The following is a 61,981-nucleotide window of genomic DNA, read 5'->3' as shown; positions in this document are numbered from 1 at the left end:
ATTACATCGAGTGTCTCAAAAGAGAACTTATTACAATAAATATGGCTTAAGGCCATCTAATAACGATAACAGCGGAAGGCTTGGAAGATAAGTGAGTCCATCAACTCCAACGGCATCACTGAGTATGGAACCACGACCTAAAAACTCCTTAATCGTCGTCTGAAAAGTCTGCAACATTAACGTTGCAGCCCGAAAACGGGTCAGCACATGGAATATGCTGGCAAGGTAACACATAGAGAGTAATGGAATGGAACAGCTATACTATATGCATATTTGGCTCGTGGAAAGCTCTATGGTTACAGTTTTGCGTAAAGCCAATTTTTCCCTACTGCAAAGGAATAAATTTATTTAACTATCATGGTGGTTGTTAAACATTGAGAATGGTTGACAGCATTCTCAATCCCAATTAATCATCATCATTAAACATAACCCAACAAAATTAATTTAGAGTAACATGTTGAGATTCACATGAAAATCCAAGTACTAGATACTCAAGATGTCCATAACCGGGGACACGGCTAACCATGATTAGTTTATTACACTCTGCAGAGGTTTGCGCACTTTTCCCCACAAAACTCGATCGCCTCCGTCTGGTTTCTCGCACTACATGATGTTTGAGAAAACGGATGACCGAGACATAGTCTTTCAGAAGCGCTAGCACCTTACGATCGGGTAGACCGTACCACCTACATCCCCTACATCTGCTAGTCTACCACTGTAAGAGTTCGCACAACTTAGTCAACTATGCTAGAGCCCATAATAGCTTGTGGCTGCACACGGAAGTCTCTAGTATGAATAGTCTCATGATCCCTTTGAGCCCGGGTGGCGGTCCAAAAGAAAACAGGCAAGTCCTAGAATATCCAGGTGCCTCAATCCAGCCAGATGTGTGTTTAAGTTGCCACCTTAGATAAACAATTAATTAACAAACTCACATCTGTCATGGATATCACTCACCCAATCCACGTCTACTAGCATAGCATGGCATAATAAGCAAACGCAGAAGTAACTCCCAAAGGATTGATAATAAACAGGTAATAGGTACTACCTCAACTACTTCCCATCCCACAATTTAATTAGATCCTAATCATGCATTGTGTGAGGATTGATCTAATGCAATAAAACTGGGTAGTAGAAAAGGTATGATCAAAGTGTTACTTGGCTTGCTGATGATCCGTGAAACCTAACGATTCGAAGTAACAGGCGGCGCACTCCGGGTATTCTATCGCAGACAAACAAATAAGCATACAATAAGTACTCATATAATGCACGGGTAAAACTCAAATAAGAGATCTAATCAGAAGGTTCAACTTAAGAACTCCGGTTGGCAAAAAGAATCAAATCGAATGAAGCAACTAAAGTCAAACGGCGAAAGAAAACAACTTCGTCCTAGTAATCTGGATCTAGGGCAAATTTTACAGTAGCAAAATCTTGTTTAAGTTGGTTAAACGGATAGAGGGTTTCGAGACGAAACTCTAGGCGCTTGAATCGCCTGATTCCGATAAACGAGCGAAAAGTTATACTAAAACGAAAATCGGATCAGGAATCGCCATCAGAAAAATCGCGGATTTAATCCGAGAAAAAGAAAAACGACGAACGCTCGCTAGAACGAACAAACGGATGAACGCTCGCTATTTAAATAAACCGGAAAACCGATCTATTTAAAAAAACGAATCTAAAAAAACTGTAGGAAAAACCGACAAAAAAACCGATCTACAATTTTTTTTTAAAAAAACCGATGGCACGGAAGTCGAGGCGGCGGCGAACCTCGGCGGCGGCAGCGGCGCGGGGCGGCGGCTGCGGCGGGCGGCTGCGGCGGCGCGTGGGGCGGGGCGGGCGGCTGGGGCGGCTAGGGTTCTCCTGGGGGGGGGGGGCTGGGCCGGCTTTTAGAGCCTGCCGGGCCAGAGTCCTATCCGGACACGGCCCGGTTAGGTCGGTTCACTTTTTTTAATTACTCCGCTCCGAAGAAAAATAAAAAGAAATACTAAACGGACTCCAAAAATTCCGAAATAAATTTTCACGGGCTTCTAAAATCAAGCCGCACAAGGTGAACATTTATTTGGGACCTAAATGCAATTTTGAAAAATGCAAATTTTTCCTAAATTCAAATAAAACACCGAAAAACTCCGAAATAAAATCTTATTTGATTTTATTATTAAATCCTCAATATTTCTTTATTTTGGGAAAGTCATTTTATTCCCTCTCTCATATTTTTGTAATAGAAATAATTGATGATAAAATATATAAAATCAAATGATCCTATTCTCAAAATTTGAGAGAACTCAAATATGAAAATAACGAAATCCCTAACTCTCTCCGTGGGTCATTGAGTTGCGTAGAATTTCTAGGATCAACCAAAATGCAAAATAAAATATGGTATGCAATGATGATCTAATGTATAACATTCCAAATTGAAAATTTGGGATGTTACAAACCTACCCCCCTTAAGATGAATCTCGTCCTCGAGATTCGGGTTGGCTAGAAAATAGGTGAGGGTGGTCTTTGAGCAAGTCTTCCTCTCGTTCCCAGGTGGCTTCATCCTCTGTGTGGTGGCTCCACTGAACTTTGTAAAACATGATAACCTTGCTGCGAGTAACTCGGCTGGCAAACTCGAGAATCTTAACTGGTTTCTCCTCGTAGGTCAAATCGTTATCCAACTGAATAGTTTCCAACGGCACTGTGTCTCTCAATGGTATGTCAGCCATCTCAGCGTGACATTTCTTTAACTGAGAAACGTGGAACACATCATGAACTCCTGACAATCCTTCAGGCAATTCCAACTTGTAGGCCACTTCTCCCATACGCTCCAAAACTCGATATGGTCCTACAAATCGTGGTGCTAACTTCCCTTTAACTCCAAAACGCTTTGTTCCCCGAAGTGGAGATACTCGAAGATAAGCTCTATCTCCAACTTCGTAAACTGTCTCCTTGCGTTTAGAATCCGCATAACTCTTCTGTCTGGACTGGGCTACCTTGAGCCTATCGCGAATCAACTTCACCTTCTGTTCAGACTCTTTAATCAAGTCAGGTCCAAACAACTGGCGGTCTCCAACTTCGTCCCATGACAACGGTGTCCTGCACCTCCTTCCGTACAAGGCTTCGAAAGGGGCCATCTTTAAACTGGTTTGATAATTGTTGTTGTAAGAGAACTCTGCATATGGAAAATTATCGTCCCAACTAGATCCATAATCTAGCGCACAAGCTCTCAGCATATCCTCCAAAATCTGATTGACTCTCTCGGTCTGTCCATCTATCTGTGGATGAAAAGCCGTACTGAATTCTAGCCTGGTTCCCAAGGTTTCGTGCAACTGCTTCCAGAACTTTGAGGTAAACTGGGTTCCTCTATCTGATACGATACTCCTTGGAACTCCATGCAGACATACGATCCTGGTCATGTATATCTTTGCCAACTTAGCACTGGTGTAAGTGGTCTTTATTGGGATGAAATGAGCTACTTTCGTCAATCGATCAACTACAACCCAAATCGAGTCATAGCCTGAACGAGTCCTGGGCAATCCCGTGATAAAATCCATGCCTAGCTTATCCCACTTCCATTCGGGTATCGGCAATGGTTGTAACAATCCTGCTGGCTTCTGATGCTCTTCCTTTACTCTCTGACATACATCACAAACTGCTACGCACTCCGCAATATCCTTCTTCATTCCGGTCCACCAGAAAATATCCTTCAAATCCAAATACATCTTGGTATTTCCTGGGTGAATCGAATACGGTGAATCATGTGCCTCTTGCAAAATCAACTTTCTGATCTCTGGGTCATTGGGCACATAAACAGGGTCTTCAAACCATAGGGTGTCGTGCTCGTCCTCACGAAATCCTTTAGCTTTTCCTTTGCTCAGTTTCTCCTTTATAGCGGCAATCTCTTTGTCAGCTTTCTGAGCTTCCCTGATTTTATCCATCAAAGTTGACTGAATCTCCAATGCTGCTACATAGCCTCTCGGAACTATTTCCAAACATAGTTCACGAAGATTATCTGCTAACTCCTTGGGTATTTCTCCTGTCATTAACGTATTGACATGGTTCTTACGGCTTAATGCGTCAGCTACTACATTAGCCTTTCCGGGGTGATAATGCAATTTCATATCATAATCCTTGATAAGCTCCAACCATCTCCTTTGTCTGAGATTCAACTCCTTCTGTGTGAAAATGTACTTCAAACTCTTATGATCCGTGTACACCTCACAATGATTTCCAATGAGGAAATGTCTCCATGTTTTCAATGCATGCACTACGGCTGCTAACTCCAAATCATGCGTGGCATAATTCAACTCATGGGGCTTCAGTTGTCTTGAGGCATATGAAACAACTCTCCCTTCCTGCATAAGCACTGCTCCAAGTCCTCGGCGTGAAGCGTCGCAATACACCTCATAATCTTTGGTCTGGTCTGGCAAAATCAACACTGGTGAGGTAACCAAACGTTTCTTCAACTCCTGGAAACTAGCCTCACATTCCTCTGTCCATATGAACTTGGTATCTTTCTTCAATAACTCGGTCATAGGCTTCGCAATCTTTGAGAAATTATCAATAAATCTCCGGTAGTATCCTGCGAGTCCAAGAAAACTCCGGATCTCTCCAACTGTTGTTGGGGCTTCCCACTTGGTCACGGTATCAACTTTAGTGGGATCAACTGCTATACCTTCTCCAAATATAACGTGTCCGAGGAATCCTACTTCCTTCAACCAAAACTCACATTTGCTGAACTTGGCATATAATTGATGTTCTCTGAGCTTTCCAAGTACCAAACGCAAATGCTCCTTATGTTCCTCTTCATTCTTCGAATAAACCAGGATATCATCAATGAACACTACGACGAACTTATCCAGAAACTCCATAAACACTTTGTTCATCATGTTCATAAAATAGGCAGGTGCGTTAGTCAGACCAAATGACATAACGGTATACTCATACAGCCCATACCTGGTGGTAAAAGCTGTCTTAGGTATATCCTGTTCTCGAATCTTCAACTGGTGGTATCCTGATCATAGATCGATCTTGGAAAATACCTTAGCTCCTTGCAATTGATCAAACAGATCATTGATCATTGGTAGTGGGTACTTGTTCTTGATCGTTACTTCATTCAATCCTCGATAATCTACAACCATCCTTAACGATCCATCCCTCTTCTCCACTAGAAGTACTGGCGATCCCCAAGGCGAAGAACTTGGGCGAATATATCCCTTATCCAGTAACTCCTTAATCCGCTTCTTAATTTCCACCAAATCCTTTGCTGGCATCCTATATGGTCTCTTTGATATTGGCCCTGTGCCTGGCAATAGCTCAATCAAAAACTCAATATCTCTATCCGGTGGCATGCCTGGCAACTCTTCCGGAAATACATCAGGAAAATCCCTTACCACTGGTACTTCCTCCTGCACAACTCCTGTTAGGCAATTTACTTGAGTCCTCTTTGGCACATGCCGGGATACATACTTGATCCTTCTCCCTTCTGGTGTGGTAAGCAAAATTGACTTACTAGCACATTCAATATTCCCTTCATACTTTGATAACCAATCCATGCCTAATATCACATCCAATCCTTGAGATTCCAATACTATTAGGTCTGAGGGAAAAACATAGTTACCAATCCTTAATGGTAACCGATCACACCATAGACTAGCCACATACTCTGCTCCAGGCGAGGTTACTAACATGGGTGACCTAAGGGCTTGGGTTGGTAGGTTATACTTATCCACAAATCCCCTTGAGATGTATGAATGCGATGCACCAGTATCAAAAAGAACGAGTGCAGTAAATGACTTAACCAAAAACTTACCTATTACTGCATCGGGCTGAGCTTCAACCTCCTCCACGCTAACGTGGTTCACCTGTCCCCTGTTGAAAGGGTTCGGCTTCTTCCCAGAACTTCCATTGCCATTTTGGCCTTCAGGACATTCATTGGCATAATGTCCGGTCTTTTGACACTTAAAACAAGTGACTTGGCTCAGGTCCTTCTTGGCTGGGGTTGAGGGGTTGGTGCGGTTCTGGCCGTTGCTTCCTCCATTGCCATTTCCATTCTTGGTGCCATTGTGATTGTGCGAGCTACCTCCTCCATGGGTATGCTGAAAATGTCCTCCCGGTCTAGGGGTAAAACGTGGCTTCTGCTGAGCTCCTGAAGTGTACTTTCCTTGTCCATACTTCCTCTTGCGATTCTCAATTTGTTGCTGCTTCCCTTCAATCATAAGAGCACGATCTACAAACTCCTAGTAGTTTTTGAAGGTGGCTACCATCAACTGCATGCTCAACTCATCATTCAGTCCTTCTAGAAACTTCTCCTACTTCGCTACATCCGTAGCGACGTCATCTGGTGCATAACGTGCTAACTTACTAAATTCCTCCACATACTGGCCAACTGTCCGTCCTCCTTGGTGCAAGTTGCGAAACTCATGCTTCTTCATGGCCATAGCTCCTGCTGAAACATGGGCAGTACGAAAAGCCTACTGAAACTGGTCCCATGTGACAGTGTCAACTGGGAAAGTGGCGGTGAAATTCTCCCACCATAATGCTGCTGGTCCTTCTAGCTGATGTGCGGCAAACTTCACCTTCTCCGCATCTGTGCATCCTGCTGTGGTCAACTCCCTAGCTGTCTTGCGGAGCCAATCATATGCTACTATCGGCTCGGTGCTACTGGAAAACACCGGCGGATTCAGCCTAAGAAAACGGGCTAAGTGGTCAACAGGTGGTGGTGGTGGTGGGTTGTTGTTGTTGTTCCCCTGATTCTGATTCTGGACTAGCAACTGCATCAATGTGTTCTGCTGCTGGATCAACTGGGTGAGCTCCGGTGGAAAGGTAAATCCGGGGTCACGTCTCGGAGGCATCTGAGGGTTTAGAAAAGATGAGATATAAGAATAGAGGGGGTCTAAAGAGAAAACACTACCCATATGCACATGAGGCAAAAGCAAACAATTCACTTTAATCAATCAAACAAGGGCATACAATCGATCTAACTATCGCAAAAGTGCTTGGACTACTATATTTACATGGTGGACTACTACTACTGATGAGGTGGTCTACTAGAAATATTCTTCAGTTGCAGACTCCATGATATCTGCTCCAGCTTCATCAACATAGTCATCATCGCTACTATCTGGTTCCGAGTCGGTGCCGTCGATGATGATGTAGTCTTCCGGGCTAATCTCTTGGGGTTCTTCGTCTTCATCTACTGGCGTAGGGCCTCCCATAAGTATTCCAATCTTCTTGATTAGGTCGTCATTCTTCTCCACCAATACTTCAATTTCCTCTTCATAATCTTCACGTGTAGCCTTGAGTTCTTCCTCCAGTTCCTTGATTCTAGTCTTAGCCTTCTTCAGATCTATGATGTCGGCGCACATCTGGTTCTCCTGTCGTCGAATGTGCTGGTTTAGCTCCTGGATAAAAGCTGCGATTGATCTATCCTTCCTGGTGCTGATCATCTCCCAGTGCTCATCTCGGCGCCCACAAATCTGGTAGATAGTATCCTTGAGATCCTTGCGGTAGACTTCTCTAATGCGTCCCATGGCGATGTGAGCTGCCATGCTCTTTCCTAGACTCCAAGTTGGTGCATCAAAAGAAAACTCTATGGGCTCGGTGACTGGCATGAACGTCCTTCCTGGAACTTGAACTTGAATCATCCAGCGCTCTTCTTCAGGTAAAGTGGCGTTGTAGGTTCCGGTGAAGCTTGGTACTCCTATGTTCAGGTATCTAGTGACTTCCTTCAAGTGACGTCCAAAGGGTGTATCTTCATCCGGTTGCGTGAACTTGTTCCTTGCATCCGCCATCCTAAAGAGTAGAAAAGATGAGAGGTCAGAAGAAAAGAGAGTGAATAGTGATCTAGGTCTTTAGCTTGGTGGTCGTGTCCTACAGTCAGCGTGTGCTCTGATACCATCTCTGTAGCGACCAAACCTCAAACAGTCTGATCTCTGTGCTCCGGTGTCATCCCTGGATCAGTAATGCTGACACCACATAGTACTCGGAGGATTTATAGCAGAGTAGCAATCACACACTTATTACATCGAGTGTCTCAAAAGAGAACTTATTACAATAAATATGGCTTAAGGCCATCTAATAACGATAACAACGGAAGGCTTGGAAGATAAGTGAGTCCATTAACTCCAACGGCATCACTGAGTATAGAACCACGACCTAAAAACTCCTTAATCATCGTCTGAAAAGTCTGCAACATTAACGTTGCAGCCCGAAAACGGGTCAGCACATGGAATATGCTGGCAAGGTAACACATAGAGAGTAATGGAATGAAACAGCTATAATATATGCATATTTGGCTGGTGGAAAGCTCTATGGTTACAGTTTTGCGTAAAGCCAATTTTTCCCTACTGCAAAGGAATAAATTTATTTAACTATCATGGTGGTTGTTAAACATTGAGAATGGTTGACAGCATTCTCAATCCCAATTAAGCATCATCATTAAACATAACCCAACAAAATTAATTTAGAGTAACATGTTGAGATTCACATGAAAATCCAAGTACTAGATACTCAAGATGTCCATAACCGGGGACACGGCTAACCATGATTAGTTTATTACACTCTGCAGAGGTTTGCGCACTTTTCCGCACAAGACTCGATCGCCTCCGTCTGGTTTCTCGCACTACATGGTGTTTGAGAAAACGGATGACCGAGACATAGTCTTTCAGAAGTGCTAGCACCTTACGATCGGGTAGACCGTACCACCTACATCCCCTACATCTGCTAGTCTACCACTGTAAGAGTTCGCACAACTTAGTCAACTATGCTAGAGCCCATAATAGCTTGTGGCTGCACACGGAAGTCTCTAGTATGAATAGTCTCATGATCCCTTTGAGTCTGGGTGGTGGTCCAAAAGAAAACAGGCAAGTCCTGGAATATCCAGGTGCCTCAATCCACCCAGATGTGTGTTTAAGTTGCCACCTTAGATAAACCATTAATTAACAAACTCACATCTGTCATGGATATCACTCACCCAATCCACGTCTACTAGCATAGCATGGCATAATAAGCAAACGCAGAAGTAACTCCCAAAGGATTGATAATAAACAGGTAATAGGTACTACTTCAACTAATTCCCATCCCACAATTTAATTAGATCCTAATCATGCAATGTGCGAGGATTGATCTAATGCAATAAAACTGGGTAGTAGAAAAGGTATGATCAAAGTGTTACTTGGCTTGCTGATGATCCGCGAAACCTAACGATTCAAAGTAACAGGCGGCGCACTCCGGGTATTCTATCGCAGACAAACAAACAAGCATACAATAAGTACTCATCTAATGCACGGGTAAAACTCAAATAAGAGATCTAACTAGAAGGTTCAACTTAAGAACTCCGGTTGGCAAAAAGAATCAAATCGAACGAAGCAACGAAAGTCAAATGGCGAAAGAAAACAACTTCATTCTAGTAATCTGGATCTAGGGCAAATTTTACTGTAGCAAAATCTTGTTTAAGTTGGTTAAACGGATAGAGGGTTTCGAGACGAAACTCTAGGCGCTTGAATTGCCTGATTCCGATAAACGAGCGAAAAGTTATAATAAAATGAAAATCGGATCAGGAATCGCGATCAGAAAAATCGCGGATTTAATCCGAGAAAAAGAAAAACGACGAACGCTCGCTAGAACGAATGAACAGACGAACGCTCGCTATTTAAATAAACCGGAAAAACCGATCTATTAAAAAAAACCAAATCTAAAAAAACCGTCGGAAAAACCGACAAAAAAACCGATCTACAATTTTTTTTAAAAACCGATGGCACGGAAGTCAAGGCGGCGGCGAACCTCGGCGGCGGCGGCGGCTGCTGCGGCGGGCAGCGGCGGCGGCGCGTGGGGCGGGGCGGGCGGCTGGGGCGGCTAGGGTTCTCCGGGGGGGGGGGGGGGGCTGGGCCGGCTTTTAAAGCCTACCGGGCCAGAGTCCTATCCGGACACGGCCCGGTTAGGTCGGTTCACTTTTTTTTAATTACTCCGCTCGGAAGAAAAATAAAAAGAAATACTAAATGGACTCCAAAAATTCTGAAATAAATTTTCACGGGCTTCTAAAATCAAGCCGCACAAGGTGAACATTTATTTGGGACCTAAATGCAATTTTGAAAAACGCACATTTTTCCTAAATTCAAATAAATCACCGAAAAACTCCGAAATAAAATCTTATTTGATTTTATTATTAAATCCTCAATATTTCTTTATTTTGGGAAATTCATTTGATTCCCTCTCTCATATTTTTGTAATTTAAATAATTGATGATAAAATATATAAAATCAAATGATCCTATTCTCAAAATTTGAGAGAACTCAAATATGAAAATAATGAAATCCCCAACTCTCTCCGTGGGTCATTGAGTTGCGTAGAATTTCTAGGATCAACCAAAATGCAAAATAAACTATGGTATGCAATGATGATCTAATGTATAACATTCCAAATTGAAAATTTGGGATGTTACAATATGCGAAGGATTCATCGGGAACAACTTGTAGAATAAGTCTTACAGTTTCCTCACAGAAGAATGGATAGCCTTACTGAAAAGGAAACTATAACAATAGGGCCTCCGGCCAGGTGTGCTAGGCATGACATCATGTTACCGGGTCATATAAAGACCAATGTTATAACTATTGGAAATATGTCCAAATCATCATACTTGACCGAGATTCAGATCTGATTGGTTCCAGGATACCACAGACTCGGGATGCATGAGAAGAGAGGTTCAACCAAATTGTCAAGATGACATTTTAAGATTCTCGGGAGTTGAACTGCGGGAGCGAGTTTCGAAACAAGAGTTCATCATTAAATCAAGGAGAGGTGAGGAGGTGGCTTATTGACTTAGCGACAATTCATTGAGATTCTCAAAAGATGGATTTCCACTCTTCTGTGAACGAGGAGATATCATTTGTCAGATCAAATAATATAAAGAGGTATGCTCAAGGCAAACATACATAGTTAAACATTGGTTGAAAGGTGCACCCAAAATAAGGGCTGGGTTGCACGATCAATGTTAGAATTGTGACTCAATAACGAAACTATCGGTCATTCACTTTGAAACAATAGGGTTGCTAGAGATATTAAATTCTCACAACAGAGTTCACTCAACACGGGGGCAAGAAAGAATGGTGATGGAGAGAAGCATCACTACATCAAGAATTTCTTAAGAGGTGGTGTGATACGTCTCCAACGTATCTATAATTTTTGATTGCTCCATGCTATGTTATCTACTGTTTTGGGCAATATTGGGCTTTATTATCCACTTTTATATTATTTTTGGGACTAACCTATTAACCGGAGGCCCAGCCCAGAATTGATGTTTTTTTTGCCTATTTTAGTGTTTCGAAGAAAAGGAATATCAAACGGAGTCGAAACGGAACGAAATCAACTCGAGAAGTTATTTTTGGAAGGAAAGCTACCGGATGGACTTGGACCCCATGTCAGGAGCCAAGGGAGGTGCTCACGAGGGTGGGGGCGCGCCCCTCCCCCTAGGGCGCGCCCCCTGCCTCGTGGGGCCCCCGAAGCTCCACCAACGTACTTCCTGCACCCATATATACTCACGTACCCCAAAACTTCCAGAACAGAGATTAGATCGGGAGTTCCGCTGCCAGAAGCCTCCGTAGCCACCGAAAGCCAATCTAGACCCGTTCCGGCACCCTGCCGGAGGGGGAATCCCTCTCTGGTGGCCATCTTCATCATCCCGGTGCTCTCCATGACGAGGAGGGAGTAGTTCTCCCTCGGGGCTGAGGGTATGTACCAGTAGCTATGTGTTTGATCTCTCTCTCTTTCTCGTGTTCTTGAGGTGATACGATCTTGATGTATCGCGAGCTTTGCTATTATAGTTGGACCTTATGATGTTTTCTCCCCCCTCTACTCTCTTGTAATGAATTGAGTTTCCCCTTTGAAGTTATCTTATCGGATTGAGTCTTTAAAGATTTGAGAACACTTGATGTATGTCTTGCCGTGGATATTTGTGGTGACAATGGGATATCACGTGATTCACTTGATGTATGTTTTGGTGATCAACTTGCGGGTTCCGCCCATTAACCTATGCATAGGGGTTGGCACACGTTTTCGTCGTGATTCTCCGGTAGAAACTTTGGGGCACTCTTTGAGGTTCTATGTGTTGGTTGAATAGATGAATCTGAGATTGTGTGATGCATATCGTATAATCATACCCACGGATACTTGACGTGACATTGGATTATCTAGGTGACATTAGGGTTTTGGTTGATTTGTGTCTTAAGGTGTTATTCTAGTACGAACTCTAGGGCTGTTTGTGACACTTATAGGAATAGCCCAACGGATTGACTGGAAAGAATAACTTTGAGGTGGTTTCGTACCCTACCATAATCTCTTCGTTCGTTCTCCGCTATTAGTGACTTTGGAGTGACTCTTTGTTGCATGTTGAGGGATAGTTATGTGATCCAATTATGTTATTATTGTTGAGAGGACTTGCACTAGTGAAAGTATGAACCCTAGGCCTTGTTTCAACGCATTGCAATACTGTTTACGCTCACTTTTATCATTAGTTACCTTGCTGTTTTTATATTTTCAGATTACAAAAACTATTATCTACTATCCATATTGCACTTGTATCACCATCTCTTCGCCAAACTAGTGCACCTATACAATTTACCATTGTATTGGTGTGTTGGGGACACAAGAGACTCTTTGTTATTTGGTTGCAGGGTTTCTTGAGAGAGACCATCTTCATCCTACGCCTCCTACGGATTGATAAACCTTAGGTCATCCACTTGAGGAAAATTTGCTACTGTCCTACAAACTTTTGCACTTGGAGGCCCAACAACGTCTACAAGAAGAAGGTTGTGTAGTAGACATCAAGCTCTTTTCTGGCGCTATTGCCGGGGAGGTGAGTGCTTGAAGGTATATCTTTAGATCTTGCAATCGAGTCTTTTAGTTTCTTGTTTTATCACTAGTTTAGTTTATAAAAGAAAACTACAAAAATATAGAATTGAGTTTGTCTCATACGCTTCATCTTTTTAATATCTTTCGTGAGTATGATGGAAAGGATAATTGTGCTCAAGTGCTAGAAGAAGAAATCTATAAAATGTTTGGCACTAAATATTTGAATGATGAGCATGATTGCAATGTTGTTAGTATGAATTCCTTGAATATCCATGATGCTAATGATATGCAAAGCCACAAGCTTTGATGAAGATGATATTTTTTGTCCCCCAAGCTTTGATGAGCAAATTTATTATGATGAAAGCATGCCTCCTATCTATGATGATTATTGTGATGACACTTATGCTTTAAAGAATGATGATAACCATGAAACTTGTCATCTTGATCTTAATTTTCAATCACATGATAGTTATTTTGTTGAGTTTGCTCCCACTACTATTCAAGAGAAGAATTTTGCTTATGTGGAGAGTAATAAAATTTCTATGCTTGTAGATCATGACAAGAATGCTTTAGGTGATGGTTATATTTTTGAATTCATTCATGATGCTACTGAAAATTATTATGAGGGAGGAACATATGCTTGTAGGAATTGCAATAATATCAAGTTTCCTCTCTATGTGCTTAAAGTTTTGAAGTTATGCTTGTTTTGCCCTCCTATGCTAGTTGATTATTGTTCCTACAAGTTGTTTGCTCACAAAATCCCTATGCATAGGAAGTGGGTTAGACTTAAATGTTCTAGTCATATTCTTCAAGATGCTCTCTTTATGTTACAATTCTTATCTTTTATGTGAGCATCATTGAAATCATCATGCCTAGCTAGGGGCATTAAACAATAGCGCTTGTTGGGAGGCAACCCAATTTTATTTTTGTTCCTTGATTTTTGTTCATGTTTAGTAATAAATAATTCATCTAGCCTCTGTTTAGATGTGGTTTTATGTCTTTAATTAGTGTTTGTGCCAAGTAGAACCTTTGGGAAGACTTGGGGAAAGTCTGGTTGATCATGCTGTAAAAAACAGAAACTTTAGCGCTCACGAGAATTCCTGCCATTTTTTGTTGGAGAGTGATATTTAGTTAATTCTTTTTTAATATGATTAATAGATAAATTCCTCAGGTCCAGCAATTTATTTGAGAATTTTATGAGTTCCATAAGTATACGTTTGATCCAGATTACTACAGACTGTTCTGTTTTTGACAGATTCTGTTTTTCATGTGTTGTTTACTTATTTTGATGAATCTATGGCTAGTAAAATAGTTTATAAACCATATAGAAGTTGGAATACAGTAGGTTTAACACCAATATAAATAAAGAATGAGTTCATTACAGTACCTTGAAGTGGTGATTTACTTTCTTATACTAACGGAGCTTACGAGTTTTCTGTTAAGTTTTGTGTTTTGAAGTTTTCAAGTTTTGGGTAAGGATTCGATGGACTATGGAATAAGGAGTGGCAAGAGCCTAAGATTGGGGATGCCCAAGGCACACCAACGTAATATTAAAGGATAGCCAAGAGCCTAAGCTTGGGGATGCCCCGGAAGGCATCCCCTCTTTCGTCTTCGTTTATCGGTAACTTTACTTGGAGCTATATTTTTATTCGCCACATGATATGTGTTTTGCTTGGAGCGTCAATTTATTTTGTTAGGATTTTCTTGCTGTTATTTATAACAATGTTTTGCATCTTTTATTTCAATAAAAGTGGCATTGATAGCCTTTACTATGCCTATTTTAGAAGTCCACTTGTTGCTGTTTGAAAACAGAAAGTTTACCGCTGTTGCAATAATTCCCTAGAAAAGTCAGAATGTGATAAAATGTCGAAACCTTTTGAATATTAAGCTCTGATAAATTTACTACAGTGGGAATTTTCTTTCATACTTTTTGGAGCTAGGGAAGTATGGATGTTGCTGCATTCTTTACAGACTATCCTGTTTAGGCAGATTGCTATTATGTTTGCATTGTTTGCATATGTTTGCTTCTTTAATGATCCTATTTGAGGATAGGACTATTAAATATGCAGAGGCATTTAGTATGCAATGTTAAATAATAATTTTATTGATTTGATACAGTAGAGTATGATAAGGTTTTTGCAATGGTTTATACTAACTTATCTAACGAGTCCTTGTTGAGTTTTGTGTGGATGAAGCTTTTGAGATTTAGGGAGACCGTGATATGAGAGGAATTAAGGAGACACAAAAGCTCAAGCTTGGGGATGCCCGGGTTGGCATCCCACCTTTCTTCTTCAACAACTATCGGTTAGTATTGGTTGATCCTAAGTTTTTGCTTCTTCACATGATGTTTGCTATTCTTAGAATGCCATTTTATTTTGTTTTGCTTGCTGTTTGAATAAAATACCAAGATATGAAATTCTTAAATGTTAGAGAGTCTTCACATATTTGCATAATTATTCAACTACTCATTTATCTTCACTTATATCTTTCAGAGTAGTTTGTCATTTGCTCTAGTGCTTCACTTATATCTTTTAGAGCATGGTGGTAATTTTATTTTGAAGAAATAGATGAACTCTCATGCTTCACTTAGATTATTTTGAGAGTCTTAATAGCATGGTAATTTTCTTAAAATCCTAATATGTTAGGTATTCAAGAATAATAAAACTTTCTTATGAGTGTGTTGAATACTAAGAGAAGTTTGATGCTTGATGACTGTTTTGAGATATGGGGGTAATAATATCAAAGTCGTGCTAGTTGAGTAGTTGTAAAATTGAGAAATGCTAGTGCTGAAGTTTGCAAGTCCCGTAGCATGCACGTATGGTAAACGTTGTGTAACAAATTTGAAACATGAGGTGTTATTTGATTGTCCTCCTTATGAGTGGCGGTCGGGGACGAGCGATGGTCTTTTCCTACCAATCTATCCCCCTAGGAGCATGCACGTAGTGCCGAGGTTTTTGATGACTTGTAGATTTTTGCAATAAGTATGTGAGTTCTTTATGACTAATGTTGAGTCCATGGATTATACGTGCTCTCACCCTTCCATCCTTGCTAGCCTCTTTGGTACCGTGCATTGCCCTTTCTCACATTGAGAGTTGGCGCAAACTTCGCCGGTGCATCCAAACCCCGTGATATGATACGCTCTATCACACATAAACCTCCTTATATCTTCCTCAAAACAGCCACCATACCTACCTATTATGGCATTTCCATAGCCATTCCGAGATATATTGCCATGCAACTTTTCACCATTCCGTTTATTATGACACGCATCATCATTGTCATATTGCTTTGCATGATCATGTAGTTGACATCGTATTTGTGGCAAAGCCACCGTCCATAATTTTTCCTACATGTCACACTTGATTCATCGCAATCCCGGTACACCGCCGGAGGCATTCATATAGAGTCATCTTTGAAAGTGCGTTATATCGACTAGAGGGGGGGGGCTGAATAGGCGATTTTTATGAAATTCTTCACTGAGGAATTTGCCAGTGAGGAAATTCCTTAGCGAAGAACTACTAGCAGCGGAATAAGTACTCAAAAGTAAACATAACAGAATACAAGCGTAGTCATCATGATGAAATGAAGACAGACACAGAGTACAGGAAGCGTAATCACAGGATAACACAGGATGAAGACAAACAGACTGAAGAAATTGAACTGAGGAAATTGAGAAAGTCTTCAGTCAAAGTCTTCAAACACAGATATGAACAAACACACAACACAGTTATGAGGAAATGGAAGAGTTGAGGAAATAGAACCAGTAAGCTTGGTGAAGACAATGATTTGGTAGACCAGTTCCAATTGTTGTCTCAGTTGTACGTCTGGTTGGAGCGGCTGAGTATTTAAACTCGAGGACACACAGTCCCGGACACCCAGTCCTGAACACGCAGCTCAGGACACCCAGTCCTCACCGTATTCTCCTTGAACTAAGGTCACACAGACCTCGTCCAATCACTCGTGGTAAGTCTTCAGGCGACTTCCAAACCTTCACAAACTTGGTCACTCGGCGATCCACAATTCCTCTTGGATGCTCTAGACCATGACGCCTAACCGTCTGGAAGAAGCACGGTCTTCAAAGGTAACAAGCGTCAGATCCACTTAGGATCAATCTCTTTAGTGATGCTCAATCACTTGGGGTTTGTAGGTGTTTGGGTTTTGGGTTTTTGGTTTTTCCTCACTTGATGATTTTCGCTCAAAGTCCTCAGAGGATGGGTTGCTCTCAAATGACAAGTGTCAGTTTCTCTCGGAGCAGCCAACCAGCTAGTGGTTGTAGGGGGCGGCTATTTATAGCGTAGGGAGCAACCCGACATGATAAGACATAAATGCCCTTCAATAATATGACCGTTAGGTGGATAGATATTTTGGGACAGCTGGCGCATAGCACAACAACGGTCGGAATTTTGAGTAGCAAAATCCTCAGGGCTATCATGTTCCTCACTGTGTAGGCAATCCGCACTGGCGAATTCCTAACTCCTCAGTCAGGACAAATTCCTCAGAGACCAGAAGAACTTCGTCTCTGTCACTGAAGAAATTGACTGAACTGTATGAGATTTCCAATGGCTTCACTCGAAGGGATTGGTAGGTGTAGGATTTTGAGTTGAGCATCACATGGAAATTTTTCCTTAGTATTTCCTTGACCCCCTTTAACAGTACGGTGTTTCCTATGACTCAAGAAAGAGAAAAACAAAACTATGAAAACGAAAGTCTTCAAGCTTCATATTCCTCGCATGAATATCAAGTCTTCACGGACACACCAATTTCTTCACTTTCAAAGTCTTCATGAAAGTCTTCAAAAATACCAAAATCTTGAGTCGAAGATATTCATTTTTAGGGGTCGACTTTTCCTGTAAATATCAAACTCCTGATAGACTTATAGACCTGTGTACACTCACAAACGCATTAGTCCCTTAACCTATAAGTCTTAAATATACCAAAATCACTAAGAGGCACTAGATGCACTTACAATCTCCCCCTTTTTGGTGATTGATGACAATATAGGTTAATTTTTCAACGGGGATAAGCATATGAAGTGTAACTACTGATATTGAGGAATTTGATTGCAAGATATAGAAGAACTCCCCCTAAAGATGTGCATAGTGAGGAATTTGCCTTTGAAGTAATGCACACTTGAAGAGTTGAATCACGGGGATCTCCCCCTATATCTTGTAATTCATACACGCATTTAACATATAATATGAAGAATTTGAAATGCATGATGAAATATGGTGCCTGATGAAATTCAGCATGCGTGCAATAATATTAACGAGGAATAAGCATGCAGAATAGTGCATCAGAAGTATCAGAGCACAGTGCATCAAAAGTATCAGAGCACCATCGGGTTTAAGATTACAACTCGATCCAATAAAGTTTCAGAAGAACGAGGTTTGTAACTTAGAAAATAAAAAACGCCCATATAGTAGACCCACTTGAAGACTAACTCATATTTCTCCCCTTTGTCATCGAATGACCAAAAGGATCGAAAATGAGGACTAACGCCCCTGAAGATAATCATGTTGATGAAGGAGTGCCAGCGTTGTTGGGGTCGTTTGTTCATGTAGGGCCTGCCGCAGAGTCGTCCAAATCTTCATGTTCATCAGTGTCACGCGATGAAGAAAATTAGCTGGCCACCAGAGAAGGAACTTGGACCTTCTTGAATTTCTTCGGTGGAGGTGCAGACCAGTCAAAATCTTCTTTGAGACCCATGTTCTTCAGATCTTCTTCACCATATAGATGTGACAGGATTGCCCAGGTGCGACCGAAGACTTGATGGAGGTAGTAGTGGTTTTTCTTCACTGCATTGTGTGTGGCAGTCATGTTGTGAAGAAGTGAACCAATCTGACGCTTAACCCATTTGTTATTTTGATCCACCTTCTGGTGAAGACTAAGCAGAAGTTCACGGTCAGTCAACACGCGCGGAGCAGTGGCTTGAGGAGTGGACTTAGGTGCATTGGCAGAGTCATGTGTGGCAGAGTCATCATTGGTGGAATAAGATGCAGCTTTGCGAAACCGACCATCCAATGGACGAATGCCTTCATCAATTACAGCTGGCGCCTTGCCCTTTCCATCAACTGAGGAATATGTCTGCTTGAGGACTTCAATTGGGGGCAAGTAGCTGAGGTGATTCTGGAAATCAGCTTTGTAGTTGAGTGAAGACCTTGTCCTGAGGAATCTCATAATCCAAGGTGCATAAGGCTTCAGCTCAAACGGAGACAATGCAACATTGGCCATAGTCCTCATGAAGAAATCGTGATAATTGACAGGAATGCCATGAATGGTGTTGAATACCAGATTCTTCATGATGCCAACAATTTCCTCATCAGATGAGTCATGGCCTTTGATGGGACTGATTATCCTCGTAAGAATACGATAGACAGTTCTGGGCACGTACAACAATTCCTTCAAGAGGAATTCGGTTCGTGGTGCCTGACCTGGTTTCAAAGGCTTCATCAGCACCTGCATGTAATGATGTGTGAGCTCAGGTTCACTGTAGATGCAGCGAGCTTCTTCAAGGGGAGGACTGAGTGGTAGAGCACGAAGCAATTCAGAGGCTGGTGCAGTGTAGTGAGTGTTTTCAGACATCCAGTCCAGCACCCATGAATTCACATCTTCAGCATCTCCGGTGATGTGCAGCGTTGCATAGAATTGAAGAATCAGTTCTTCATTCCAATCGCAGATGTCAGAGCAAAAGTTGAGCAGTCCAGTGTCGTGAAGAACACTGAGGACTGGTGCGAAGCATGACAGAGATTCCATATCCACATGAGGAATATGCTCATGGTAGAAGATTTTCTCCTTGTTGAACAACACCGAGGAATAGAAATTTGCTTGACTGGTAGTCCAGAAACGCCTCTTCCTAATGCGAGCAGAGTCATATGGGTTGTAATCCTCGAAGAATACGTGCTCGTCGAAGAAATCATCAGCCTTGAACTTTTGCTTGCGTGAGAAAGGATCCTTTGGCTTCGGCAGAGGAGTGTCAGTGAGTTGCATCACGACCTCAGGAATCTCAATCGCAGGTTCTTCAGGCTGAGGAATTTCTGGTGCCTCCTCAGTGACAGTCTGCGTCGTTGGTTGTTCAGCAGCAGTAGTTTCTTTAGCGCTAGTGGCTGGAATTTCCTCATGGACAGATGTAGTGGGATGAGTTTCTTCAGAGCCCATGTGAACAGTTTGTGTGGGGGACTGAGGAATTTGCTGTAGAGGGGTGAACATTGGAGAGTTTGGATGCTGACTTTCCCAGAATTCATCATTGATTACGGTTGTGGAGCAGCCAATGTCCACATCTTCATCTTCCATTTTTTTCAACGCCAGCCTCTTCAGCTGTGAACTGAGGCATAAGCGATGAGATGATAGGTGTTGAAGGGATTGCATCCACTTCAATTTCTTCATCCAATGGTTCAGACGAAGCAGTAGAAGGAGTTTCTTCATCCGATCTGCTAGGTACACATATTCTTCATCAAAAGGAACAATGTCCTTTGATGGCCTGGTTGAGATGGGAACAACATCAATCGGATTTGCAAACGAACTTGTCATAGGCTTCATTTTCTTCGGAGCTGAAGAATCTGAAGCAGCTGACGCTTTCCTTTTCTTCACTGCAGCACGCTCTGCAGCCTTAGTCTTCTTCACATCTGTTGCAGATGGAAGGATTGGAGTTGAAGTTGGTGCAGGAGCAGCTGAGGAATCTGGTTGATTTTCTTCAGGCACAACTGATGCAGTTGCCCTGAGTTCTTTACTTTCTTCAGGCACACCACTAGTGGGTGCCCTGGCAATTTCTTCAGTGGCTGGAATGCAGTCATCAGCCCTGGAACTCACATTATCTTCAGCAGCCTGATTGTCATCAGCGGTGCTGGCATTTTCTTCAGTAGGCTGAGCAGATGCTTCAGCCTAAGGAATTTCCTGTTGCGTTGGGGCTGCAACATTGGAAGTGAAGTTATTCGCAAGTTTCACAAAACGAACCTTGGCTCCAAGCCAATTAGAGCGATATGCGTCAAAGTTATCACTGAGTTTCTTAATCTCAGTCTGAATAGTGACAAGTTCTTCAGTTGTCATAGAGACAACATTTTTCTTCAGATAGCGCTCTTTCTTGTACTGCGCTTTCTTGATCTGCCTGGCCTTCTCAAATTTCCACTTTTCTTCTTAGATGAAGTGGGTCAGCATGTGACTCTGGCCAGGAGTCAGCTTGAAGTCAGGCAAGGGAGTGTTGGGGTCCTTGTGCCAATCATCAATGTAGTCGAGTATCAGCTTGGGATCCAAAAGGAGTGGCACTTCTGATCCTTTGGCTCTAGCGGCCCTGACTTGTCTGTCTTTGATGATTTCTGCAAGTTCATCATCATCAGCTTCGTCTTCATCAGACGGCACTTGGAAAGCGACTTGCTTCTTTTGAGGACTTGGGCGAGGACCTCGTCCAGCAGTGGCCTTTGGCTTCAGCAGTGAGGGACCAGCTGAGGAACTTGGTGCAACTGAGGAACTAGCTGAGACACCTGAGGCAATGGAGATGCCGGCAGTCCTTTGGCACGAAGCGAGATGCACAGGTGCTGAGAATTTGGTCGGAATAGCTGAAGGCTTTGGCGGAGGAGCTGAGGACTTTGGAGGAACATGAGCAGCATGAGGAATTGGCCATGAGGGCTTTGATGATTCTGGCCGTGAGGGCATTGCTGAGGAACTTGGCCTGCGTGCAGGCTTCTTAGACATAGCCTTCTTTGGCTTGACAGCAGAGGCCTCAGCAGAGGCAGCAGCAGTGGCAGAGTCTTCATTGAATTTTCTTACTGCTTCTCTGGCTTGCTTAGCCAACTTGGTTTGGCGCTTGGCCCATTCATCAGGATAGTCCTCACCGCGCTTGAGGCTGGTGGGATCTGCTATTTGGCCAGGTGCCAATGGAGCTCTTGGGCATGGAGGATTGAGGGCGAATTTCTTCATGTACTTAGGAGTGACATATCTGTACTCCCTCCATTCTCTTTCCCATCTCCTCTCTATCCTCTGTTTGCGCACTTTGCGCTCATTCTTGGTTTCCTCAGTAGGTGTGCAGTACCCAGCATATATGTCATCAGGGATTTCAAACGCTGTATTTACCTCAGGCCTCTTTCCTCCCTTCTGTGGCCTTTTACCATCAGCCATTTTCTTCAGTTGAGGAATTTGAACAATCGAATTCTCTGAAGAAGTATGCAACTTTTCTTCGAGGAATGCTGCAAATGAGTTTAGTTGATGAGAACCTAGTGATTCAGCAGCTGACATGTGTACCTGTGAACAGAGTATAGTTGCGAGGAATTTGGAGATGTCATATGCGTTCTCAGAAGGTTTTTCAAAAAGAACAAGTTTGAGGAATTTGACCAGATGAGTCTTGAAGATTTTCATTAAGCGTTCTTTGTCTTAGGTTCCAGAGTTGTATAGATCGAAGATCCACACAATTGAGGAATCTTGAAGAAAAATGATGCTTAGAGAAACGAATCAAGAACAGATGACTTGTGAGGTGTTCAATGTGTGAAGATATGAAGAAAAACACTTTTGAAGATTTTGTAGATAATCATTCGAATCAACGAGGGCAGTAAAAGTAACTTTTAATTACCCTGGACGAAGAACACGACGAACTGGAGTGAGGAGATGTGAAGTTCGTCTGTGCAGATCTTCCACGCCCTAACTTCGTGGAGGAAGACGGCTACGGCGGCGGCGGAGTGAAGATGTCCGTGGTCGGCGCGAGTACGTCGGCGACGAGGTCGGGGCAGTGAAGCTCTTCCTCACCGGCGGCGATGAAGTAGCGATGGCGCTAGGGTTTGAGAAGCTCGAGCTGGAGAGAGAGGTTGAGCGGAGTAAAAGAAGTGAGGAAGGGAAGGAGGGGTATTTATAGCCACGGTGAAAAACTGCTCGCCCGAAGAAATTGGACGAACGTGCCCCTGACCCTTCTCATTCGCATGACATGTGTCACCCATGTAGTGAGAGGTGGAGATCGTGTTAGATCGTGGGTGAGTGGATAAGTGTATCGTGGGATGCGGAACGGTTTGAGCGGCAAAGCCGAAAATTTAGATAAGATAGGTTTTAAAGTTCCGTTCGCAATTTCTTCAGCTGACAAGGACATAGTGAAGATTTTGAACGAGTTTCAAATAGAACGCACATGAAGAATTTGTGAACAGATTGGGTTGAGTAAAGCATAGAGGGGAAGGGTCCGATCACATTCACTTAGCAGAAAACCAACTTGAAGAAATAGCAATAAGTGAATGCTGTAGAGGACATAAACTCATATATATATATATATAGCCAATGAAGAAAAATGACGGAACCAGTGAAGACTATGCAAAGTTGAAGAATATGAATAATTGAGGAATTTCAACTTTTGGTGGTGGCGTGACCTACTGTATAAGAATGATGATTTCAGACACCGCGTACAATTATCGTAGGGTTCTGAGAATCAAATTCTTCGTTAATTTCTTCACACTAAGAGTGTTATTCTTCATTGATTGAAGAAAAATGTTTCTTCATGTGTTGCACATCTAAGTCATCAATTTTGCATAAGTGTTAGGATGAGTGTCCTTTTCAAAGAACATTCGAAGATTCTAGGATATTTAGCTCACACCGCAACTTGCTAAATCTCTTCTCATCCAAGGGCTTTGTGAAGATATCGGCTAGCTGTTCTTCAGTCTTCACATGCTCAATAGAAATGTCGCCCTTCAACACATGATCACGAAGAAAATGATAACAAATCTGAATGTGCTTTGTCTTCGAGTGCTGAACTGGGTTGTGAGCAATCTTGATGGCACTCTCATTGTCACAGAAGAGAGGCACGTTCTTCATGTTGACGCCGTAGTCCTTGAGGGTTTGCTTCATCCATAGCAATTGGGCACAGCAAGAACCAGCGGCAATGTACTCAGCTTCAGCAGTAGATAGTGATACGCAATTCTGTTTCTTTGAGGACCAACAGACCAAAGATCGTCCGAGGAAATGACATGTACCAGATGTTGACTTGCGATCCACATGATCACCAGCATAGTCAGAGTCAGAATATCCAACAAGATCAAAAACCGAGCCCTTGGGGTACCATAATCCAAGTGTTGGTGTGTGATCTAGACATCGAAGAATATGCTTCACAGCCTTATGGTGTGATTCCTTCGGTGTAGCTTGAAATCGGGCACACATGCAAACACTAAGCATTATATCTGGCCTAGATGCACATAAGTACAATAACGAACCTATCATGGAGCGGTATACCTTATGATCGAAGTCAATACCATTTTCATCAGTGCACAGATGGCCATTTGTGGGCATAGGAATTTTGACGCCTTTGCAATCTTGCATGCCGAATTTCCTCAGTACATCCTTGAGGTATTTCTCCTGAGAGATGAATATGCCATTGTGTTGTTGACAAATTTGAAGACCGAAGAAGAATTTCAGCTCTCCCATCCTAGACATTTGATATTCTTCACTCATCATATAGGAAAATTCATCACTATAACGTTGGTCAGTACAGCCAAACATAATATCATCAACATATATTTGGCACACAAACAATTCACCATCATAAGATTTAGTGAAAAGAGTAGGGTCGAGTGAACCGGGTTTGAAGCCTTTCTTCATGAGGAGTTCCTTCAAGGTATCATACCAAGCCCGTGGGGCCTGCTTGAGGCCATAGAGGGCCTTGTTGAGTCTGAAGACTTTGTCAGGATTCTTTGGATCTTCAAAACCTGGGGGTTGAGCAACATATACTTCTGCCTCAAGCTTACCATTGAGGAATGCACTTTTCACATCCATTTGATATAAAGTGATATCATGATGGTTAGCATAAGCAAGTAATATGCGAATAGCCTCAAGTCTAGCAACAGGTGCAAAAGTTTCATCGAAATCAATTCCTTCAACCTGTGTGTAGCCTTGAGCTACAAGCCGTGCCTTATTCCTCACCACAAGGCCATTTTCATCTTGCTTGTTGCGGTAGATCCACTTTGTGCCGATGATATTGTGCTTGCGAGGATCTGGACGTTTGACCAGTTCCCAGACATTGTTGAGCTCGAACTGATGTAATTCTTCTTGCATGGTCTGAATCCGCTCAGGCTCCAGAAATGCTTCATATACCTTAGTGGGCTCTGTAATAGAGACAAAAGCATACTTCCCATAAAAGTTAGACAAATGTGAAGCTTTTGAGCGTGTGAGAGGACCTGGCGCTTTGATGTCATTGATGATCTTTTCAACTTGCACTTCTTTTGCAATGCGAGGATGAGCTGGTTGTCGTTGAAGAGTTTGATCAGGGTTTTCTTCAGCATTTTCTTCAGGTGCATTAGCTCGACATTCTTCATGTTCTGGAATGAATTCTTCAGTAGATTCTTCAGTAGGAATGACATCCTCAGTAGCCTTGAACTTGATAGTTTCCTCAGGTGCTGGTTCATCTATCACAGTAGGTAGGTGCTCTCTTTGCGAGCCATTAGTTTCATTGAACTACACATCTACAATTTCAACAACTTTGTGAAGAACGTTGTTGAAGACTCTGTAGGTGTGCGAGTCCTTTCCGTAACCAAGCATAAAACCTTCATGTGCTTTCGGTGCAAATTTTGAGTTGTGATGAGGATCTCTAATCCAACATTTAGCACCGAAGACATTGAAATAACTTACATTGGGTTTCTTATCAGTGAGGAGTTCATAGGCATTTTTTTTGAAGAATTTGTGAAGATATACTCTGTTGATGATGTGGCACGCAGTATCAATTGCCTCAGTCCAGAAACGACAAGGCGTTTTGTATTCATCAAGCATAGTGCGAGCCATCTCAACAAGAGTCCTGTTCTTGCGCTCCACGACGCCATTCTGTTGAGGAGTGTAGGGAGCAGATAACTCATGAGTAATACCAAGTTCATCAAGATAGTCATCGAGACCAGAATTCTTGAACTCGGTGCCATTGTCACTTCTGATGTGCCTGATCTTCACACCAAAGTTGGTTGAAGCCCTCGAGGAAAATCGTTTGAAGACTTCCTGCACTTCATGTTTGTAAGTAACAAGGTGTACCCATGTATAGCGAGAATAATCATCAACAATAACAAAGCCATATTGAGATGCTTCATTTGAAATAGCAGAATAATGATTAGGACCAAAGAGATCCATGTGAAGCAATTCAAACGGGCGAGTGGTGGTCATGATAGTCTTTGCTGGATGCTTGGCCTTCGTCATCTTCCCAGCTTCACAGGCTCCACATAGGTGATCCTTGAGGAATTTGACATTCTCGATGCCAATGACATGCTTATTCTTCGCAAGCGTGCAAATTCCTCATGCTTGCACGACCAAGTCGTCGATGCCAGAGCCAGCCTTCTGAAGCTTTTGCAAGTAAGCACACGGCTGGTTGTGGTCCTGTAGAGAAATCAACAATATACAGATCTCCTCTCCTAAATCCTTCAAAGACTTTGGAATTGTCAGCTTCCATAACCACAGCACAATGGTACTTGCCAAACACAACAACCATATCAAGATCACAAAGCATTGAGACAGACATAAGGTTGTATCCTAAGGACTCAACAAGCATGACATTGTCCATTTGTCGATCCTTTGTAATCGCAACCTTACCTAGACCCAATACCTGACTTTTGCCTTTGTCAGCAAAAATGATATGCTTCAGATGCGACGGAGATAATGGAGCATCCATCAATAGATTCTTGTCACCAGTCATGTGGTTTGTACATCCACTATCAAGGACCCACTCAGTGGCTTTGGGTTGATCATCCTGCAGATGAATTAGTGCAGCTTACAAACTCATATACTTCATCAGTGAAGAATATGACATCAATTCATCAGATCAATTCCATCAAGTAAAAGAACTGATAAAGCAATATGAGGACGTGAGAAATGAAAGTTCATTTCTTCATGATTAGCCTGCGTCCTATCAGGCATGCTCAGGTCTCCAGCAAATTCTTCAGACGATTACGTGCGTCTGGAGAGCTAACCCTGCAGAAGAGATTAGTTCTTTTTCTTCACCACCCACATCTGAAGGGGTGGCAAAGAGTTCATCATTCTGCGAGCTTCATACGAAAAGGATGGCATAGAAGCCAGTCCATTTTGTCTCACATAAGAGGGGTTAGAGTAAGCATAAGAGTATGCAGAGAAATTCTTCGAGGACTTATGGACATAATGATTTGAAGAATAATGCACATATCCGTAATCCTTAGATCTTCCCTGCGAAACAGACGGGTTAGCACGATGATGTTCATATGAGGACTCTGCTCCATATGAGGAATTTGGTCCATATGAAGAATTTGATCTGGGGTTCCTATTCTTCACAGGTGGCATCATGATGACATTCACCTGAAGATTTTCAAGGCATCTTTTGGGAACCCAGATTTTCTTCATAGGGGAGCCGTTCCTGCAGTTAGTGCCAACATATCTAGCAAATACTTCACCATTCTGATTTTTGAATAGCTTATAGTTGGAGTCAATTGACTCATCATCAGAATGAGGAGATTCACATGCAAATCCAGATAAGTTAGATGGATCAACTGGAGGTCCCTTTGCAGCAACCCATGTAGTTTTGGGGTACTGCTCAGGCTTCCAATATGTACCATCAGCATTGAGTTTCCTCTCAAAGGCGATACCCTCTTTCCTAGGGTTCCTGTTGAGGATCTGCTTTTTAAGCACATCACAAAGAGCCTGATGCCCTTTGAGGCTTTTGTACATGCCTGTCGTGTACAATTCCTTTAGCCCTGCATCGTCAGTGATACTAGCAATGTACTCAGATGAGGAATTAGTGATAGCAGAGGCATGTGAAGAATTTGAAACATTAGCAGCATTTGAACATTCAGGTGAAGAATTAGCAGATTCACGTTCAATGCACTTCAAGCATGGAGGAACAAATTCTTCCTGAGAAGCGCTGATTTGTTGAGCAAGTAATGAATCGCGCTCCTTCTGAAGATCTTCATAACTCACTCTTAGCTTCTCAAGGTCTTGCTTTCTTTGAAGAAATTCATAAGAAAGCTTCTCATGATCCGATAAGAGAGTGTTATGATGACTTTGAAGGGTGTCATACTTAGTATGAAGTCTCTGAAGACTTTCAGCCAAAGCTTTTGACTGATCCATTTCCTCACCCAACATATCATCGCTCTTGTTTAGCATATAGTGAGCTTTTTATAAAGCTCTTTATTGTTTAGTAGCAAGGGAAGCAAGTTTGACATAGCTGGGTCCAAATTCATCACCAGATTCATCATCACTGGACTCGGATAGGTAGCATTCAGTTACCTTAGCATATTTTGCCATAAGGCATGATGCGGAAGATGATGATTCTGGTTCGAATGTCATCGTTTTGAGAGATTCCTTGAAGTCCTCAAACCAAGGATCATGACAGGTTCGATGACCTTCATAGACCTCAGAGAGACGTTCCCAGATGAGCTTCGCATGATCAAGATGCATGATATTCCTGAACTGATTTTGTGACAGACTGGAGCAGATGACATCCTTCGCCATGAGGTTGAGAAGAGTATACTTGCGAATGTCATCAGCATCCGCCATCTTGCACAGATCAGTCAGGCCAATCTCAGTGACGGTCCACAACTCGCTGTTCATCGCCATGAGGTGTTTCTTCATCATGGCCTTCCACTTGGGATACTCGTGACCGTCAAAGATGGGGCATGTCACCTTCGTCATACCTGCGGTCGACATAACTAAAACTCCAGGCGGTTAAACCAAAATCACACAGAACAAGGGAGTACCTTGCTCTGATACTAATTGAAACTGCGTTATATCGACTAGGGGGGGTGAATAGGCAATTTTTATGAAATTCTTCACTGAGGAATTTGCCGGTGAGGAAATTCCTTAGCGAAGAACTACTAGCAGCGGAATAAGTACTCAAAAGTAAACATAACAGAATACAAGCATAGTCATCATGATGAAATGAAGACAGGCACAGAGTACAGGAAGCGTAATCACAGGATAGCACAGGATGAAGACAAACAGACTGAAGAAATTGAACTGAGGAAATTGAGAAAGTCTTCAGTCAAAGTCTTCAAACACAGATATGAACAAACACACATCACAATTATGAGGAAATGGAAGAGTTGAGGAAATAGAACCAGTAAGCTTGGTGAAGACAATGATTTGGTAGACCAGTTCCAACTGCTGTCTCAGTTGTACGTCTGGTTGGAGTGGCTGAGTATTTAAACTCGAGGACACACAGTCCCGGACACCCAGTCCTGAACATGCAGCTCAGGACACCCAGTCCTCACCGTATTCTCCTTGAACTAAGGTCACACAGACCTCGTCCAATCACTCGTGGTAAGTCTTCAGGCGACTTCCAAACCTTCACAAACTTGGTCACTCGGCAATCCACAATTCCTCTTGGATGCTCTAGACCATGACGCCTAACCGTTTGGAAGAAGCACAGTCTTCAAAGGTAACAAGCGTCGGATCCACTCATGATCAATCTCTTCAGTGATGCTCAATCACTTGGGGTTTGTAGGTGTTTGGGTTTTGGGTTTTTGGTTTTTCCTCACTTGATGATTTTCGCTCAAAGTCCTCAAAGGATGGGTTGCTCTCAAATGACAAGTGTCAGTTTCTCTCGGAGCAGCCAACCAGCTAGTGGTTGTAGGGGGCGGCTATTTATAGCATAGGGAGCAGCCCGACATGATAAGACATAAATGCCCTTCAATGATATGACTATTAGGTGGATCGATATTTTGGGACAGCCGGCGCATAGCACAGCAACGGTCGGAATTTTGAGTAGGAAAATCCTCAGGGCTATCATGTTCCTCACTGTGTAGGCAATCCGCATTGGCGAATTCCTAACTCCTCAGTCAGGACAAATTCCTCAGAGACCAGAAGAACTTCGTCTCTGTCACTGAAGAAATTGACTGAACTATATGAGATTTCCAATGGCTTCACTCGAAGGGATTGGTAGGTGTAGGATTTTGAGTTGAGCATCACATGGAAATTTTTCCTCAGTATTTCCTCGACCCCCTTTAACAGTACGGTGTTTCCTATGACTCAAGAAAGAGAAAAACAAAACTATGAAAACGAAAGTCTTCAAGCTTCATATTCCTCGCATGAATATCAAGTCTTGACAGACACACCAATTTCTTCACTTTCAAAGTCTTCATGAAAGTCTTCAGAAACACCAAAATCTTCAGTCGAAGATATTCATTTTTAGGGGTCGACTTTTCCTGTAAATATCAAACTCCTCATAGACTTATAGACCTGTGTACACTCACAGACGCATTAGTCCCTTAACCTATAAGTCTTCAATATACCAAAATCACTAAGAGGCACTAGATGCACTTACAATCTTTGTTCTAGTATCGAGTTGTAATCATTGAGTTGTAAATAAATAGAAGTGTGATGATCATCATTATTAGAGCATTGTCCCAAGTGAGGAATAAAAAAAAAGGAGAAAGGCCATAAAAAATAGAAGGCCCAAAAAAAAGAGGAGAAATGCCATAAAAAAAGAGAAGGCCCCCAAAAAAAGAGAGAAAAAAGAGAGAAGGGACAGTGCTACTATCCTTTTACCACACTTATGCTTCAAAGTAGCACCATGATCTTCATAGTAGAGAGTCTCTTGTTTTGTCACTTTCATATACTAGTGGGAATTTTTCATTATAGAACTTGGCTTGTATATTCCAACAATGGGCCTCCTCAAGTGCCCTAGGTCTTTGTGAGCAAGCAAGTTGGATGCACACCCACTAGTTTCTTTTGTTGAGCTTTCATACATTTATAGCTCTAGTGCATCCGTTGCATGGCAATCCCTACTCCTTGCATCCACATCAATCGGTGGGCATCTCCATAGCCCATTGATTAGCCTCGTTGATGTGAGACTTCCTCCTTTTTTGTCTTCTCCACATAACCCCCTCATTATATTCTATTCCACCCATAGTGTTATATCCATGGCTCGCACTCATGTATTGCGTGAAAGTTTATGAGTTTGAGATTACTAAAGTATGAAACAATTGCTTGGCTTGTCATCAGGGTTGTGCATGATGAGAGCATTCTTGTGTGACGAAAATGAAACATGACTAAACTATATGATTTTGTAGGGATGAACTTTCTTTGGCCATGTTATTTTGAGAAGACATAATTGCTTAGTTAGTATGCTTGAAGTATTATCATTTTTATGTCAATATGAACTTTTGTCTTGAATCTTTCGGATCTGAATATTCATACCACAATGAAGAAGAATAACATTGAAATTATGCCAAGTAGCACTCCACATCAAAAATTCTGTTTTTATCATTTACCTACTCGAGGACGAGCAGGAATTAAGCTTGGGGATGCTTGATACGTCTCCAATGTATCTATAATTTTGATTGCTCCATTCTATGTTATCTACTGTTTTGGGCAATATTGGGCTTTATTATCCACTTTTATATTATTTTTGGGACTAACCTATTAACCGGAGGCCCAGCCCAGAATTGATGTTTTTTGCCTATTTCAGTGTTTCGAAGAAAAGGAATATCAAACAGAGTCGAAACGGAATGAAATCAACTAGAGAAGTTATTTTTGGAAGGAAAGCTACCGGATGGACTTGGACCCCACGTCAGGAGCCAAGGGAGGTGCTCACGAGGGTGGAGGGCGCGCCCCCCAGGGCACGCCCCTACCTCGTGGGCCCCCCGAAGCTCCACCGACGTACTTCCTGCACCCATATATACTCACGTACCCTAAAATTTCCAGAACAGAGATTAGATCAGGAGTTCCGTCGCCAGAAGCCTCCGTAGCCACCAAAATCCAATCTAGACCCGTTCCGGCACCCTGCCGGAGGGGGAATCCCTCTCCGGTGGCCATCTTCATCATCCCGGTGCTCTCCATGACGAGGATGGAGTAGTTCTCCCTCGGGGCTGAGGGTATGTACCAGTAGCTATGTGTTTGATCTCTCTCTCTCTCTCTCGTGTTCTTGAGGTGATACGATCTTGATGTATCGCCAGCTATGCTATTATAGTTGGATCTTATGGTGTTTTCTCCCCCTCTACTCTCTTGTAATGAATTGAGTTTCCCCTTTGAATTTATCTTATCGGACTGAGTCTTTTAAAGATTTGAGAACACTTGATGTATGTCTTGCCATGGATATGTGTGGTGACAATGGGATATCACGTGATTCACTTGATGTATGTTTTGGTGATCAACTTGCGGTTCCGCCCATGAACCTATGCATAGGGGTTGGCACACGTTTTCGTCGTGATTCTCTGCTAGAAACTTTGTGGCACTCTTTGAGGTTCTATGTGTTGGTTGAATAGATGAATCTGAGATTGTGTGATCCATATCGTATAATCATACCCACGGATACTTGAGGTGACATTGGAGTATCTAGGTGACATTAGGGTTTTGGTTGATTTGTGTCTTAAGGTGTTATTCTAGTACAAACTCTAGGGCTGTTTGTGACACTTATAGGAATAGCCCAATAGATTGATTGGAAAGAATAACTTTGAGGTGGTTTTGTACCCTACCATAATCTCTTCGTTCGTTCTCCGCTATTAGTGACTTTGGAGTGACTCTTTGTTGCATGTTGAGGGATAGTTATGTGATCTAATTATGTTATTATTGTTGAGAGGACTTGCACCAGTGAAAGTATGAACCCTAGGCCTTGTTTCAACGCATTGCAATACCGTTTACGCTCACTTTTATCATTAGTTACCTTGCTGTTTTTATATTTTCAGATTACAAAAACTATTATCTACTATCCATATTGCACTTGTATCACCATCTCTTCGCCGAACTAGTGCACCTATACAATTTACCATTGTATTGGGTGTGTTGGGGACACAAGAGACTCTTTGTTATTTGGTTGCAGGGTTGCTTGAGAGAGACCATCTTCATACTATGACTCCTACGGATTGATAAACCTTAGGTCATCCACTTGAGGGAAATTTGCTACTGTCCTACAAACCTCTGCACTTGGAGGCCCAACAACGTCTACAAGAAGAAGGTTGTGTAGTAGACATCATGGTGAAATTCTCACGACATTCTTAACATAAAAGATGGTAATACTCCAATGAAAAGAACAAATGTTGGATAGAAGGATCTCAAGGTATAACACGAAACACGAACAAGTTTGTGTTGAACGGAAGGCAATAAAGTGGTCGATGATAACACGAATCACGAGGGGCAAGGATGGTATTTCCATCATGAATTTGATTGATATCCTGGAAGGGGTCAAAATGTTGATGATGATCACGACACACTTGTCGAGGGGTTTCATGAGGATATAATCGATCATCGATGACATCAAGGAAAAGGAAGGGTGAAGAGAAAGTTATCAGAACCATGGGTATGAAACATACTTGAAATCAAGTTTTCTATTCAAGGAGAAATGATATGACAAGGAATATCGACGTAAGATTAGCTCACTGTCAAAATTTGTGCTCCGTGAAGCAGGACCAGGTAGCACAATTAAAAATTAGCCCAATGTGATAGCCGATCAGGCTAGGATTGACATGCTCGAGTACAAATTCATGAGTAAAGGAGATTACTAAGAGTTGTTTAATCATGGTGCGGACCCAATTTAGTTATCGGTGTCCTCGAGTGACTAACAACTCGGAACCAGGAAACATTGGAATCGGTGAGGAATAATACCCGATGAAGGCTCATAATAAGCAACATTGTTCGATGATGTTATCAAGATACTAGAGGGTAATACTCGGAGGTAGAGCAAAATAGAGGTTTGACAAGTGTATTGATCTGCAAAAGACAAGTACTTTAACTTGTCTGAGATAAGGAATCAAGGAATATCAATATGGCCGAAACCATAGTTGCAAGGGATCCAATTCAAAGACACTGGAAGAATTATCCAACTAATTAAAAGTTTTTCAAGAAGCTTCCATGATAAGTTCCACATCGGGTCCATGGGCATGAACACAAAGTTCAAGGTCGACTCCCACTTCTTCAATGCATAACCTATCATTCACTTCTCGTTTCTTTTCGAAATGGCATTAGTTGTTGAAAGTTTTACCTGGTGCAGTACCAGATAAGTATGACCCGTGAAATCTTTTAGGTTCACACGGATTAGGGACGGCATAGGTTCAACCCATCAGGGCATCTTAGGAACATATACCACAAACTTCGGAGTAAATAACAAAAGCTCGATAGTAGAGCATGCTTGAGAAAGCAGAGGATACAATTTACCAAAGGCTTTATATATCCGGGGAAAGGCTCACAAGGTTACTTGAATATGAAGGACACTGTCGGATAATAATCCACCAGAGGTCTAGCGGTCTACAAAGGAGCTGATTTGAGTATCGTTACTCTATCAAAGGAAAAGGAATGCATGTGCATCGGATTATAGAAACAACTGACTAACTCAAAGCTCAAATGCAAAGGAATTATGAATTCCAAGAAAAGGGATCAGAAGCAATGCTCTGATTAGGGATGGATAAGTTGAATAGCCTTATGGGTACAATAAATGGCAATTTGAGTGGTTGAGATCCAGCTCATGTCCGGAATGACGTCTGAATCGGAAGGATAAACTCCAGGGAACAACGGATGATTGTGTGCATTCACACACATGTTGAATCAAAAGGATCAGAATGACAATCACAAAGGTTTTTAAATTAAATTGCTAGACCAATGGAATTAAACGGAATGCAAGTATGCAAGAATTCCAGGAACAACAGGCTGTTGAGGATTTTCGAACGATCAAATATTATTTCGAAGTCTTTTGCAGAAGACAAGAACAACTGGGAATGAGTGGATACTCGATAAGTGCGAGGAATTATCCGTAGGGGTATTTCTACGGCAAGGAGCTACAAGGCAGTGGTACAAGGGATTTTTTTCTAAGTCAGAGAGCAATTCGATGCATCTTGTAACAACAAGGGAAACTCAGAGTAATTGTATGAACAACAAGTGTATGTCGTTACCCATATGGATATATCGGTAGTAGGGAATGGAAAAGCAAAGGGCACAAGGGTCTCGGGAATGATCGAAGAGCATTTTCAAAATCTTTTGGTGCAGTAGACGATCGTCTGTGATAAGGGGCTCTCTTGGAGAAGTAGTTACGAGAACCTTGAGTCAGATTTAGTAAAATCATTTAACCCGAATAGAAGAGAGATCAGAGTCCCAGAGTATAGATCGAGGAGTAAAAGATCCTAATACCACCTAAATGGCGACGTGGGCCCATAAGGCACACAGCCATGTTAGTAAAAGTTTTGCAATGTCTAGACTCGACTTCAGCCAAGGAGTGTGGAAGGGGGATTCCTACAGGCAGTCGGCTCTAATACCAACTTGTGACGCCCCCGATTTGACCATATACTAATCATACACGCAAACGTGTACGATCAAGATCAGGGACTCACGGAAAGATATCACAACACAACTCTATAAATAAAAATAAGTTATACAAGCATCATATTACAAGCCAGGGGCCTCGAGGGCTCGAATACAAGAGCTCGATCATAGACGAGTCAGCGGAAGCAATAATATCTAAGTACAGACATAAGTTAAACAAGTCTGCCTTAAGAAGGCTAGCACAAACTAGGATACAGATCGAAAGAGGCGCAGGCCTCCTGCCTGGGATCCTCCTAAACTACTCCTGGTCGTCGCCAACGAGCTGTACGTAGTAGTAGGCACCTCCAGTGTAGTAGGAGTCATCGTCGACGGTGGCGTCTGGCTCCTGGACTCCATCGTCTGGTCGCAGCAATCGGGTATAAAAAGGGGGAAAAGAGGGAGCAAAGCAACCGTGAGTACTCATCCAAAGTACTCACAAGCAAGGAGCTACACTACATATGTATGCATTGGTATCAAATGGAAAAAGGGTATCATATGTGGACTGAACTGAAGAATGCCGGAATAAGAGGGGGATAGCTAGTCCTATCAAAGACTACGCTTCTGGCCACCTCCATCTTGCAGCACGTAGAAGAGAGCAGAAGGTAAGTTCACCAAGTAACATCGCATAACATAATCCTACCTGGTGATCCTCCCCTCGTCGCCCTGTTAGAGAGCGATCACCGGTTGTATTTGGCACTTGGAAGGGGGTGTTTTATTAAGTATTCGGTTCTAGTTGCCATAAGGTCAAGGTACAACTCCAAGTCATCCTGTTACCGAAGATCATGGCTATTCGAATAGATTAACTTCCCTGCAGGGGTGTACCACATTTCCCAACACGCTCGATACCCTTTGTCCGGACACACTTTTCTGGGTCAGGCCCGGCCTCGGAAGATCAACATGTCGCAACCCTACCTAGGCACAATAGAGAGGCCAGCACGCCGGTCTAAATCCTATGGTGCAGGGGTCTGGGCCCATCACCCATTGCACACCTGCATGTTGCGTACGCGGCCGGTGAGCAGACCTAGCAACCTCCATTACAAAGGAAGTTGCGTTACGCGGTCCAACCCGGCGCAAGCCATTCAGTCGCTGACGTCACGAAGGCTTTGGCTGATACCACGACGTCGAGTGCCCATAACTGTTCCCGCGTAGTTGGTTAGTGCGTATAGGCCAGTGGCCAGACTCAGATCAAATACCAAGATCTCGTTAAGCGTGTTATTTTGAAGTAACCGCGGACGCCGACCAGGGCCATACCCACCTCTCTCCTAGGTGGTCTCAACCTGCCCTGTCGCTCCGCCACAAAGTAACAGTCGGGGGCCGTCGGGAACCCAGGCCCACCACTACCGGGGTGGAACCACCTGCCCCTTCAACCCCAACATCGGAATCACTTGCGGGTACTCAACGAGCCGACCCGACTTTAGTCACAACATTTATATGTATAAAGTATATAATATATACCCGTGATCACCTCCCGAGTGCTCACGGCCTGGTAGTATAGCATGGCAGATAGACAAGAATGTAGGGCCACTAATGATAACTAGCATCCTATACTAAGCATTTAGGATTGCAGGTAAGGTATCAGCAGTTGTAGCAACAATGACAGGCTATGCATCAGAATAGGATTAACGGAAAGCAGTAACATGCTACACTACTCTAATGCAAGCAGTATAGAGGAGAGCAGGCGATATCTGGTGATCAAGGGGGGGGGGGCTTGCCTGGTTGCTCTAGCAAGAGAGAGGGGGCGTCAACACCGTAGTCGTACTGGGTAGCAGCGGCGTCGGTCTCGTAGTCTACCGGAGAGAGGAGGGGGAAGAAACAATGAATATAATGCAAACAGAAGCATAACGATGCATGACAAGACAAGTAGCGGTGCTAGGGGTGCCCTAACGCGGTATGAGGTGGTACCGGTGAAGGGGGGAAACATTCGGGAAAATATCCCCGGTGTTTCGTGTTTTCGGACAGATGAACCGGAGGGGAAAGTTGCGTGTTCGCTAGGCTAGGGATGCGTGGCGGACGAACGGGCTGCGTATCCGGATTCGTCTCGTCGTTTTGAGCAACTTTCATGTACAAAGTTTTTCCATCTGAGCTACGGTTTATTTTATATTAATTTTAAAAGATTTAAATTAATTTTAGAATTTATTTAATTAATTTAAACCAACATTATCCAGAATAGTGTTTGCTGACGTCATGCTTAATTTAAACCAACATTATCCAGAATAGTGTTTGCTGACGTCAGCAGTCAACAGGGGTGTTGACTGGGTCGCTAACGTGTGGGTCCCACTGGTCATTGACTTAGTTAACTAAACAAGATTAGTTAATTTAATTAAAGTGATTATGTTAATTAATTAGGCTTAATTAGATTAATTAACAGGATTAATTAAGTTAATTATTATTATATATATTTTTAATCTTTTTTTCTTTTAACGTTCTAGGGCGCTGGGGCCCGTTTGTCATAGGCATATGGGGGGCCTAATGGGCGTGGGCGCTAGCGGATCGGGCGACGGGCGCTGGGACAGAACCCGCCCGGTGCGGGGAGGTCGCTGGGCGACGGGGAAGCAGGGGGGCCGCAGCGGCGGCGAGCAGTGCAGCAACAGGGGGGCAGAGAACGCGGTGCCTGGCGACAACAACAGGCGTGTGCGCGTGCGCGTGATGCGGGACGCCGGGTGGCCGCGGTGAGCACGACCGATGCAGGTACGTACAGGGAAGGGCGAGGCGCGGCACAGGGCGCACGCGGCAGCGCAGCCGCCGCGAGGAAGTGGCGGCACAGCGAGACAACATGCGGGGAAGAGGAGGCCGAGGTGGTCAGTGGCGCGGCGGGCGCAGCGGTGGTTGGTGGGGCCGCACGGCTGGAGCGGCAAGGCGAGGCAAGCCGCGGCGGGGAGCAGGGCCGACCTGACCAGAGCAGGGGCATGGAGAGGTCCACGGGCGTGGACAGCGTCGTGGCGTGCGAGGGAGAGAGAAGGAGGGGGGCCTCACGAGGGGATCGTAGGGCACGGGCAATGGGGGTCGTGGCGGGGAGGTCGAGGACGGGGCGGCGAGGTCCAGCGACAGGGGGTGGCGCCGATGAGGTGGCGACGTAGGGCGGCGAGGCGCCAAGGCGATGGCGTCGGGGTCGCCGGGTTCGATCCCCCCTTCCCGATCCATATCGGGATCTAGAGGTGGGGGGGGGAGACGATGGAGAGTGGGGGGGGGGGTGGAATCGTGGGGGTGGTTGGGCTAGGGTTTCCCCAGGGGTGATGGTTAAGTGGCGTCGGCTGGGCCGGCCTGGTTGGCCCCAAGGCCATCTGGGCCGTGGCCCGGCGAGGGAGGGGGGGGTGTTCTCTTTTTATTATTTTGTTGTTTTTATTTTAGTTTTCTATTTTTTCTCATTTTAAATATATAGGCCTTATATAAAAACATGGTTTTTACATGTCAAATAGTTAGGGAATATTTTCAACACATTGAACATTTTAGTTTTGACTTTTATTTTTTTTAATTTTTTAACTTTAATTCAAATTTTGAATTTGTATCCGTTTCGAACTAACGCGAGATTATCAGCAGTAACCGAGGTGAAGAGGCATCATTAACGCGGGATTACTGTAGCCTAATTATCCGGGCGTCACAACAGAGCTGGTCCAATTTCTTTATTTGTTTAGAAGTTTTGCCGAATGTTGAATGACGGATCTGAACATTATATTTTTTGCAAATATTGTTGCTGAATCTTTTTTACTTTTCCTTGTCATATCTTTTAAGGTTCTAAACTCATTAGGAATGTTGGCTCCTGGTCCATCAGGGCTTTGGGGAGCTGTCAGGCCCATCTATAAGAGAGTTGTTCGCTCATGCGTTATTTGTTTGGGTCCACTCCCAGGTGAACGTGACACTCATATATTGATTGTTGTGTTATACATAAGAATACCACAACCACCCACAAAACAATTTAGTTCACCTCACAGATAGGTATTGTCTCTATCGAGTAAGAGCGAAGCCATCAAAAAAAGGAAATCATCAATGCAATTAAAAGTCTGTTTAACTCATGTGAAATACACAACGAAACCATCAACCATAATATCATGTCAAATAAAAAGAAAGGATTAACTCATGTCTAACGCCGTCTTGGCAAAGCGCGCGTCAACCTCTAGTATAAAACACCAGCCCAGGCGGAACTTCCTCCACCTCAAATAGCTACACACAACAGCAGGACCTTAACCAGTTAGAGCATCTCCAGCCGCATCCCCAACAGGCCCTTCCCAAACATTTTTTCCACGCCCGCGTCCAAAAAATCGGCCCAGTCGCGCCCCCAAGAACCCGTTTTTTGCCGCTTTGGGCCGAAACTGGTGCCAGCGACCCTAGGCCGAACCCGGCGCGTTGGGGGGGGGGCGCCCGGGGGTGCCGGGGCGAGCGGTTTTGGCGCGAAAGAGCCGCGGGCCCGCTGAGTCAGCGACACGCGCCTCGTCTTCCCCCAGAACACCTCGGTTCCTGCGGGAATCAATGCGAAGGCCGCCGCGCTGCCGCACCGGCCAGCCTCCATTGATGCCTCAAGGGCGGCGCAGTGAACATGCCGCGACGCGCGTCCCGCCCTCTTCCACCACGCGTCGCCCGGCATGCAGCCCGTCGCCGCCCCAACTACGGCTATAAAAGGCGATCTCCCCGCCGGTGGACGCCACCGCTCTCATTTCCCCTCTCTCTAATGCAGAAAGCGACCCTTTCCCCTCTTCCTGCCGACGAAAAGATGGCCGAGAGGTTCCCAGGCGACGACGCGGCGGCGAACGGCTTCGGCCGCTGCCACGTCCAGGAGCCGGAGGCGTGCCTGCTCTACGAGGCCGAGTACCCAGCGCCCCCGGACATGCAGGTGCCAGGGGCATGGACGCTGAGCGCCACCGGCGTCCCGGTGCCACCGTTGCCCGAATGGGCGGCGCGGAGGGCCAAGATCGCCCGCATCCGCTCGTCCATGACGAAGGAGCAGCGGAACGAGCCGCGCTACGCCGCCGACAGCCACACCATCTGGACCATGTACTTCCAATGCCGTTGCGAGGAGCAGATCGCCTCCACCAACGGTGTCATCCCGTGAGGCCGCCTCAACGCCGATGGGCGGCGCGAGTGGTGGGGCGTGCCAGGCCGCACCCTCAATGCCTTACTCGACCACATCGAGACCGGCAACGTGCCGCGCCTCGAGTACCCCCCGCGGCCGTCCTTCTCTCGCCGCCGTGGCAGTTCTTGGATGCCGCGGCGGATGGAGCCGGGGTCGTCCTCGTCGTCGGGCTTAGGCTCGCCGGCCGCGCTCCACCCCGTCAAGCCCGAGCCAGAGGCGACGCCGTTCGGGCGCCGCACCCGCAGCGGCGCCCTCGTCATCAATGAGGGTGCCCGGCCCTCCCCGCGCAGCTCCCTCCGCCTGATCTGGCTGAAGCCGGAGCCGGGGCTGCTCCCGGTGAAGCCGGAGCACGTCGAGATGGTGGCCCCCGACGACGAGTCCGCCCTCAAGTGGGCGAAGGAGGACTACGTTCGGAAGCAGGTGCGCCGCCAGCGCCGGGCGTATGCGGAGCTCTAGGCCCGGCGCCGCGGGCGCGAGGAGGGCGGCGTCATCGTCCTCGACAATGACGAGGAGGACGAGGCCAGACCGTCCAGCGCCCCACCGCGCGTCGGCGACCCTGACCAGGGCTGCAGCAGGGACGACGACGGCACAGGCGAGGCACGCGACGACGACGATGATGGCGACAGCGGCCACTACACCCGCTTCTACAGGCTTCTCAGCATGTAGACGACGGCGACGGGGACGGCGGTGGCAGCTAGGCGTAGTTCGACGTAGTTTGGCATAGTTTAGGCATACTTTGCATGTTTTTATGTTTTTTTGTACAAAATTCAATAAAGTTTTACCGAGTTTTCATATATTTGTACGGAACATCGCTGAACCCGGGGCGACCTATGGGTCGACGACTAGGAACAAAATCGTCCCCACATGCCAATCTAGCACCGGCTCGTCCTCAGACAGCTCTTTTTCGATGCTTGGGGGGCCGAACCGCTGGAGATGCTCTTACCCAGCCACTTATCAAGCAAAGATGGCAAAGCTAGCGGTGCCACTCGCTGCCACGGTGAGAGAGAGAGAGAGCAGCGCTCGGAGGCCAAGGTGAGAGCGGCCCGGCCGGCCACGAAATTGCCGGCAGAGTCGAGGCCGCGGCGTGAGCCATGAGGGTCGGATAGGAGTAGAAGGACCTAGCTTTTTTTTTTTTGAGGCTGCCTCACCGGAGTCTTTTCTTTTTTGAGCTGAGGCAGGGGAGAAAAACATTTGGGCCTTTGCGCGGAGGGAGATCATGTGTGGGATCGGACAAGCAAGAGAAAACGGTTGGAGGAAGAACAAAAGGCCCATCCTTCGATTCCGATCCAACGGCTCAAAGCTGTTATTATTTTCTTTTTGAAGAAAATCAGTTGCCTCACGCAACGGTTGATTATTTCCTTTTGATGAGGTGAGTTGGCCCACAACATCAACACTAAGTGAACCCAACCCATTTTGAAAAAAAAAGAACAACCTATTTTTTATAGTAGTTTAGATGTGAAATAGCAAACCAGAAGATTTAAAGGTTTAACCACTTTGACAGGATCCGCTAGGCTATTACGACCACAGGTTCCTTTTTCATCAAAGGTAAGTTCCAATCTCCACGGTCGATTTGCATCGAAAATCTTAAACTTTGTAAAGGAGGCCTACCGAAGAAGTCATCCATAATCATTTCCATGGTGAATTCGAAATTTCAAGGTGAATCCTCGTCAACCGATGGCTCAGCGATGCGTGGATTATGCTGGTATACATACTTCTTCGCCCAATAAAGGTAGTTCAAGAAACCAAGCAACCCGACAACAGCCACAACCCAGTAGAACAGGTCAAGACGCTGTTGTTCAAGCTTTTCCCCTCGAGCCAGCCTCCCTGCTGCCCGTGCCTCGTGGCCCTGTTCACGATTTCCACCAGGAATGTGGCCATCAACGACGCGAGCCCGAGCTCGCACCAGAACAACGCCGTGGCGATCGACTTCATGCCCCGTGGCGCCTCGCTGTTGAAGAACTCCAGGAGCCCGGTGAACGACGTCACGTCTGCCACCCCAAGCAAGAAGAACTGAGGCGCGAGCCAGAACAGGGACATCTGCACTACAGCTTCCTTCCTTTTTCTCTCCACAACCGCTGCGATGACCGCGGCGAGTATCATGGCGGCGAAGCCTATGGCGATGCGCTGCAGATGAGTGATGCCGCCCACGTAGCCCGTGCGCTTTCGCAGGAAAGACACGATGAACTGGTCGTAGACGGTCAGCATTATCAGCTGGAATGTGATGGGGATGATGAAGAGCGTCGCGGGGGAGACGTGGATCTTGCCCAGACTTGTGTTGGTCATGCCACCCTGCTGCACGGTGAACGTGAAGACGATCACGTTGGATACGTACGCGATCGTGGAGCTGAAGAAGAGAGGGAGCACACGGAGCACGATCTTCGTCTCCTCCACCTTCGTCGCACTGCAAACTGACCAATCCCCGTTTTTGCCGTGGTGGATGCAAGCTTTGTCGAGGAACCTGTCCAGATGAATGAAAGAGTTTGTAATAGGGAATAGAACTAAACATCTCAACTCCCTCCGTCTGGTGAAAAGTGTACGTATAGAAATTTTAGAACAAATTATAGAGTGGAGTAAAAAATGCATTAAAAAGATGTAAGCCACCATCTCTCTCTTTTTTAATTACCCAGCCCCCAATGAGCGAAGTGCATGTAGAAATCAAGGAGACCATGCGTAGAATGTTATTGGTCTTTACCGTGTGATAAGAAAGAAACATTTTTTTCTACTTTAAAGTGCATTGGAAAGATAGATGTACATTTTTTTATGGACAAATTTTAAAGCCAAATGTACACTCTTCACCGGACAGAGGAAGTAGTATGTAATACTCCCTTCGTCCTAAAATAAGTGACTCAATTAGTACAAAGTCGAGTCATTTATTTTGGGACGGAGGGAGTAATACTCTAGGACGTGTAGCCTGCTAAGAAAATGGTATTATTTCACCAAATCTTACTTCAGACTTTTTCTTTGAGGTGGTACTTGGACAAACCCTGTCCCGGTCCCAGTACGGCTATCCTCTGCTTCTTCCAGCTTCTCAGGAAGTTCAAGCTTCCTGTTCTTTAATGCAACCACAAGAACCTAGGGAGGCAAAATTGTAGTTAAATTCTGGTGAGAACTGACATAGCATCTTTATGTTCTAATTCAGGAAGTACGTAGCACAAAACCTGCACTATCCGAGTCAGAGGGCTTCCTTCCGGCACTTGGTTCCGGTAGAAAGGCAGACCGGCAGCAACAACGAGCAACCCAAACAGAACCAAGATGGCGCACGCCCCAAGCCCGACGTCCCACCCCTTGTAGTTCTGGAGCCACACTATGAGGATCAGCCCGATGAAGCCTCCAAGGGAGATCCCGAAGGTGTACCAGTTGAAGAAGCTGGACTGCTGGCGGGACTCTGAAGGATCTTTACGGTCAAACTGGTCTGCTCCGAGGGACGGGACGCACGTACGTATACAGCCATCGCCAAATGCACTGATATATAGGGCTGCGTACAGCAAGGTGGCGTTCCAGCCATGGACCTCTTTGCAGCTGCTTAGGTCTGCTTCCATGTTGCAAGGCGCAGGATGGAGCGAGGGTAAGTATGCCTGTAGGGTGAGCAACCCATAGCCCTGCGCACATACGTAAATGTTTAATTATACTGTAATAAACTAATGGCTAATATCATATAGTTATGATGCAATGCGAGACTTTTTACAGCAGACGTGTTCAACTCCAATGTAAGTGGATTTTATGGTCAAAGGATATGCCAGAGTAGGTACCTATCAGTGTCAGATATTGAACTGTATTAAATCAAAGTTAGAAGCATATTGTTGTCAGAGTCAAAACTTAGACATGGAAAGTCTTAATAGCATATCGCTATTAAGACATGACAAGTTAAGTTGAAGTTAGCAGTATATGGCTGTTCAAGGTTTTTGATTTCCTTTTTTCGCGATTAAATATCACTGTTCTAGATAGGTACTTCAAGAAGTCCATCCTCAACAAACTATACTTTTTAAAATCATTCATATCCAAAATCGTCTTATATGTACGTATCACAGTTGAATTTTAGCTTTGGAGAAGTACTTCAGACAGAGACACATACTTTCAACCTTTCAGACAGAAAATCAAAAAATTTCTTTTTCATTTTGCAGTGACCTGTGATATTAGGTTTTCTTATTCAGTTCTTTATTTTATTGAGCCGTTCCTCTTCCTCTATTGTTGGCAGGTTCTCATTTTAGTAGATGACATGCGAATATGTAAATAAAGAAAGAATATTTTCCTTGCATAATAATAGGAATCCAATAGACAGTTGACAGGCAAGCAGGCATATTACCAGAAACATCAATGGGCCAAAGATGAGTATAGTTCTGGAGCGCATGATGTAAGAGTCTGAGAGGAAAGCTCCTACTAATGCAAACCCGCATGTAGCACCAACAAGATTGGTGACAGTAGTTGCAGAGCCAGAGACGCCCATATGCATTGTTCCATGGAGATAGGTAACCAGATTCAGCAGGTTTGGGACAATAACCATGTTCATTACCACGTTCGCAACTGCAAGGAGAAACAAGGAGCAAAATTGCTTAAAACTTTCGAACTTGGAGCAGAGGCTTGAAAGTTAAGGGAAACTGGGTTATCTGCAAAATGAGAACTTACCATACATGAACCATGCTGCTCTGACTCCTCCATGCACCTCTCTGTCGATGGGGTTTCCCCTCCAGTCCACAGAGCCCCCAATCGTCATGGTGCTTCTTCTTCTTGATTTGCTGACTTATTCCAGTTGCAAACCGAACATTCAGGGGTATAAATAAGCAGGTGGATATTCGTGTTCAACGGAGTGATGACAGCAACTTGATCAATCAAAGACTTTTGCCAATTTTACGCCATTGTTTATTATTGCAAGTACCAGTAGTTATGACCACAATTGTTAATACTTCTAGCTGACTGAATTTCAGGCATTTCGACAGGCCTTCTAATATTAAGAAAATAATGAAACAGGGATAAGTACAATGAACGAGTATAGAAGTCAACAAATATAGCAGGTACTGCCATCAGCGTGGATCATTTTGACAGTGAAAATTTGTCAGTTAGCTCTTAATTCATTAATCGTGTAGAGCAACAGTCTTTTGATAAGGTACTTCCTCAGAATTAGTGCATCTTAAGTTTAAGAACAGAAAACTCGGAAGTGCAACAAAAACAAGGCATCAACCAGTGCTCAAGAGATATTGGTTCATAAGCTGAAAACAATAAGCTGTAATTGTCAATCATGAACTAACAGAGTTAACAGATTAGCTTTTTTAGAACGAAGATGCAAGGAGCATCCGACTTTAAATTAATAAAACCCACAAACCAGACAAACTAACAAGGGTCTTAACGAATAAATGAGAGAAACAAGTTTTAATGGTGGGGTACATGGCCAGCAAGCCCAAATAAAGAGCACGCATGCTCGAAAGAACATCCAAAAGTGAGACCGCTGCCTTAGCCAACATCCTGGGGGGATCGTGCAATGTTATGGATGTGGCGAAGCTTGTCCACCACTTGCGGCATGACTTTAGCATCCCGACACTTCCCCAATGGAGTCCACTGCTGTAAGAAGAGAATGCATTTGAAAATACAGTCAGCCGGGTGGTTACGGAAGTGCCATAAGGCCAACAACAGTGCCCCAACACAATGCCATAGGACACGCTTGTCTGATCCGCTCTGAGAAGAGAGGATACAAAGCAAATCAGCTCCCGAAGCAGGATTCCACGTGGTGCGAGTGGCTCCCCTAACCACGCTCCACACAAAACAAGCTAAAGGGAGGTGAAATAAGACATGATTGGAATCTTCGGGGGTCGCACATACCGTGCAGTCCCCATTAGAGGGTTCGTTTAGAGGTTTCAGTAGAGGTCGGAAGACGGTTTTGAAACATTTCCAATAAGAAGATCTTAACTTAAGTGGCAAGCTAGCCTTCCATAACCCTCTAGCTATGTCAAGCGTCAGGCCTTGCTTAAGTTTAGCATAAAGCAACTTAACAGAGAATTGGCGCGAGGCGGTGAGGTGCCACGACACCGTGTCTGCATCGAGATTTTTCACAGCATGACCTAATTCATCTAGTACTTCCGATAAGTAGGATATAATTTTCTCATTTTGATAGGGGCATCTACTTGTGCGTTGGCGGAAACGTCTTACCTCGACCTGAGGCGACGTGCTTTGTGTTTATAGGCAGGGACGCACATCCCTGAAGCGCATACATCGTTTGGAGATATTACAGGGAGGTTTACAACTTGGAGAGCAAGAGATAGAATTGGTTACAAGAGATAAGGAGAGATAGAATTACATATAACTTAAACTAGCTATCTTCCTAGATCCCGCGTCTCTTGGACTCTGTCATACGTGACATGATGCATTGCAACATATTGTGTTTAACACCCTCCCTTAATCACAACTTTATCAAGTTGAGATTATGTTTAAAGTCTTCAAAACTTCTAGTAGGTAGAGCCTTGGTGAATTCATCTGCAATCTGATCCTTGGAATGCACAAAGCGAATATCAAGTTGTTTCTGAGCCACTCGTTCTCTGACAAAGTGAAAGTCAATTTCAATGTGTTTCATTCTGGCATGAAAAACAGAATTAGTAGACAAATAAGTTGCACCCAAATTGTCACACCACAAGCATGTAGTTTGTTTGCTTTTTACACCAAGCTCTTTCAATAAAGACTGCACCCATATGATCTCAGCTGTAACATTTTCTAATGCTTTGTATTCTGCCTCAATACTAGACCTGGAGATAGTAGCCTGTTTCCTTACACTCCATGAAATCAAGTTAGGACCAAAGAACACTACAAATCCCCCAGTAGAACGTCTGTCATCCAAACAGCCTGCCCAGTCAGAGTCTGAGAAAGCACTAAGAAGTGTGGATGATGACTTGCTGAAGTTGAGACCAATATTAAGGGTGTTCTTGACATATCTAACTATTCGCTTAGCAGCAGTCAAATGAACATAGTGGGTGCATGAAGGAATTGACAGACTTTGTTAACAACAAATGATATATCAGGTCTTGTAAGAGTAAGATATTGAAGTGCACCTACCTACTTCTGTATTTAGTACTGTCATCCTGACTCAAGGCTTGCCCTTCTGTGAGAGATAAATTTTCTGAACTAAATAATGGAGTAGGTGAAGGTTTATAGCCTTGCAAGCCAGCCTTTCTTACCAGATCAGTTGCATACTTTTCTTGAGACAAGTGAAGTCCATCATCATGTTTCTTCACTTCTATCCCTAAGAAATAGTGCAAATCTTCAAGATCCTTAAGAGCAAACCCTGCACTGAGATCCTTCAGTAATCCTGTTATGGCTTCATCAGGTGAGCTTGTAACAATAATATCATCAACATAGATGAGAACGAAGATGTGAGTATTGCACTTGTTATAAATAAATAGTGAAGTGTCAGACTTAGAAGGAACAAAGCCAAGAGTTTGCATCTTTTGACTGAGACGTGAATACCACGCCCTTGGAGCCTGCTTTAACCCATATAACGCTTTGTCAAGTCTGCACACATGCAATGGTGCATGTTTGCTTTCAAACCCAGGAGGTTGTTTCATGTACACTTCCTCTTCCAGAACACCACGGAGGAACGCGTTCTGTACGTCTAGCTGTCTGAGACTCTAGCCCTTGGACACAGCAATGGACAAAACAAGACGAATGGTTGCAACTTTTACCACTGGACTAAATGTGTCCTCATAGTCAATACCATACCGTTGCTTGAAGCCTTTTGCCACAAGTCTTGCCTTGTAGCGATCAATAGTGCCATCAGATCTTTTGATCCAAAACACCCACTTGCAATTAATGAGATTTTTACCGTGCTGTGGAGGGACCAAATGCCATGTTTTGTTTCTTTTCAATGCCATGTACTCTTCATGCATGGCCTTCTTCCAGTTTTCATCAGCTAGGGCTTCATCAAGTATGTAGGGTTCACCCGGTTCACCTGTAGAGCACACCATGCCATATTTTGTATTATGCTTATAATTAAGTGGTTGGATTACCCCCTGTTGCAGCCGTGTACGTCTTGGTGGTGAAGTAGTTGGCACGGGTGGCGCAGATGATCCCATGCAACCTGTAAGAGGTGCGGCAGGAATCAATCCCGAGGTAGATCCTGGCGAAGCAGCGGTAGGTGCAGCAGCAGATTCCTCCATCGGATCTTTTGTGGCGGTAGACAAAGATGTGCAACGGCGCGGCAACGCAGAAGATCCCAGCGGACAGGGCTCATCATGGCGCCGTGATGGAGAGCCAGCGTCTGCGGCGCCAGAGGCGGGTCCCGCACCGGTCGGCCGGCGCATGTCGCGCCGTTTGTAGCACACGGGTTGGACCGGGAACCGGACCCTTGAAGAACCAATAGGAGGCGGATAAGTGGTGACGCGTGATTCGCTTGGGTTGGTGGAGACGCCGCCACGAATCGCTGGTTGCCGCGTAGCAGACGCGGGCTCGCTCTCGCCGCGCGCAGCTGACGGCGCGGATTCCTGAGGAGATTTTGCCCCCCCTTTCAGCAGCGACGGATCCTGAGGGCGATCCGCTGGGAAGGTCTACCTCTGCCACGGGAACTGATCCCGAGGCGGATTTGTTCCCTGGTTCGGGACACATGAAATATGGCCCATGCACTTCATTTTCTTCACCATTTTCTGGTCCGTTTTCTTCTGCAACGTCACACAACTCATGCATAGTGGTTTGAGGGTTAGTCAACATATGATCATCATGGTCTCTTTCCCCTTCATCAAGGCCGGTAAGAGAAGATGGTAGAAGGAGGATTTCTTTACGAAGTAGAGCACCGGCGCTGGGTGAAGATCAGCGAAGGGAATTTGTTCTCATCGAACACAACATCGCGGGAGATATAAACACGCCCAGTAGAAACATCTAGGCACTTAACCCCCTTGTGTTGGGCACTATAGCCAAGGAAAACACACCGTTTAGAGCGAAACATGAGTTTGCGAGAGTTGTATGGACGAATATTAGGCCAACATGCATAACCAAAGACACGTAGAGATGTGTAGTTAGGCTTGACATGAAGAAGCCATTCTATGGGGGTTTCATTGTTTATGACACGGCTGGGGAGAATATTGATGATATGGACAGCATTGAGAAACGCTTCATCCCAAAACTTGAGAGGCATGGAAGCACCTGCTAAAAGTGCTATACCAACTTCAACTATATGCCTATGCTGGCATTCAGTAGAACCGTTTTGTTGGTGAGCATGAGGGCATGACACATGGTGTGAAATGCCAAGCGTTTGGAAGAAAGAATTTAATTTCTCGTATTCCCCTCCCCAGTTGGATTGGACAGCAATGATCTTGCTATCAAACTTGCGTTCAACAAGTGCTTGAAAGTTTTTGAACACTTGGAAAACGTCAGATCTTTTCTTAAGAAGATAGATCCAAGAAAATTTGCTATAGTCATCAATAAAACTGACATAGTATGTGTGTCTACCAACAGAACTAGGAGCAGGGCCCCAAACATCGGAAAAAATTAATTGCAATGGTTGAGTAGAGACACTTGTAGAAATAGGATAAGGTAATTGATGACATTTTGCTCTTTGGCAAGAATCACAAATAGTTTCAATATTTCGCTCACCAACAAACGGGAGCTTATTTTTCCTCAGCAAGCGTTCGACAAGAGGAAAAGAAGCATGCCCTAAACGATCATGCCAACGTGTTGAAGAAAGTTTGACAACACCATAGGCTTGTTTATTGAATCTCCTAAGCTCCGGAATCAACGGTTAAAGCCCTCGTACGCATCTACCTCGATATAGTACCTTCTTCGTGGCCTGATCCTTTATCAAAAATAAAAAGGGATGGAATTCAATAAAGACATGATTGTCAATGGTAATGCGATGAACAGATAGAAGATTTTTTGGCACTAGGGACATGAATTTTTTTGCGAAGATGAATTTTACGAGAAGGGGTACGTATAACCAAGTGACCAATGTGACGTATGCTCATACCTGCACCACTGGCGGTGTAAATCTGGTCCTTCCCGTGATACTTCTCACGGAGAGTCACTTTCTCTAGCTCCCCCGTGAGGTGATTGGTCGCGCCACTATCAAGGTACCAGTTGGTGTCGACACCATAGGATCCTTCAGCGGCAGCAGCAACCTTGTCATCATCTTCAGAGGAGGCATTGTCTTCGTCAAAACGATACCAACAGTCTTAGGCGTTGTGCCCTGGTTTCCCGCAAATTTGGCAGCGAACGACGTTAGGAAGTGAACGGCCTGAGCCGCCGCGGCGACCCTTGTTGTTGGTGGAGGTGGGGCGACCGTCGTGAGAGCCGGTGTTGTTGGTGTTGCCGCCGCTGTGCTTGCCCTTGGCGCCAGGAGGACTGCGAAGACGGGAGGAGTACCCACCGCGCCCGTGGGTTGCTGCGTTCGCCGAAGACTTGAGCCCGCCGCCAGCACTGTGGTACTGGGCAACGCGCTGGCCGAAGTTGCTCAACATAGCATAGAGCTCATCAAGGGACACCGGCGTGATGCGGGCATCCAGGGCAGAGACGAGCGGCTAGTAGTCCATGTCTAGCCCGTGAAGCAGATATGAGATCAATTCATCGTCTTGGATGGGCTTGCCGGCGGCGGCGAGCTCATCAGCAAGGCCACACATGGCGGCGAAGTAGGCGGCCATCGATTGGTTCCCTTTCTGCGCATTGATCAAGGCAGTGCGGATGTTGTTGACGCGGCTCAAGGACTGCGACGAGAACATACCAGAGAGTGCTGTCCACAGAGCATGTGCGGTGGTGACCGCAGTGACCGCGACGAGCAGCTCTTTTGTGAGGTTGTTGAGCAGGTAGCCCAGAACCTGCTAGTCCTCCCTTACCCAGATGGCATGGAGAGGGTTGGGCTCGGACGACTCCTTCCCGCCCTTGTCCTTGGTGACAAGAAGGCGGGACGGCTCCGGCAGGGTGCCGTCGACGTAGCCATAGAGGCTGGCTCCCCTCAACTGCGACGTGATTTGGGTGCGCCACAGGACGTAGTTCGTTTGGAAGAGCTTCTCCGTGACCTGACCGCTTAGGTTGGATTGGGTGGCACTGGAGGAAGACATGGCTGGCACTAGTGGAGATCGAAAGCTAGGGTTTTGGAAGAGGAGGCTCTGATTACCATGTGTGTTGGCGGAAACATCTTACCTCGACCTAAGGTGACGTGATTCATGTTTATAGGCAGGGGCGCACATCCCTGAAGCGCATACATCGTTTGGAGATATTACAGGGAGGTTTACAACTTGGAGAGCAAGAGATAGAATTGGTTACAAGAGATAAGGAGAGACAGAATTACATATAACTTAAGCTAGCTATCTTCCTAGATCCTGCGCCTCTTGGACTCTGTCATACATGACATGATGCATCGCAACATATTGTGTTTAACACTACTAATGTTCTTATTATAGCCCTCTTGATGATGATTAAATCTATTCAGTGCTTCGTAAAATTCACCTTCCTATTGGTAAAGAGTAAAAGGTCTACACTTTCAGTCTTAAGTTGTTCCATAGGCTTACCGTTTTCTTTTATTATGTTTCTGAATTCTTCCATATCTTCGACGTGGTAAAAATTTCTATCAGTGAATTCAGTAGGTTCTTCCTTGTTCCATTGTTCTCTAGTATTCACTATTGTTTGAATGAGGCGTTCTCCCTCTTCTATCGTCGAGGACTTCTATATTCCACCTGAACTATTATCAAGAATGGATTTAGACTCGTCATTTAGTCCATTATAAAATATGTGTAGTATAACATGTTCAGCAAAGCCATGGTTTGGAAAAAGATCTATCAATTTATAGAATTTTCCCCAAGCTTTAGTTAAATGCACAAAGCTAAAATACTGTCTCGGAGTTCAATCATTTTGGAATAAGGATTTTTTTGCATTAATCTATCAATGCAATTCTTCCAACTGGTTATGGCATTACGTGAAAGTCTGTCAAACCATTCTTTAGCTTTATCTTTTAAAGACCACACGAAAGGTTTCAAAAAGGACAAATTCTCTGGATACATATTTTAGTTTAGATGTACCACAAATGACATCATAAGTCATTACATGTGCGCAAGGGTCTCATCAATGTATCCTAGAAAAGCTTTATCATGCACTTCACATATGATATTAGTATGTATAGCAAACTCTTTAGCATAAATTTTAGGTAAACTTATAGAAGATTTAATAAGAATAACCGATGGGGCACCACATTCTCTCGAAGTATTTTTCTCCTTTGGACTTATCATCATTTCTACAAATAAGGAGTTAATATCAGACATTACCAGACATTCTAAACATATCTATTACTTCCTGACGTATCTTAGTCAGGAATATTGTGATGCAGTCTAGAAGATATTGTCCCCATGAATGCGTATAACCCCTATCTACAAAGAAAGCATCTACCGTAATAATACCTACAAATGTGAGAGCCTAGATTAATTGAAATGATAGACTACTCATATCAACAATGAATTCCTTCTTTTCCGGGAGCTCATTCGCAAAGAACTCCAAAGTTAAGCGTGCTTGGCTTGGAGCGATTTGAGGATGGGTGAACGACTGGGAAGTTGGTTCCGAGTGCACAGGAAATACTAGTGTTGGTCTGTAGGATCAGTGTAGATCCCACCAGGCATAACATCTAGGAACCGATGGATGTGGCCGGGCATCACAATTGGTATCAGTGTCGACCCTCATGGTTACAGGGACATGTGCGGATCATGTGCGCGGACATGTGGCGCGTGGAGGATGTGGCCCATTGTGGCACACAGTATGGCACATGTTTCAGATTAGACGCACATACGTGTGCCAAGAGGGAACGTTCCCGTGCGTCGACGAGGACGTTGGTTCCTTTGAGTGGGGGTGTATGTGAGAGCCTAATCTAATAGGAATGATAGACTACTCATATCAATAAGAAATTCTTTCTTTTCTAGGTGCTCATTTGCAAAGAACTTCAAAGTTAAGCGATTTGAGGATGAGTAAACGACTAAGAAGTTGGTCTCTAATGCACACGACTGAGTACAAAGTGCAAGGAAAAGACTAGAGTTGGTCTGTGGGACCATTCTAAATCCCGTCAGGCATAATGATCAGGAACTGGTGGATGTGGGTACCAATGGGAGGGCTCATGCTAGAAGCCGTCTAGACCTTTGGATTTTGTGGATTGTTTTTGCTGTTTTGGTATGACATGTGGTACAAGGTCGTACGCTCGTACTTGACATTGTCTTCTCCTCTGTGACCTCCAAATGACTGCTTTTTTATTTCTTCTTCCTGTAATCCATCTATATTATCTTCTTAGGTATGATTCTTTAACAAACATGATCTTCTCGATCCTTTTAAAGAAAATGTGAAAGAAAGACTAGAGTTGGTCTGTAGGGCCATTCTAGATCCCGCTATGCATAATGGCCAGGAACTGGTGGATGTGTTCAGGGCGTTATAAACCGCGGGTGCCCACTGATGAAGCTATGTACCTAGGGTAGGGTCATAGGCCTGACCTAGACACCCTCCCCTAGGACATCATCCTAAAACCTGAAGCATTCGAGGGATAGCATCATCCACTCGACTACGAAGCATTCCACTCGGAAGACTCAAAGTCACTCGACCACTACAACTATCACGCGACGGACAGAAGATCTAAAGTCACTCTGCACGACAACGATCGGACGTTTACTTCATAGACTTAATAGGCATTTATGTCACTTTATTTCTAGCGTTACCAGTAACGCCCCCCTCTTGATGTACCTTAAACCCTTTGTAATGTGGGCTGGCTGGGGTCTGGGCGCACTCTATATAAGCCACCCTGTCGGTGTCAAAACTGGCGCATCTCGGGTAGGGGGTCCCGAACTGTGCGTCTAGGCCGGATGGTAACAGGAGACAAGGGACACGAAGTTTTACCCAGGTTCGGGCCCTCTTGATGGAGGTAAAATCCTACGTCCTACTTGATTGATGTTGATGATATGGGTGTTACAAGAGTAGATCTACCACGAGATCAGAGAGGCTAAACCCTAGAAGCTAGCCTATGGTATGATTGTATGTTGTGATTGTTGTCCTACGGACTAAAACCCTTCGGTTTATATAGACACCGGAGAGGGTTAGGGTTACACAAGGTCGGTTACAAAGGAGGGGATATCCATATATGTATTGCCTAGCTTGCCTTCCACGCCAAGTAGAGTCCCATCCGGACACGAGACAAAGTCTTCAATCTTGTATCTTCATAGTCTAACAGTCCGGCCAATGGGGATAGTCCGACTGTCCGGATACCCCCTAATCCAGGACTCCCTCAGTAGCCCCTGAACCAGGCTTCAATGACAATGAGTCCGGCGCGCAGTTGTCTTCGACATTGCAAGGCGGGTTCCTTCTCCGAATACATCACACAAGAATTTGAATACGAGGATAGTGTCCGACCCTGCAAAATAAGTTCCACATTTCACCGTAGAGAGAATAATGTCTTCGCAGATCTAATCCGCTAGCTTGTTTTGGTAACATGACGTCATGTCATGGCCCGGTGATTATTCGAACCGTTTCATTTAACTAGCCCCGCACATAACGCGAGGCAGTTTTTCGACGCGTCTTGTCAAAGCAGAGATCGTGTCCCATTATTACGGGATTCTCATCAATACGGGCGTGGGTAACCCAACCGCGCCATCAATTGCGGCGCTTGGGGGATAAGCGAGTTTTACTAGGCAAGTGGGGACGTTTAATTTTGTCCGCCCATATAAAGGGATAAGGATTCACCTTTCTATCCACGCCTTCTTCCTTCTCTGCTCATACGCTCCCGCATACTCGAGCTCTAGCGCCCAAGCTCTCACTTCCACCTCAACCTTCTCCAGCCATGTCCGGAGCGGGAGGCAAGTGGATGGTCTCCTCCGTCACGGAGGGAGACGTCAAGAAACTGAGGAGAGCCGGATACCTGCACGACGACATCGCGCATCGGCTCCCAGATGAGGGACAGCTCATCCCCACCCCCGAGCCCCATGAGAGGGTGGTATTCCTCACCCATTTCCTCTGCGGACTAGGATTCCCTCTCCATCCCTTCGTCCGGGGCTCATGTTTTATTATGGCCTGGATTTCCATGATCTAGCCCCAAACTTCATCCTCAACATCTCGGCATTTATCGTCGTGTGCGAGGCCTTCCTCCGCATCAAGCCCCACTTCGGCTTATGGCTGAAGACCTTCAATGTCAAGCTGAAGGTAGTGAGCGGCAGCCAGGCGGAGTGCGGAGGCGCCATGGTGGGCAAGATGCCCAACATCACATGGCTCGAGGGCACCTTTGTGGACACCATAAAGGGGTGGCAATCGGGGTGGTTCTATATCACCGAGCCGCGCGACCCCGCATGGGTAGCGACCCCCGAGTTCCGATCTGGCATCCCCATGCGGCTCACCTCCTAGAAAGAGAAGGGCCTGTCCTGGGGTAATTCAAAAGAGCTGAATGGACTCCAGTCATGTATTCAGAACATGGTGGATAAGAAGCTCAAGCTTGTCAACATAGTCTAGGTTATGCTCGTTCGCCGGATACTCCCGTGCCAACAACGGGAGTTTACCTTGTGGGAGTTTAATCCGGCGCAGCACCGAACTCTGAATAGGCTCTTCGACGCGACTCATGAAGATGCCTGGAGGGTGCTGTTCAAGGGCGCCGCGGTCCCTACCCCCATTACTGAGGATCGCGAAGCACCATGCTAGTGCGGTAAGTTGTTTTACCTTTTACAGGATATTTGTTATATATATAGATTGGCTCTATGCGGGATCTAAACTCCCGTAATCTTGACAGGATTGGCAGAAGATGGCCGGACAGATCGACTGTCCGGCTCCCTTGCCCGAAGGCCCCGCAGACGCTCTTCTGACGAAGATGCTGACTCCGGCCCCTTATAAGGTGCCGGAGAAGACCAAGAAGGCCAAGGGAGCTCGAAAGAGTTCCCAACACCAGGCGTCGTCGGACTCACCGTCCGATGACTCTATGGCGCAATCTTCCCCCGAAGACGAGGAAGAGGAAGAAGAGGCTCCCCCACCGACTGGGGAAGACAAGAAACGAACGGCGGCCCCAACTGGGGAGGCCGAAGGGTCCAAGAAGGGAAGGACGCTCCTTCCGGACAGCTCCAACGCCGCCGTCGAAAGTGAAGACGAGTGGTTGCCCAGGGGCAAGCCCCAGGGGAGATCGTAAGTGTTCGGATACCGAAGTAACCCATAGGATTCCTTTGTCACATTGCTTTCCTTAACGTCGAACTCAATTGTACAGGCCACCCCGAGCCAATATCGAGGTATCCTCGGATGGCTCCCTGGGCTCGTCAGACATGGATAGCGATCCTGTCCCGACTTCCACCTCCCCTCATCCGGCCGACGACACCGAGGTGCTGTCTCAAGAGGCACCAGATCGAGGAGGGACAGTCCCAGAGGCGCCTCAAGGCGACCTTCCGGACTCCAGGAGCCGAGGGGACGGGGTCCCCAAAAGCTCCAAGTTCGGCCCTCAGTCGAACACCGCGCCGGGCCCTCCAACGGATCCGAGATCGGGCAGGCGGTCCCCTTCTAAGGAGGGTGAGATGCCTGTGCCGGTGACCTCTGTCCACCCAGAGGCGCCGGACACTATGTTGGAAGCGCTTCGCAGTGCTTCCATCGAGGAGGAGCACCGCACTATCATGAGTGCGGTGATCCAGAAGGTTCAGTCCGCCAAGAGCGGATTGACTGAAGCCTGTACTAGCCTTCTAACAGGCTTCGAGGTAAGTGTTTTTAAAATGTAGTAGAAATATTACCGCATAGATAGTAGCCCCTGATGCTTTGTTCGGTGTTCACAAAGAAAAGCCGAACAGAGGATCAAATAACATTACAGGAGTCTAATATAAGTATGTCAATATGCATATGCAGCCTTCGCTGCTGGCGTCCGCTGCGCTGACTGCGGAGGTCGCCGTACTGAAGGAGGCCCTCGAGGGGTCCCAGAAAGAGCTCGACCTTGCTAAGAGGCAGCTCGAGGAGAACAAGGGTAAGTGATACCCCGTCTGTAGATGAGAAGAAGGACGCGATTGCTAAATGACAGGATTATTGTATGTTTGCCAGGGGCCACGACCGAGGTGGCGACCCTGAAGCAAGCGCTGTCCCAGGCCGAAGAGAAGGCGGCCCAGGAGCGCACCGAGCCAGAGAGGCACGAGGCTCGGGTGGGCGAGGTGCAGCAAGAGCTCAGGCTCTCGTGACGAAGTACGAGGCATTGGAGCTTGACTTGAAGACGCGAGAGTCTGAGCTTGCCGCGGCCCGTGAGAGCGTGAAGAGTGCCAAGGGCGAGGCCCAGAAGGCCCTTCAGGAGATCGACGCGATGAAGAAGATAGCGGCGGGTAAGGCTTTCTATATGCAAAGCAAGCATGTAAAAGTAATTTACCGATTACTTACCCGAATCCGGAGCTCTTCAGGAGCATTCGCAGATTTGCCCCGCAGTGTGTCCGATGCCACACAATTCTAATGGGCCGGGGACGGGAGCTCGACGGAGAAGCTGTTCTAGTCTCAGTATGCTGAGGCCGAACATCCGGTGCCATTGAGCGACCAGCTGAAGCAGATGGCCGAGCTACATAAGGCGGCCGATCAGGCCATGAAGGGGTTCATAGTCCGGTTGTGGCCTAGCGATGCCCTTCCGAACAACTTCTTCGGCCTGGTGAGGCGGCTTGTGGATGCCTGCCCACGGCTGGAGGTCGTCAAGCGATCCGTCTGTATTGAAGGTGCACGCCGGGCCTTCGCCTGTGTGAAAACGTAGTGGGTCAAGTTGGACGCCGCGAAGCTTATCAAGGAGGGGCCGCCGGAGGGCAAGGAGCACCGCCACCCTGAGATGTACTACGAGGGTGTTCTGCCGGGCGCCCGTCTTATCGCGGATGAGTGTTCACAAAATGTAATATTTGAATGAGACTTTCTCGTTTTGTATCCCGTGTGATGAAAACTTGTTTCATATGCGCTATGCAACGCTTGTGTGAATTTAAAATATTACCTTCTGTTTGGCTGTTTATCCAATCTGAGAGATTGGTAGTCCCCGGCTTCTGCCCACATACCACGAGTGCTGGGGTGTTCGGGATAAACCTGAGCACTCTTGTTCCCATGATTGGGTCCTTCGAGGGAGGTGCTCAGCACAACGAACAAGGCAACCAGACTAATAATGCTTTATCACTCTCACTTAGCAATAGAATTCTATAATTTTAAATTTTGGCGAAGCCCCTGGTATTCAGAAGACCGAATTCGGGGCGCGATACACGCCTATAAGCCGGACGGAGCCGGCCCCTCGCCCTAAGCGGCATAAGTCTTTAGGGACTCGAAAAACCTCGCCGAACAGCGACCAGTCTCTCGCCTTATCATGACAGTCAGTTTTAGCTTTCTCTACTGAGGTGCTCGACTCGGCAGAACCGGGGCACAATCGCAGTAGTTCTCCTAGAGCTACCTTAGCCGATAGAGCGGAAAGTAAGGTACCAAAACATAGGAGCCGGGCAAACCCAACATTTGACCAAAGACATGATTCGGAGCTGATGCATATAATGCTATAAGTTCGGGATGCCGCACTTGTGGAAGTGTTCGGACTTTTCACACCATATTGTGGGTACGTAAGCCCCTGGTGCATTGGCCGTACCAAAGTGTACGGTTGCTAGGCGTTATTAATGAACACATAGATATGTATATATATAACAAAAATGCGATAATAGTCGCAATGTCATGTATTGTATATTGAAAAAATTGCATTAAAGCAGAGTGATACAGATAGTGTAATAAGCAAAAGAGTAGGACTATGTCCCTTCCAAGGGCAAGCTGAGGAATTATATCCACCTTGGAATTCCGTAGTTGTCGACCTCCTTGGTTGCTGTATCATGTGTTCGGCAATAGAGCTGCCGGGCAGTGTTTCCAGAGATTGAAGTCCTGAAAGAAAAAGAAAAATAACCAAACGGGAAGCCCCTGGTGCGGTTTAGGCCGCGTTTTGGGGCGTGCCGTAGTTGTGCCTCCCCCTTCCCATCTGTGCCCATGGTATTTTTAATGCGTAATTATGTACGCGTGGCACGAACAACGCCGTTGGGCTGGGATTGGGGTGGCCGCCATATTGCTATGCGAGCTCAGATCGTGCCAGGTAGTCTGTTTGCCGATTGCCCCGAGCGTGCTTGAAGGTGTCCGGGTGAAACGCCGAACTAGTAGATTGCCTTGAGAGGCTGCTTTGCGCTTTTGCTGCGAGGGCCGCGGTGTGCTCCTCTGTTTGAAGAGAGCGCTCTATGTTTCCATTGACTATAATAACTCCGCGAGGTCCTGGCATCTTGAGCTTGAGGTATGCATAATGTGGTACCGCATTGAATCTAGCAAATGCGGTTCGTCCGAGCAGCGTGTGATAACCACTGCGGAACGGGACTATATCGAAGATTAAATCTTTGCTTCGGAAGTTATCCGGGGATCCGTAGACCACTTCCAGTGTAATTGAGCCTGTGCAGTGGGCCTCTATGCCTGGAATGATGCCTTTAAAGGTCGTTTTTGTGGGTTTTATCCTTGAGGGGTCTATACCCATTTTGCGCACTGTGTCCTGATAAAGCAGGTTCAGGCTACTGCCGCCGTCCGTAAGGACTCGAGTGAGGTGAAATCTGTCAATGATTGGGTCTAGGACCCATGCGGCGAATCCTCCATGACGGATACTAGTGGGGTGGTCCCTGCGATCGAAGGTGATCGGACAAGAGGACCAAGGGTTGAACTTTGGGGCGACTGGCTCCAACGCATATACGTCCCTGAGTGCACGCTTCCGCTCCCTCTTGGGGATGTGGGTTGCGTATATCATGTTCACCGTCTGCACTTGCGGGGGAAACCTCTTCTGTCCTCCAGTGTGTGGCTGCCGGGGTTCTTCCTCGTCATCGCTATGCGGCCCCTTGTCCTTGTCTTCGGCAATTAACTTGCCGGCCTGCTTGAACACCCAACAATCCCTGTTGGTGTGATTGGCTGGCTTGTCTGGGGTGCCGTGTATTTGAATGGCTTTTTCCGCTGACCGGGTTTAGAGCCTTTGAATCCGGCACTGACTGCCGTATCCTCAGTACTTTCGCTGTTAATGGGGCGCTTATGCATGTTGCGACATGACCTGCTGTTGCCGTCCTTGGTATCTGAGGTACCATGGTTCTTTGATATGTTGTTACTGCGAGCCAACCAGCTGTCTTCTCCCGCACAAAAGCGGGTCATGAGCATCGTGAGGGCTGCCATAGATTTCAGCTTTTCCTGACCAAGGTGCCGGGCTAGCCACTCGTCTCGGATGTTGTGCTTGAAAGCCGCTAAGGCCTCCGTGTCCAGACAGTCGACGATTTGGTTTTTCTTTGTAAGGAGCCGGGTCCAGAATTGCCTGGCCGACTCTTCTGGCTGCTGAATTATGTGGCTCAAGTCATTGGCGTCTGGTGGTCGCACACAAGTGCCCTGAAAGTTGTCAAGGAATGCGGCTTCCAGATCTTCCCAACAGCTAATGGAGTCCGCTGGCAAGCTATTAAGCCAATGCCATGCTGGTCCTTTGAGTTTTAGTGGGAGGTACTTGATGGCATGTAAGTCATCACCGCGGGCCATGTGGATATGGAGGAGGAAGTCCTCAATCCATACCGCGGGGTCTGTAGTGCCGTCGTATGATTCAATGTTTACAGGTTTGAAACCTTCTGGGAATTGATGTTCCATTACTTCATCTGTGAAGCATAAGGGGTGTGCGGCACCTCTTTATTGGGCTATGTCGTGACGCAGCTTGGATGGGTCCTGCCTGCTGTGTTCGGCCCGGTCGGATTTGCTTTAACTGTATCCGGTGTGACATGTATCGTCTCGTAGTGTGGTGCGCCCTCGTGATCCGTAGATCGATCTTGAATGCTTTGCTTTGTCCTCCAATATGTCTCGCAGGTCCGGCGTATCTCCCCATTCCTTTTTATTTGAATGGCATTGGGGTGGAGGCTGAGTTTTTGGCCGGAATGCCTCTCTATCGCGGCCGCGAGGTGGCCGATCAGCCGTTTCATACGCTTCTTCCTCCAGTCAGGGAAGTAACCTGCGCCTTGGATAGCTCTTGGAGGGACGCTCGAGTTTATATTGCTCGGCCGTGAGGACTTCACTCCATTTGTCAGCTAGCAGATCTTGATCAACTTGAAGCTGCTGCTGCTTTTTCTTCAGGCTATTGGCCGTGGCCATAAGCCTGTGCTTGAAGCGCTCTTGTTCGACGGGATCCTCTGGTACGGCGAATTCATCGTCGCCGAGGCTTGCCTCGTCTTCGGAGGGGGGCATGTAATTGTCATTCTCCTCCTCTCCGCCAGCCGCTCTCTCAGGAGAGCTGGCTCCTTCATCCTCCTGCTCTAAATCTTGCTGGAGGGGATTATTGTTGTCTTCGGCGCTATCCGGAGTGTTATTATCTCCTGTGCCGGTATCACCACTTTTGCTTTGGCGGGACTTAGAGCGGCGCCGCTGACATCGGCGCTTGGGTTGCTTCTTGGAGGGGTCATCCTCCGTTCTCTCGTCGCCATTGCCTTTATTGGGTGTATCCACCATGTATATGTCATACGACGAGGTGGCTTTCCAGTGCCCTATAGGTGCTGGTTCATGTTCGTCTCCTACATCGTCGTCCATACCATCGATGTCTTCAGAGTCGAAGTCGAGCATGTCGGTTAAATCATCGACAGTGGCTACAAAGTGGGTGGTGGGTGGGCATCGAATTTCTTCGTCGTCCGCATCCCAGTCTTGTTGGCCATAATCCGGCCAGGGCTCTCCTGACAAAGAGAGAGACCTTAGTGAATACAGAATATCGCCGAAGGGCGAGTGCTGAAAGATATCTGCAGCGGTGAATTCCATCATCGGCGCCCACTCGGATTCGATTGGCAGGGGCGCGGATGATTTGGGGTCCGAAAGAGAGTCCGACACCTTAGAGTCACGGGCTGCGCAGGGGATTATGCTGGTGTTCGGCTCGATCGCCGTCGAGACTGCAGCCCCTGAGGCGGTGTCTAGCCATTCGTCCTCAATTGGCGCAGTTGGCTCCGAGCTAAGGGTCCG

General features: G+C 45.5%; 3 pseudogenes across 1 annotated transcript; all 3 read right to left on the bottom strand.

Moving 5' to 3' along the window:
• Positions 1-40,137: 40,137 nt before the first annotated feature.
• On the bottom strand, positions 40,138-41,162 carry LOC147985984 (uncharacterized; annotated as a pseudogene).
• Positions 41,163-41,674: 512 nt separating this feature from the next.
• Positions 41,675-44,833, bottom strand: LOC125538916 (protein NRT1/ PTR FAMILY 4.3-like; annotated as a pseudogene). Its single transcript, XR_015616967.1, has 5 exons — positions 44,693-44,833; positions 44,373-44,590; positions 43,228-43,668; positions 43,017-43,141; positions 41,675-42,527 (listed from the first exon to the last, which is right to left on the bottom strand). The product of XR_015616967.1 is annotated as a protein NRT1/ PTR FAMILY 4.3-like (transcript).
• Positions 44,834-50,474: 5,641 nt separating this feature from the next.
• On the bottom strand, positions 50,475-50,613 carry LOC125541936 (small nucleolar RNA Z247; annotated as a pseudogene).
• Positions 50,614-61,981: the final 11,368 nt, after the last annotated feature.

The sequence above is a fragment of the Triticum urartu genome, chromosome 2A (assembly GCF_056163025.1).
Source record: "Triticum urartu cultivar PI428250 chromosome 2A, HENAU_Tu73, whole genome shotgun sequence".
NCBI classification, from domain to species: domain Eukaryota; kingdom Viridiplantae; phylum Streptophyta; class Magnoliopsida; order Poales; family Poaceae; genus Triticum; species Triticum urartu.
The sequence above is the reverse complement of the archived record's forward strand: the minus strand, read 5'-3'. Positions and strand labels throughout refer to the sequence as shown.